We start from the raw sequence: 72,089 nt of genomic DNA on the forward strand, positions 1-72,089 counted from the left end.
AGTCAGGGCTCAAAAATTGGCAGATATGACAATAATGGTTAGGACAATAGTGAGGATGATGGAGATGATGATGGAGATGATGGTGGAGAAGATGATGGAGAAGGTGATGGGGAGGGTGATGGGGAGGATGATGGAGATGGTGACAGACAGGATGATGGTGAGGATGATGGAGAGGGTGATGGAAATGATAATGGAGAGAGTGATGATGAGGATGAAGGAGAGGATGATGAATAGGGTGATGGAGAGGGTGTAGGTGAGGGTGATGGAGATGATGATAGAGAGGGTGTTGGTGAGGATGATGGAGAGGATGATGGTGAAGATGATGGATAAGGCGATGGAGAAGGTGATGCTGAGGATGATGGAGAAGGTGATAGAGATGATGATGGAGAGGGTGTTGATGGTATGATGCAGAGGGTGATGGAGAGAGTGATGATGATAACAATGGTGAGATAAACATCTCAAAAATTATTATGATGATGGTGAGGATAATAAAATCTGCTTGTGGATCTGTTCCTGGAAGTTGCTTTGACATAAGCTAACCTGATGAAATGTATGTGCAGAAATGTGACATAAGTTACTTCGTGGAAAATATCTCTTGCCTCCTGGCAGCAGAGTTAATGGCTTGAAAGCTGTTCAACCTAATGAATTTGATAACAGTTGAGAAGTATGTGATAGTAACTAAGATTTGGAGGTCAATACAGAGCTAAGAGTTGAAACAAGATAACCTGTCCGCTGGATGGAGAGGAAGAAAAGAAAGGAAAGATGTCTCAAAATGTGGCACTTTACTAATCAAAAATAAATTTGGTCATTTACTTCCTGACGGCGAACATCTCACCATGATTACTCTTTACAGTGAAATATGCACGTTGCTGAACTACGGATTCAAAGAAGATAACACGTCTTTGCCCATGTGCTATCTTGTACACGAGCCCTGAGCAGCAGAATGTGCATATTTAAAGATGTTTCTGGGATTTCAAGCACAGTGTCATTGCTTGTAATCTCAGAAACAGTTTTTCAAAAAAGTCTTAAATAATAAATATAAATGGTTATTCTGCATTAATATCACCTATGTAGAATGTTACATTTCAGAAAGAGAAAATAAAAACAGGAATGCAATGAATAAGCAATATAGGGAAAAAAGCTGGTGAGAGAGAGAGAAGGGGATGGTGCATGAAATTCACTTGTAACACCATAATGTTCTACATTTTACATAACTGAAATATTAATTTCAGCCCCTTAGCTATGATACTGAAAACATTTGCTCAACCAAGGCTAATTTCTAAATATTATAATAAAAATTTATTACAACAGGGTTTGAGACAAATTGGAAGCTTCATCAAATCTTGAAAAGTTGGGCCGGGTGTAGTGGCTCATGCCTATAATCCTAGTGCTTTGAGAGGCCAAGGCAGGAGGATCACTTGAGCCCAGGAGTTTGAGATCACCCTAGGCAATATAGCACAATCTTGACTCTAAAACAAATTTTAAAAATAAAAATAAAAATAACTCGAAAAGCTTTTTGATCACAGAATAATACACCAACCTCATGACCAAATATCATGGTAAACTGACCACCAACTTCCCTGAGGACAAGAAAGGCATAAAATAGGAGGTAGTTAGCCTTTCAGAATTGTCATATCCATATAGAAGAAAAAAGAGCCATAGTCAATCAGTGTAGGCCAGTGGTCCCCAACCTTTTACACCAAAGACCAGTTTTGTGGAAGACAATTTTTCCATGGACTGGGCTGGGTTGGGGTGGTGATTTGGGGATGAAACTGTTGTACTTCAGATCTTCAGGCAGTAGATCCTCATAAGGAGTGCACAACCTAGATCCCTCACATGCGCAGTTCACAATACAGTCTGTGTGCCTGTGAGAATCAAATGCCACTGTTGATCTGACAGGAGGCGGAGCTCAGGCGGTAATGTTTGCTGGCTTATCACCTACCTGCTGCTGTGCAGCCTGGTTGCTAACAGGCCATGGACCAGAACTGGTCCATAACCCTGGTCTAGGCCACATGAAATGTGAAACTACACTTGCAAATTATCTTTTTGCAAATTTCACTTGTGTAATGTTATAAAAGTATTGATGACTTCAATCATCAATAACTTGAAAACAGAGACTGTCCTTCCCTTCCCAATAGTTTAGTGAGGACAGTGGTAAGCAGAGCTCTGCTTACACAGATACAAATGGTATCTGCAGAGCTGACACCAATCAGGAAAATCACTTTGCCGTGGCTGTTACAGCCTGGTTCTGCTCATAACTCAGAGTAAAACCAAACATAGAAAACTTTATTATTTTGTGTTTGTTTGTTTTGTTTCCTTTTTTCCCATGTTCTAAACATGGGAAACTTCAGTTCAAGGTATCCACTAAGGAGAATGACTCACAACACCAGAGGAGGACTATATTAGTCTGTTTTCATGCTGCTGATAAAGACATACCAGAGACTGGGCAATTTACACAGGAAAGAGGTTTAATGGAGAACTCACAGTTCCGTGTGGCTGGGGAAGCCTCACAATCATGGCAGAGGGCAAGGAGGAGCAAGTCACCTCTTACACAGATGGTGGCAGGCAAAGGGAGAGCTTGTGCAGGGAAACTACCCATTATAGAACCATCAAATCTCATGAGACTTATTCACTATCACAAGAACAGCATGGGAAAGACCTGCTCACATGATTCAATTACCTTCCACAGGGCCCCTCTCACAACATCTGGGAATTCAAGATGAGATTTGAGTGGAGACACAGCCAAACCATATCAAGGACTATTAAGAACCCTGGAAGCCATGCAAGTTCACACAGAGAGTTTGAGAGCATGGAAGGAACTCTGATCCTGAAGAGGATCCACCCAACATCCTGTACAATCCGGGGCATGTCCCTTTCAGTTCTTGGCCTCAACCACAATAAGCAACAGGTAAGGCAGGAGAGTACAGTAGTTGGGTGTCTATGTTTTGCTGTCAGAGACCCTTGGGTTGATCATCCTGCTCTGTCACTTAGTAAATATTTATGGCTAAACAGGCATTTGGTTCTCCAATGTTCTGTCTTTCCATTTCCAAAGAAAATATCACCCGCCCCACTGAAAGTTATAAAGATTAAATGAGGTTTTACATGTGCAAAACATTTAGCCTGTACCTGTTGCATACAAGGATGGGTAAAATATTGCTTAATTTGCAGGGCTATAGCAAGAATTATATTAGAGTTAGAATATATGAAAATCACTTAGTAAAGTACCTGCCATGTAGTACCTATTCAATAAATACTGGCTCATTGTTACTATAGATTAAGACTTGAGGTCCCTGCCAGCTCTAGGCCTTCTATTATTCTATGAACTCTATCTCTTGTAATTTAAATTTAATGCAAGTTTCCAAGACCAGCATGTTTTCCACCACCCTCCTCAGAAATTGAAACAGAATATACAATGCCAAGGCAGAAGCTCCACTGATGAGCCAAGTGGCAGCTATAGCCTCTTCCAGCATAGAGTTGGCCTGTGGTCCAAGACTGATAGACTGGTATCACCCACTGCTTACCATGAATACCTGATACAGACACACACCCAACCTTGGCATTTATCCCAGGAGCCTGAGACAAAATCAAAGTCTAAGACGCTCCGAGGAGGGGTAGTTTGATGCCAAACTCATGTCACTGCTATAGTTGACATCACCCACACACCAGTATGTACTATTCATGCCAATTTCAATGTAAGCTTTCAGACTCACTATTTGTGGTGCAGGTCATTGTCATTCCTTGGACAGCTTCTCAGGGAAGTGTTTAATATTCATGAGCCATACCTGCAAAACACCTTGCATTTCTCAGAAACCAGTAATGTTTTTATATCAATTCTAGCCACATGCAGTTGCAACTGTGGCTGGGCAACAATGATAAAAACAACAGCTAATGTTTATTAAATGGTTCACTATGTGCTAGGGACTGTGCTGAACACTTTGTAAACAGAATCTCAGTGAATCCCTGTAACAACTCTAGGGATGGTGCTTGAAAGTAACCGGGCTTTGTGTGATATTCACAGAAGGTCTCTTTTCATGGCCAAGATATCAACAATTTGGGGGATGTGATGGGAAGAGGAAGAAAGATCAACTGATGGAATTTTGAAAGGCTGCTATCTAGCAACAAGGCAGAAAGATTTTATAAGGAAATAAGTCTCAGAAAAGAAACAGCTTAAACTTTCTCGATCTCTAGATTTCCAACTAACTTTCACATGTGAAAGTTGCACCCTATGGATAATCAGTACCCTATGGATAATCAGTACCCTATGGATAATCTGCTACATTTCTCTGAATAGTTCCTTAACCCACTGACACTTCTGCATGTTGATCAAAGATTGACCAGTGGTGCTGTACAGAAGTGAGATCAGCTTTCTCTATTATGCTACACCCTTTTACAGATCAGAAAACTGAGGCAGTTAAGTTCACAAGGTCATGCAGCTGGTAAGCACAGAGAGGGAACACCTGACCCCATGTCTGGGTAACTCCAGAGGCTCATCATTCTTATCCATTATATATACACTTTGTAATTTAACAAATGACAAGATACCAATACCAGCAAGGTGATAAAAGTTATTCCTAACTTTAAATCACCAAAGTTCTATCGATTTCTTTCCTTATGACTCTGAAGAGGAAAATGACAGAAGACAAAAACCATTCATGTATTTAACCACAATCAATTGCATGCCCACTACCTATCTAATACTCTACTCATAACAGGGCCATAAACATTAACAAATTGAGAGTCGGCTCCTGAGTAATTCACTTTGGAGAAGGAGAGATCCCTATAAAAGAGAAGTTACACAGAACAGAATAAATGTGTTCTCAGAAATATTGTCAAGGTTACAAGAACACAGAAGGATCCAGCCTACGCCAGGGGCATGCCCAGGAATCTATGAGGAAAATAAAAGTACAGTGCAATTCTTTCCATAAAAGAAAGAATCCCAAGAACCAGTCCTTTTCAACTTACCCATCACTATGTACTAGAGAGAAAACCCTCAGCTATGACAACATGCTGGGTAATATTCTGATTTACAGCAAAGAGTCAAGTATATGTTTTCTTCCACAAAGTAAATGACTCCAAGACAAATTGTTTTATGATGTTGGATCTGAGAAGTCTGATAGTGCTATTAGTCTCTTAGCGTAGGTCTCAGAGCAGTACAAACAAACAGAAATAAAACAAAACATCGAGTCCTAGGTTATGAAAATGTTATTTTCATGGTTTATGTGAATCAGTCAGGTAGGGCACAATAAATTACTAATCTTTTTGTTTTAATAAATGTGTTTACTAGTTAGGAGAAAGCAGCTTGATTCAATGTTTCATAGAGCACTCAATTTCAGTAAATTAAAGTTAATAATATTTCTCCACAAGCTATGATAGCATCTCATGGTGAATCACAAAGAAAATGCACCATATTCTATGAAAATGTAGCATCAGGGGCCTCTTGCACTCTGGAAGTCTTTTGACTTGAAGAGACAGAGGTTAATGTACATTATTATCACAGTTCAGAGGTGGCAGCCTGGGGAGGGCAGGTGGCTGATATGTGCATCACCCATCTTTTTGGTTCCTCTCTGGCTTTCATGGCTGAAAAACTGGGCTGACTCTAAGCCAGCATTTGTATTTGGAAAGTCATCAAATGTGGAAAGTTAAGGGAGAATTTTAAACAGAGGTTAGAAATAATTACAAATGCATAAATCATCACCAGACAACTGCAACTACTACTATGCATAAAATTAAGCCCTATGAAATAAAATGCCTTATCAATAAACAAAATGCCTTATCAATAAACTTCCAGTTATAAATTAAGGCTAGAAAAACACTTCCTCCCTTTTGTATGTTGAAAAATAAATACAATTCACTATTGAATGACGTTTTCTTAACACTATTAAGTGGTTTAAAACTAGAGTGTTTAATGTTCCACTTTATAATTGATGCCATAACATATTGCTGCAAACCAATGCAATACAATGTAATGTGATTATCTGGGTAATTGTTGTATATCCCTGTTACTCTGCTGCAACTAATGTTATCTCGTTTCTCCTACTCCTCCATGCTGGAGATTGGAAGCAGGAGACCTTCTCCCTTTGTGCCTGTGTGTCATGACTCTGTAACTCTTGCACTCTTAATTAGTCCTTTCCTCCTGTGGCAAGTGTCAGAAATCACAGGGCAGGCTATTCATGGCCTGCTTGCTCACTGTCTGAAGTCAAACTCATTCTTAATTATAGTCCCTTATATTTGGATGCCATTTCTCTGTTTACAAAATTTTCTCATGCCCATTATCTCATTTAGTTTACACAATAAGCCCATGATGGAGACAAAGCAGAGATTACTATTCCTAACAGATCCATCAGGCAACAGAAGATTAAAAAAGCATCCATGGTCACAGGTCCCTGCCAGGTCAAGAGCAAATTCAGGACTCCAAATGATAGTTCAGTTCTCTTTCCACAACATTTGGCTGGCTTCCCATTTCAAGAAGTATTTTCTCCTGGTACTCTGCATACACTGTCTGCAAACTCAAAGGCCATAGGGACCCGACAGGTAATATCAATAAGTGAATCATGTCAGTGCAAGACAATATGGAATGACAGGGAACTATGGCAAAGTGATGGATGTTTTGGGAACTCTGCCTAAAAACACGTCAACTGAAAAAACTTAAAATGTGACATGGGTCAAAAAACATGCAAACTTGGGAAGAGGACCTGGGGGCTGGTGGTTCCAGCATTGTACATGCATATCAATGTATATCCAGGGAATAATAGAGCCTCTACACGTAGAGGCATACCTGGGAACCCTATCCCTGCACAGTTGAGAACTGAGTTCACAAGGGAAACTTGATTCCTGGTTTTCAGAGCCTCACAGGCTTCTAGGAAATGGCAGACATTCCTCTCTAAACATCACCTGCTCTGTGAGGCCTCTCATCAGCTCCCCACTCCTGGTCAGAATAAGGCAGGCTTTCTTGCAGGTCCTCATGGCCCTTTGTGCACATTGCAATGACCAAAAAAAAAAAAAAATGTGTTTGCAAGGCAAGATAAATTATTTGTGCATTTTACTCCAAAACATGGGCTTCCCTGCAATAGCACAGTGTCTGACCCTTTTTAGCACCAATAAATGATTGACAATGAAGTACAGAGGATTCCATAAAGTCCAGGTACTTTAATAATACACAAAACAGACAGAGCTAGATGAGATGAGACCCATTTGTTTTTCTTTTCTTTCTTTTTTTTTGAGACAAAGTTTTGCTCTGTCACTAGGTTGGAGTACAGTGTACAATCTTGGCTCACGGCAACCTCTGCCTCCAGGGTTCAAGCAATTCTCCTGCCTCAGCCTCCTGAGTAGCTGGGACTACAGGCATGTGCCACCATGCTGAGCTAATTATTGTATTTTTAGTAGAGAAGGGGTTTCACCATGTTGGCGAGGATGGTCTTGATCTCTCGACCTCATGATCTGCCTGCCTCAGCTTCCCAAAGTGCTAGGATTACAGGCATGAGCCACTGTGCCCGGCCGAGATCATTCTTATTGTAACCAGAGCAACCACATTCTGAGCACTCACTACTCTTTAGGAGTTAGCAAAGGCCAGTGGCTAAGGGTACAAGATTCAACTGCAGAGCAACCTGCATGCAAATCATAGTACCACACTCTATGTGCTGTGTAATCTTGAGCAAAATCCTTCTAAAATGCCATGAACCTCATTTTTCTCTTCTATAATCTTCTATAAGAGAGGGATCATAACATCTGCCTCACAGTGTCATTATAAGGGGCCAATGTGAAAAGCTTAAGGGGTCCCTGACATTCAAAAGTTAATTCATCCAGCAAATATTGATGGAGGGTCATCTACCAGGTGTTAGAAATACAGACCTAGCCCTTAATATCATGATGCTTTTATTCTAGAAAATAAGATAAACACTGATTAAATGATCACAAATAAATTATAACTTTGCTAAGTGTTTTGTAGAAGACTATGGCCCTATGGGAGGGAGGAATCAGACCTGGCTAGGCAATGGGAGGTCAGGAAAAATGGGGAAGTAGCTGGAAGGGCAATAAAGGAGTAGAAATCTAAAAGAAGAGTAGGTATCAACCAACTAGGTACAGAATAAACATCCCTGAGCAGAAAGACTGGTCTGAGTAAGGAGGGGTCCCAAGGGAAAGAGGATGGTGTAGCAGAGCAGGGCACATGCAAGAAATCATGGGAAAGGTGGATGGCTTGAATGATGAGATCTATGGGGAACATGACTCTGAAGTGGCTGAGTGGTAGCAGGAGCCACACCATGCAGAAACTTCTTAGACCATATTCTCAGAGCAATGGAAAGCCTTGGAAGAGTTTAGCATGCACTGATCAGATCATGTTTGCTTCTTAAATACATCATTCTAGCAGCATGCCATATAGAGAAAAAGGCAATGGGAAGTAGGGAGAGACAGTTAAGTGAATATGACACTTGTCCAAATGAGACACAAATGGTTACTTTGGCTAAGATATTGGCAATGAGATGGAGAAAGTGGGAGGATAGTGCTTAGTCAATGTTATATAGATCATAACTTGCTTCTTTATTATAGACATTGCATACATTATCTCATTTAATCATAAAATCCCAGGAAAGAAGGTTACTGGTCATGTTTAGCATACAGAAAACAGTCTCAGAGAAGTCACGTGATTTGTCCAAGTTCACACAGTTCACACAGTGGGCCAAAAGTTTGACTTCAAAGCACTTTGTACTATCCCAGCCTGCCTTTGGATAATCAGACTACTCCACAAAATTAGTAATTCCTTTAAAAATGGCACCACATGAGTTAAAAATGTAACTACAAAAAAGAGCAGAACCTTGGTTTTTGTTTGAGCAAAATAAATGTGTGTTTTTTCTTTTTTTAAACCTTGATATAAAATCTATGCCACAGGCTGGCTATGGTGGCTCACGCCTATAATCCCAGCATTTTAGGAGGGATCGTTTGAACCCAGGAGTTTAAGACTAGGCTAGGCAACATGGCAAAGCCCCATTTCTACCAAAAATATAGAAAAATTAGCCTGGTGTGAGGCCAGGCATGGTGGCTCACACCTGTAATCCCAGCACTTTGGGAGGCTGAGGCGGGCGGATCACGAGGTCAGGAGATTGAGACCATCCTGGCTAACACAGTGAAACCCCATCTCTAAAAAACAAATACAAAAATTGCTTGGCGTGGTGGCGAGAGCCTGTAGTTCCAGCTACTCAGGAGGCTGAGGCAGGAGAATGGCGTGAACCTGGGAGGCAGAGCTTGCATTGAGCAGAGATCATGCCACTGCACTCCAGCCTGGGCGACAGAGCAAGACTCTGTCTCAAAAAAAAAAAAAAAAAAATTAGCCTGGTGTGGTGTTAGGTGCCTGTAGTCCCAGCCACTGGGGAGGCTGAGCTGAGAGGATCACCTGAGCCTGGGGATGTCGAGGCTGCAGTGAGCTGTGACTGCACTCCAACCTAGGCAACGGAGTGAAAGCCTGTCTCAAAAAAGAAAAGAAAATCTATGCCACAAACACACACAATCATTTCAGAGTTAGAGTTCCACGATAACTTTCAGACACAGGTCATCTGAACGCTTAAATACATAGATCAAGAGGTATAAAAACATGCATACCTATATCCATTGATAACTTGTCAAACTCAAAAATGTAAAACTCCTGATAGCCAATAATTTTACCACTCATGTCGCTAAAACTATGCTCTATAATAGTCTCTTATCATCATACTTGAAAACAAATGCATCCATTACTCAGTTGTGTGCATATTCAACCAAAATATTTGGTAGTTCTATTTACATACATAGGTGTTAAGCAAATATAAAATAGTCAAACAATCACTTTTTGTTTAAAACAACAACAAAAACGGTCAATCCTAAGTACCTACGGAGTTTTGTAGCAATTCCAGAGAGGAAGCATCATCTCATCTAAATTTCTTACCCCATCCCCCGAGACCACCTATCTTTCTTTTGCCCCAGGAGTCACCAATCCAAATGCTTGCAGAGGCCCTTTCGAGAAAGTAAATGAATACAGCAGGTTGTGGGGGTAAGGACTGTTACGAACTAGCAAAAGACAACTGGGATGAATTAACACAAACCTACACACACACACAGACTTGAGGACTCCCAAGTAACTTTGGCCAAGGGCCAAAATTAGCCCACAGAGCCCCTCAGTGTTTGCTACTCTACAGAGAAAGATCCCTAACTGCTCAAACATTATTAAATATAATGTACTTTTTAAAAATCTATTTTTTGATATAAAGTATGGCATGTTTTAGACATTCTCATTCTTCTGGGAAACTGCCATTTTAAGATGCTGTTCTATAAATATAGACTAGAAAGAGGACCCTTAGAGAAATCTGGTTTTTCATATAATAATTAAAAGGGACAAATACAGGTTATTTTTTTCTTCCCAAATTAAATGCATCCTTTCATGCATCTCTCCAGGGTGGTTCCTTTTAACTATCTATGAGATAGGGGAAAATTATGTATGGAATATGTAGGCTCTGGTCTCTGTTTAAACAAACTCTCTTCCCTATGGAAGGACAAGATGCAAAGGAATGAGTAATGCATTAACTTTCTGTACATTCTTAGAACAATCCACCCACACCAAAACTATTATTTATCTAAATTGTGTAAAAATATCTTTTCTAATTGCAGCACATCTGTACATTCATCTTGAAGGCATTTGATTACAAAATTGTTACAAGTGCCCAGATTCTAAAGGTAACAGTGAAGGTTTGCTTCATAACTTGCTTGTTAGGCTCCTAGGACTCTTCACCTCCCCAGATAGACTAAACCTTTAAACCAAAAGTTAGTTTAAAAGTTGAAATCATTTTAGAATCTTTAAATGGAAAAAAAATGGATGTATTACTTTTCTCAGACAAACAACAAGAATGATTCATAAAGAAAGCAGTGACAACTAAAGTCATTACGGCTTCAACAAAAGCAAAGCACATTTGCTTTAAAACTTGATTTAAAATCAGCTGAATCTTAAATAAGCTTATGAGTCTTGCAGATTGATAAAATTCCATAATTGTGGAATGTGTAGGTTTTGGTAAAGAGTCTGCCAAAATATTTCTTGATAAATGAATGAACAAGATGGGACAAATGTGGGATAGATTACAGTGAGATTAGGATAGTAAATGTACACCAAGTCCACCCACGACAAAGAACTTCCATTCATGAATGATATAAACTTGAGTAGATTAAAGAATGAAGGAATCTCTCACAGTCTGCCATAAGGCTCTGTCTGCTTCCTTCCCTTTTTTGGCTGCCCCCCCCCCCTTTAAATATGTTTTAATCAAAAACTACAAAAACGTCTGAAATCAGTCATGCTTGTCAAATGTGTGCACATTACAAGTTTAATACACTGAATGAAATTCTTGGGTTTCAAATGTATGTAAATAGACAAGATTATAGGGCCAATAACAATAAATGCTTGATAAGGATAAACATGTGTTGCTGTTCTAAGTTCAAAACTGAATCCACTGCATAATCATAGCCAGAGAAGTAATCTGACAGTTCTTCAGAAAAAACTAAGAGTTATACCTTGATGTCAAGCTCCTCTTCCATTGCAAAGGAGGAAATAGCATGAAGTAGAAGGAGTAGCATGTGTTTTAGTATTTGATACATCTCCAGGCCTTGATACTTGCAAGCTGTATGGTCCCAGAACTTAATTTAAGTCTTAGTTCACCCCTCTATAAAATCTCAATAATAACTACCTCTTAAGGAATAATAAGGACTAACATTAAATGTAATAATAATATTAACAATAAAGACAGTAATATCTATCACTTATTTGAATCATTAATTGCTCTATACTATGTAAGTACTCTGCATCCATTATGATGCCTACTTGCATCCTATCGCAGGGTTTGCATATAGATTTCTAATAAACCACAGTTGTCATTATTAACTCCCAGCATTACCTGGGAAAATCATTCAGAAATGTTTGCATCCCCATAGCTCCTTACTCTCCTATTACTGCTCCAGAGACTTTTGCCATTGTGAGGACCAATTTGATCACAAGTCGTGCCTATGCCTCACAGATCTTTTAAAATAGGACTTTTCTTTAGAACTATTCATGAGGTCTCAGGAAGTATAGCACATCTTTCTCAAAGGATGGGCGCATGTGCCTCTTGATCTTCATCAGCTTGGGCCACGATGGACAATGACTTTCAGTCTCTTTGTGGTGTCCCCCAAATGAATTTAATACATGTGACTCGGACTGCATGTTGTATCACATCATTCCAAACAGAACCTTAAAATGTGTTGCAAATCCATTTCCCTGTTTTGGAGTGAGGTTGTAATGTAAATCAAAACTCTGACCATACCCCAGATTTACTGAGTGACACCTCTAGGAGTGGGGCTCAGCAATTTGTATTTGAAAAAGCTTTCCAGGTGATTCTGATGGGTGCTAAAATTTGAGAACCATATGCCTCAAGTATGTCTACGGTAGTAGTCAGATTAGGTAGGTTAGAGAACAAGAACACTGAAGGAGAGTATGAGGAATTGATCAGGATGTAGGTAAATTGTCTATATAAATATTTCAATCATCAAGAAATGTGGCCAGAGTAGTTTCAAGGAAAGAGAGAGAGCTGATCAGAAGAAAAAATCTTTAAGAATTTAGGAGGAGGCATGACCTAAGGGTTTGTAGATGACCATAACAAGAAAGGGTAGTTGGTAACACAGTCTAGTGGCTTGAACTTCACATCAAACAGTACAAGAGAAGGTCTTTGTGACTGGAAGAAACAAAAAAAGAAAAAAAGAAACAAGAAAAAAACAAAGGTCAGCAGCCCCGGTCAGAGTTGGAGAGTGGTATAAGATAAGATGGAGAGTTGGGGAAAGGATTTGATTCTTACCCTAAGGCTAATTGAATATAGCAGAATACTTTTAAGATGGTCAAAAGTGACAGGTTCAGATTTGCCTTTTCTGAAATTTTATTCAGGCAACAATGTGCAGATAGAGATAAATGGTCAGGCTATTAAATTGTTTAGGACCCTAGTTGATTAGAAGAGATAGGGTGAAATCTTGAGAAATGTCAAGGATAATCTCAGATTTCTGTTTGCACAACTGGTGCCATTTAGCCAAGATCAATAAGTGGGGAGGAGCATCAGGAGCTAGGAAAACAACTCAAAGACTTCCCATAAAAATTATCTCATCATAATCTGACAGCAGGGAATATGACAAGCACTACTTCAGCTATAGCTACCTTATGTTGACAGAAGACTGTGGAGCCAAGATTTTGAGGTTCAAATCCTAGCTCTACCACTTTGTAGCTGGCAACTCTTGAGCAAGTTAGTTCACCATCTCATCTTTAAAATGGAAATAATAAGACTCACTTCATAAGTGAGAATAAAAGGTCCCTGTCCTCCAAGGAAAAGACTGCAGCTATCATCACAAGAAACTGGTTTTAAACCTATACAAATTGATCAATGACAGCTTTGTATGAGTACACAAGGTTCTGAAAGCCAGCTAAGAAGTGACACTCCCTTCTTGTGAAAGTCAATCAATTCCAGAAACCTCACTTTCATAGTTAAAGGGCAACCAGATTCTGAAACCCTCTGCTTCTGAAAGTCAAGCCATCCCTGAACTCCACTTACTGTATTCTATTCTTATTCTGTCCTCCAGGCCTCCCACTCCATTAATCACTATCACACACTACCTTACATTTTGTTTAAATTTCTTTCCTTTTAAATTTATCTTAGAATATGTTGTGCTACCTTATATATATAAACCAGAAAAGTAGTTTTGTTTTTATCAAAATTCAAAATGTTATCATAACATAAATAACATCATACTGTTAGAGTAGGCAAATAGCCAGACATGAGCAGGACAGGGAGCCCCTGGAGGAGGAAGCTCTGGAAAATCTCACACCCCAGAGACGACCCAAAACATTCATGCTGGATATGAGCAGAGAGGAGGGAAAACACCTGTGCAGAAAGGAATGCCCCAAAGCACCCTTAAGACACCCAGTAATTGCTGACTCTGCAGTTAATCTTTCAGAATGTGGCCAGCTACATCCTGATAAAATGGGAAAGAAGGGCAAAGAGGAGATTCCTAAGAGATATGCAGGCCCAGTAAGTACAGATTTAACTGCTATATGACCTTCCTGGGGTGGCGATAATGAGCATTGCCTCCATTAGGGAGGATTCCTATTGATCACTGGGCCCACATATACACATCATCAAGGGCAGGAAGGAAGATTCCTACAAACAGGGGTAGGAACTAGGTGGGCACATGGCAGAGACTTAAGACAGAAGCTGGAAACTAGACAAAAGCAGAGCCTTAAGACAAGAGACAGGAATTAAAGAAAGAGTGTGACATAAAAATCCACAACACAGAACTCTCGAGGCTATTGGCTAATTCTCTTTTGAGCAGTATGTTCTGCCTTGCCTTTCAGAGTGTACCGTCTCTTTAAATAAACTCTGCTACTACTTAATCCTGGCTGCTACTGTCAGCCCACTCCTCTCTGGGAGTGTCTTTTTTTTTTTTTTTTTTTTTTTTTTTTTTTTTTTTTTTTTTTGAGACAGGGTCTTGCTCTGTCACCCAGGCTGGAGTACAATAATAAATAACCTTTAGAATAACCTGGAATATAATAATGAATAAACCTTTTGCTTAGTTTACAATTTGTCTCTTGGCTGAATTCTTTCCTCCAAGAAGACTAGACCCAAGGACACTCACACTTCTCAGTAACAATACCATAATTTACTTATTATTATCCAATATTTTGATCCTGATGTTCATCTCTAGATTAGTGCATGCAGTTGTATCCCATTCATTCTCTTTGTTATGTAATCCATTGAATATTCTACAACTTGCTGATTCACTCTCCTAATGGACATTTTATTTTGGTTATTTCCATTTTCTTGCTATTATAAACAATGTTTTTATAAATATTTATGTCAACTGCAGCACATGTGCAGGAATATCTGCAGTGTGTACACACAGGAGAGGATTTTCTGAGTCATAGAGTAGGCCAATGTTTTACTTCACAAGAAAATGCCAAAGTATACTCCTAAATGATGGAGAATTTACATTCCCTAAAGCAATGTACTGCAGTTCATTCCAACACTTTGTACTTTGACTTCTTAATTTGTTCTAATCTAGTGAGTATAAAAGATACCAAATTGATGTCTCATTTTGCATTTCCCCAAGTACAAATAAGGTTATACAACTGTTCATGTTTTTCCTTTTCTTAGTAAACTTTGCCCATTTTCCACGAGGTTACTTATCTTTTCTTGATGTTTTGTAGTAGCTTTTTTATATATTCTACTCACAACTTCTTAATCCTATGTTAGCAAAAAAACAAAAACAAAAACTTTTCAGTTTGTAACTTCTCTCTCACTTTACATGTCTTTTGAAGAACAAAATATTAAATAAAAGATTGGTAAAGGCAATGGTTTTCTTTGATGTAATAAAATTAACAATCCTTTATTAAGATTGATGAGGAAAAAAGAGAGAAATAGAAAGGGAGGGAGAGGAAGAGAGAAGACAAATGGCCAGATTATAGAGTAGCTTAGGAGGTAAGGATTCTGCATTTGATTAGCTACCTGCTCTTATTGTCTAGTATTTTCTTTTTCTCCAAAATATTACACAAGTTAGAACATTATCATAATATCATATTACATGGACAATGTTTAAACTCACTCACATTTTTACCAGTTTATTTAACCAACCATTCCATCTATATCAGCCTTCTGGGATTACTTTTCTTTTGTAAGTGCAACCTCTTCAAGTTTCCTTAGTAAAGACTTCTTTCTGTGGAAATGTGTTTATTTTTTCCTATTATTAAAAGGAAAACAATTTCAGCGTGACAGTTGTTTTGTCTCAGGGCTTTGAAGATATTATTCCAGATCTACTTTCCTCCATTGCTGCCATTGAACAGCCTGCTGTCAGTATTACTTGTGGTTCCTTTGCAGGCGGATCTGTCTTTGCTCTCTGAATGCTTCTAAGACCTTCTCTTTGTGGTTTGTATCAATAATTTCACTACAATATATCTATGTGTGGATTCACATTTTATTCATCTTATTTGAATTTACTGTACTTGCAAATTAACATCATTCATCAGTTTTAGAAAATAGCTGTTATCTCATCAAATGTTGTACCTCTTTTATTTGCTCTTTTTCTCGGACTCTGATTAAACATCAAACAAACTTTTCAGCTTATCCTTTCTATCTCTTCACTTCTCTCCCATATTGTCCATTTCCTTCTCTCTCTGTGCTGAATTCTGGGGTAATGTCTTCCTCTCTATCCTCCTCCAACTTCAGCTGTGTCTACAATGCTATTTTACCTAACCAGTTCAGGGTTTATTCTACCAATTCTGTCTTTCAAAAAGTTCTAACAAGTTCTTTGTAAATTATTCCTAATCAGTTATTACGGTCTTTTATTGTATGGTCGTATTTTAAATAATTGCTTTTTACTACTTCAAATGTTCATTTATTTTATTTTAATTTTATTTTATTTTATTTTATTTTTGAGATGGAGTCTTGCTCTGTCACCCAGGCTGGAGTGCAGTGGCATGATCTCAGCTCACTATAAGCTCCACCTCTTGGGTTCAAGCGATCCTCCTGCCTCAGCCTACTGAGTAGCTGGGATTACAGGCATGTGCTACCACACCTGACTAATTTTTGTATTTTTAGTAGAGACGAGGTTTCACTGTGTTAGCCAGGATGGTCTCAATCTCCTGACCTTGTGATCCACCCACCTCGGCCTCCCCAAGTGCTGGGATTACAGGCGTGAGCCACCACACCTGGCCTACTCTTTCAAACATTGATACATAGTAATTGTATATTCTCTGATAATTCCAATACCTGAAAATCTTAGAAGTTGAAATCTGTTTTCTTTCTGATATCTCTGATTTATATTGGCTGGTTTTCATGTGTATTTTTGTCATCTTTAATTGTGGGATCCTTTTCTTATCTTCACCTGTGGGATTCCTGTAGGCCTAAACAGGACATGCTTTCCTACAAAGAAGATTTACTATTGCTTTTGTTGGAAGCCAAAGAAAGCTACCAACCAAGGGACATTTGATCCTCTTCCAAGTCCTGAGTTCATGCAGGAATCTTGGGTTCAGATTTCTTACTTTCTGGCTTACAGCTAGCTTGCTCAAGGCTGATTCTTAGATGCAGCAATATATGGGTATTTGCAGTTAGAACAATTTTGATTTTCCTCATCTGCTCCTTGCTCAGCACTTCCCACATTGGTTTAAGTTCAAGGTTTGTTGTATTTTAAGATGGTGTTTGCAGACATGGAGCGATGGAGATTTTCCTTACTTGCTCCAAGCCTAGCAGTGCATTGAAACCTAGGTTTAACTATGGTCTAGGTGTTTTGTAGCATATGGGCCCATTGAGGTAGTCTGTCAAGTGGAAATATAGAATATTTGTTTTTAATTTATTGTTGTGAGATTTCAGGTGATGCAATCAGGATCATATAAATCTTTTCACTGTTCTCTGATGACATGTTATAAATTTCACCCAAATACATTGCTTTTAGTTTATGTTATTGTGACATAATGGGAAATACATATATTTGGTCTCTGACCTATTTCCTGAGACAGAGATCCTAAAATTCTTGTAGACTGAGGTGCTAGAAGAATCTTTTGTTGTAATATTGGTCTTTGAACTTAGTTCCTGACACAGAGCTCATAAGACTTTCGTAACTTCCCAGTCATAGGAGCATTGTTTGTTCTAATGCGACTTTATTGTGCTCCTGGATAGCCTCCCCATGGAGGCTGGTTGCCAGAGGTGTCAACTATGTGACTGAAGGGTTGAACCTTTGTAATCACATGGAAAGGAGATGAGAGGGGCTGAGTTGATCAACAATGAACAACGATGTAAACAATCACAACTACCTAAAAAATGTTCCCTAAAATTCCAAAAGGACTAGGTTCAGAGAGCTTCAAGACTGAACACATGAAAGTTCCTGGAGGATGGTACACCTAGAGAGGGCATCGAAGCTCCGTGCCCCCCACCAAACCTTGTACTATGCGTCTCTTCCATCTGGCTGCTCATCTGTATCCTTTGTAATACCCTTTATAACAAATCAGCAAACAAATTTTTCCCTAAGTTCTGTGAGCCTCTTTAGCAAATTAATGAAATCAGAGGAGAGGGTAATAGAACCACAATTTATAGCTGGTTGGTCAGAAGCACAAGTCACAACCTGAAGCTTGTGATTGGATCTGAAGTAGCAGTCCTGTGGGACTGAGCCCTTAACTTGTGGGATCTGACACTACCTCCAGGTAAATAGTGAGAAATGAATTATGGGATACCCATCTGGTATCTGCTGGAGAATGGCTTGCTTGGTGTGAGGTACGTGGGGGGAACCACAAACATTCTGGTGACCAAAGGTAATCTATGCTGAGGCTTGTAACGTCTGAACGCAGAAGGAAAAACGTTCGCTTTTTTCCTATCTCAAACATTGACAGTTACTTCCTTCTCTAAATCCTCATGGATTCATTGTCGCTGTCAGGCCTCTGAGCCCAAGCCAAGCCATCACATCCCCTGTGACTTGCATGTCTGGCCAGATGGCCTGAAGTAACTGAACAATCACAGAAGAAGTGAAAATGCCCTGCCCCGCCTTAACTGATGAGGTTCCACCACAAAAGAAGTGAAAATGGCCGGTCCTTGTCTTAAGTGATGACATTACCTTGTGAAAGTCCTTTTCCTGGCTCATCCTGGCTCAAAAAGCTCCCCCACTGAGCACCTTGTGACCCCCACTCCTGCTCACCAGAGAACAACCCCCCTTTGACTGTAATTTTCCTTTACCTACCCAAATCCTATAAAACAGCCCCATCCTTATCTCCCTTCACTGACTCTCTTTTCGGACTCAGCCCGCCTGCACCCAGGTGATTAAAAAACTTTATTCCTCACACAAAACCTGTTTGGTGGTCTCTTCACACGGACGCGCATGACAGTCTCTATCATCCAGTTTAAGTCTTAATCACATTTAATAGTTTATCAATCTCAGTCTGCCCTGGGTAAGTATTTACTGCTTCTAGATTCCCCAAGGACAGAAAGCATTGTCTTTACATGTCTTCTATTCTCCCAGGAACCCAAGGACAAAAGGTCCTTGATCAAAAATGATTATTGGTAATTTCATTGTGTGGAAAAAAGTGCATACAATTGAATTAAAAATAGAATTTTTGACAAGCAAAAAAAGTGAGGAGTAACTATAGATCTTCTCTTTTTCCAAAATAATGTATCGGTTTATCATAAGTATAATCAACAATAAGAATTATAAACACCTAACACCCTTCTTAAAACCCTAATTTAACCCTTTTCTGTAAAACTTCCCGAGTGAAATGGGAGGGAAAATGTTATCACTGACTTTGTAAACCAAAAATAAACTTCTAAGCCTCCTAACCAACTGAATGGACCCCTCCTCTCAGTCTAGGGCTTTCCAAAGTAAACCTGAAAAACTACTTCTGGTGGCCAGGCGCAGTGGCTCACGCCTATAATTCCAAGCACTTGGGGAGGCCAAGGCAGGTGGATTGCCTGAGCCTAGGAATTCAACACCAGCCTGGGCAACATGGTAAAACCCTGTCTCTACTAAAAATACAAAAATTAGCTGGGTGTTGTGGCATACATCTGTAGTCCCAGCTACTTGGGAGGCTGAGACATGAGAATCACTTCTACCCAGGCGGCAGAGGTTGCAATGAGCTGATATCACACCACTGCACTCCAGCCTGGGTGACAGAGTGAGTCTCAGTCTCAAAAAAAGAAACAAACAAACAAAAAAAGAAGCCTACTTCAGGCCATGATGGGAAAGTAGGGGGTGGGGGTCAGACTTGCTTCATTATAACCTTCTCCCTTTGGAATTCAGGCACAATTGATCAGCATTACCATTAAAACAGAGACCTTAAGAGTGACCAAATGGATTCATTCTAGAAATAAGATACCAAATTCCAACCTGACTTTAGTATAGTATCACATGACAGATAGTAGGCTCTGAAAGAAAAAGTAATTTACCCCAAAACATATTTCTTTGAAATATTTGGAAATGGACCCACAAAAGTGTCTCTTGCAGGGAAAAACTACATTCTGTAGAGAATGCCCTTCCTTTTCCAGGTCTTTTCCTGATCCAGGAGATATTTAACTAAGACTGTGGCACCTAAAAGGGTCTGACGAGAGACATTTACCATTTATTTTCCCTGAAGCTTGCTACCTGGAGACTCCATCTAAATAATAAAACCTTGTCTTCCACAACCCCCCTTAACTGTAAACACTTCTTTCTGCTGACCTCAACTCTTCAGGCAGAGACGAACCTTTTCAACCAATTGCCAATCAGGAAATCTTTAAATCCACCTATGACATAGAAGCCTCCACTTCAGATGTCCCACCTCTCCAGGTCAAACCAACGTACACCTTACATGTATTGCTTTATGCCTCTGCCTGTGACTTCTGTCCCACTAAAATATATACAAACCAAGCTATAACCCAACCACTTTGGGCACATGTTCTCAGGACCTTCTAGGGCTGTGTCATGAGTCATGGTCCTCACATTTGGCTCAGAATAAATCTCTTCAAATATTTCACAGATTTGACTCTTTTTTGTTGACAATTTGAAGGAAAACAAAACTCTTAATTTTGCACATAATAAATTACACTTGTTTCTGGATGGATATTTTTCTCTATCACATTCCAAAACAAGAGAGAGGAACCAGTGATATATTTTTCACTTCAGGTTTCAAAACCAAAACAAACCTAATGATACATGCACAATCCCTCAGTGAATAAAATAACAAAGAGTATAGCTGCTCAAGTTCAATTTGTAATCAGAACATCAAGTCATATTGTACGAAAATGTCAGTTCTGGCACAGCCTTGATGAGCTAAGATTGAGCGCATGGGCCAGTTTATCATATTATCCTGACTGCCCTCTTTTAAAGCTGGCAGGCCCAATTTGAGTATAAAAAGGATTTCAGTTTGAGTGATTTTTGCATCTGAAAAAGAACCACCCAGACTGATAATGCTTTTCATTGCTATTTTTTCTTAACAGAAACAAACGCACGGAAAATGTTCAATATAAATATTTTCTCAACATCAAGTGGTCCTAGATATGTTTCTACAACACTTTTCACTATAATGTATAAAAATAAAAATCTTTCTAAGAGTTAAGAGATGCTTTTGTTGCTAAAAATAGGCAGGGCATGCTGGCGTCTGTCTGTAGTCCCAACTACTCAGGAGGCTGACGCAGGAGGATCACTTGAGCTCAGGAGGTTGAGGTTGCAGTGAGCCATGATTGTGCCATTGCACTCCAGCCTGAGTGACAGAGTGAGGCCCTGTCTCTAAAATAAACAAACAAAAACATATGTCATTCAATAAAAATAAATGAATGCATTTCAAACATTTGGATGCAGTTTCCCTTCATTTCTCTGTTTGAGCTAGTGGAGGTTAACACTGCAGAAATCACAGCAGAAGCTTCTTTAAGGTAGGGCAGGGAAGCAGAATTGTCTAGTAATAATTCTCCATGCTACAATTTCATTATTCTACTTCCATCAAAATAAATGGTATTAAAATGATAAAAACCTAGAAGTTTAAATACAAACTCAAATCTCCTTCCTACTTCGGATGATATGGAAATTCCCAGCAAGTTTTAAAGCTTGCTCCTTTAACAAATTTCACTGAGTTTTCTGCCCACTAGTCAGGATGGAGCTGCCTCAGTCTCTTCCATCATTATTACACTAGCCAAACTAGTGCATTCACTTCCTCATTCACTACTTTATTCAAGTGTATGCTCCTTCACTGAATAAATGTTTACTGGGTATATTTATGCTTTTTTCAAACTCACCAGGATTACAGGCAACAGAGTTTCTCTAAAATATCCTAAATTCTGTAATGAAAAATGTATTTTCTTATAATTTAACAACAGCCATAGAGCCTTCTTTAAGCCTTCTATAGAACGCTAACTGAGGCAGGTTGGATGGAATATTTCATTTTATTACACGGTTATACATTAGCCTTAAAGCAACTCTCTCCTAGGAATCAACAGCCCTCCCTCACCACCCACCCACCGACCCACCGTATTCCTCTGCTTTCAGCCCCACTGACTTCCTCACTGGTTCTCAACTGTGAAACTCACAGTCCCACATCACAGCCTTTGTACTTGCTTTTCCTGCTGCATGGAACGATCTTTTAGCAGATACCTGCTGGACAACATCCAGTTTTGGTCGCAATTACACGCAATTATTTATCATTCTCAACCTGTTCTGGGTAAATAAGTGCTGTCTCCATATTCTTCAAGGGCAGGGACCATTATCTTTACTTGTCTCCTCTCTTTCCAGCATCCAAAGGCAAAATATTCTCAACAAATAATTGTTGGTGATTTTGTGGTGTGAAAAAAAGTTCATACAATATTACAAACTGAATTCTTGAAAATATGCACAAATGGCTTTTAATTTAGTGAAGCCTTCCCTGGTTCCATGTTTCCTATTATTTTTTCTCTCTTTCTCTCTGTGTCTCTCTTTCACACACACACTCTCTCACACACAAACACACTCTCACTCTCTCACACACTCTCACACACACTCACACACACACACGCACACACTGTCATGCACATTCTCTCACGCACACACACACTCTCTTACACACACTCACACACAGTCTCACACACATACTCTCTCGCACGCACTCACACACACACATACATACTCTCTCACACACACACAAACACACTCTCTCACATATACACTCTTACACACACACACACTCTCACACACACTCTCTCTCTCTCAGAGGCAGGCCAGCTCCAAAATCTAGCTTCTTAATCATTACACTTTATCACAGCCAAATAAATCTCAGTACATTTATATGACGGCACATTATACAGCTCAGAAAAATAATGAGGCAGCTCAATAGAAGCATACATCAACAATCCCCAAGATTTGTCATTTACATAAAAACAAGGTACATTATGTTCTGTCACTTGTGTAAAAGAGGAAAAACATGATTTTTGTCCACCTTTATCTTTCAGAGGATGCACAAGACACGAAACATGGTTTTACCAGGAAAAGTGGAATTAAGGACTTGGGATCAGGGATGAGGGCACATTTACTTTCTACCATTTTGTATTGTTTGGCTTAACATGCACATGTAGTGTTAAATAAATTAAAAATTACCATCTCAAAAAATTCTGCCCCCGGTTCAAGTAGTCATTAGAGTTTCCAGAAAGGATTATTCATACATCGGGTGTAGCAAACTGGGCTCCACATTCAGTCCTTGTGTTAATGTCTTTAAACATGAGAGTAATACCCTCTGGGTTGTGGAAGGAGAAGTGGTCCAGAGAGAGACAGATATAGGGATTACGGGCACTCAAGTTGGCATCAATGCTTCTTCCCTCCTCTAGGATCTGTTCCCTAATTATTCAATCAAAAGAGTATGCAAGGCTCACAGAAAAGCCACAGGGCCCTCAACATTGTCCCAGCTCCTCCACTATCTCTTTATACCACAAGTTCCCACCACCAAACCCATATATGGCAAATTAACCTATCACTTAAATCTCACTAAACAATGCTACGTGAGGGAAATGGAGGTCAAAGTCAAAGGGAATATATTACGAGTGATCAATGACAACAATCTACTGACAGACTGAAGCTCAGTCAGGACCCAGAAGCCACGGTCAAGGGCGCTCACTCGCAGGCGTGAGTGGGGGTCATGAGCCTGAGTTCTACACTGGCTCTGCCACTAGCCTGTCACGGGATCTTGAACTAGGAAAAATGGCTCCGCCTCCCAATCCTTACTTTCTCCACCTATAAAAGTCCATAATGTCAGACTAGGTAAGTGTTTTTCACAATGTGCTTTTCAACTCATTAGTGTCATGAAATCAATTCTATGCACTACAGCATGATTTCTTTTTAATGAATGGGAATAGAATGGAAAATATCAGACTATACTGTCTATAGTAAGAGTATGATTTTCCAAAACTTCTATTTCAATGATATGAGTGAATATATTGTGTCTCCACATTTAAATGTGCAAGTAAATAATAGGACAAAGCAGAATAGAGGATATCAGTAAATTACCCACAGTAAGGGTAAGTGTTATATTTTTGAAACTTTTGTGTCAGTTGCATGTGGGGTATGTACTAATGACATAAAATACCTTAGTGTATTTATCTTAACATACCTCATAGTCATTTGCAAGGCATAGAAGAAGATATTCTCCAAGCTCTTTTCAAGCTCATTGTTTTGTAAGTCAATTGGAGACAGTATTACCTAGTAAAGTTTGAAAATAAGAAAGTCTGGATTCAAAGCCCTGCCCTGCCATTTAGGGCAGTGAGGATCAGGTGCAAGTTAACTTGCCCAAGCCTCAGCTTGCTGTGCATTCTCCCAAGATCCCACTTAGAGATGTGAATATTTGGGAATAGGAAAAAGGAAAGAGAGCTCACTTTTCCTCCCGCCCTTCTACATTGCTTTCCAGTATTTTCCTGATCCGACTATCACCTTTTCTCTATTCTGGTTAATCCTGTCATCATTATTTTTGTCATCTCTGTGGTGATTTCTTAATTCCTCTACCCACAACCACAACATCAAGTTACTGAAAATATGAGATGAGAAAAATACATGTACATAACTTAGAACTATGTTGGCACATAGTGGATACTCAATAAATGGCAACAGCAACAGTAGCAAAAGTAGGAGGAGGATGTGGTAGTGGTGGTGGTGGCAGCAGTGAGAGTAGTATTTATCCTCAATGCCCATTAAAAGGTGAGAAGATAGGGTGAGATGTTAGGTCTAGTTATCAACAATATCCTACTGAGGAAATTTTTGCATTTCAATAAAGGACCATAGAAAACATTAAATTATTCAAAGGCCCCAAGAATTAGCATGCAATGGAAGAATTTTAAGAAACCTATGAGGTAGGAAAGGGAGCAATTTTTCTATAGTGGTAGGGGAATAAAGAGAGGTACCTCTGCCTTGCACCTGACCCTTAGATACCAAATCAGAAAATAACGCCAATAATCTCAGCCTGATTGTGGTAGAAGGGCAAAGTGAATCATTATCTGGGCCTTCTTTCCTTGAATATTCAGAGTCTTATTAGTTTGGGTTGGTTTGGCAAGCTTTTTGGGAGGCAGGGAAGATGCAAGGTTGAGATATTTCTTCTGCCTTGTCAGTCCTGATTATAATGTTTTCAAAGGATCATGCACAATACATCACACCAATGATCTGTGTCTTACTGTCTCCATAATATTGACACCATGTGATAAAGATCTGTGTGTTAACAATGTCTAAGTACACGGCACATGCTTCTGTGTCTGAGGATGCAGTTAGGCTGATTCATTTAGTCATACTCCAAAGCATCCCAGAGGTAGAAAGAAGGATCCCATGGTGACTGCTTCCCATCTAAAAAAAGGGTTAAGAAGAATGAGGAGCATCAACTGATCATGACTTTGCCAATGACCCTGTGCCAGGGGATTGGCAATGAACATCCATACATCTCTAATTCTTGAAATATCACATACAAGAACATCAAAGGAGGAACCTACTCGACACATTTTCTTGTTTGAAAACTAGACTGTGAATCCCAGAAGCCCATAAGGCCTTGCGGGCTAGGACCTGCCAAGAGGCTCTCCAACAAACACCCTTGACTACAGGAGTTTGCCGATCAGCAATTAATTTCAGGTCTGCTTCACTCATTTTCAGCAAGAGCTTCATCTGGGAATTGTGCAGTTGCAGGCTGTGTATCTACCTATGCAGAATGCTTGCAAGCATGCCTTCAAAGCAAACAAGTAGCTCACCACGCATGTGTTAATCACTCTCAGCAGGGCATTAAGAGTCCTGGGCCAGCAGCCAGAAACCACTGGCACTCACACTGGCTGTGGCACTACCTTGCTTGGTGACCTCAGGCAAGTCCCTTTCCCCCTTTGAGCCTCAGTTTCTTCATCTCTTCTTCAAACTGATTGGACTAGATTATCTCTAACCTTGGTTCTCACTCCAGAAAGCTTATTAATTTTTAAAACTTTTGGGTTGAGAAACAAATGTGTCTTTCTGAGCAACTAATTAAATGTACAGATAAAATCACATTAACTTATAAATCAGAATGTCCCTTTTAATTATATCTTAAGCAACATCACAATGAAACTTGCCCAAAGCTACCAACATAGTTAATCAACAACTACTGACACCATTATACTCCTATGTGAAGAAGTGGTGCCTCTAGGGATGCATTAGACCTCAGGGCTTTCAATTCCTATGTTTGGATGGTTTTTCTTTTAGCATTTAAGGACAATGGCCACTTTTTCTGAACCACACAGAATTAGCTCAAAGTTTCAATTAGTCATCCAAAAATGTTTCTGTGAGGTTTCTATATGTCAGGCACTGTCCTAGGTGCTGTAGATCCAAATTCCAATAAAACCAGTCCCCTGATCTCAAGAAACTAATATATAGACTGAGTGGCAGATACAGAGAAGTAAACAGAAAAGTATACTCCAGTTTAAATGGAGGAACACATTATAAAGACATCTAACATAGCCTTTGAGGACTCAAGGGAGATTTTTCCCAAAGAAGCAATATCTACACTGAAACCTTATAAACAGGTGGGAGTCAGCCAAGCAATTGCAGCAGGTGATGGATCTATGAAACATCCCAATTGCTAGAAAAGTAAAAGCAAATATTTGGAGGTGATTTCACCACCTAAAAATTATCCCCAAAAGTTCAAAATCTTTTGAACCTTTGAACTTTGAAGAGAACCCACTGTTCTCTTCAACATTTTCTGCAAAAATGGGTTTTTAAAAAATACAAACCAGAATATATTTCATATGCAACAGTGCCTTAAAGTATAAGGAACAGCAACTCACAACAATGCAACAGTAAGGGCAGGGAGAGTTTAAAAAGGAGAGATTTGGATTCTGTCAGTTTGCTACTTAGAATCTGTATGGGCCAAGTAGTGGCTCACACCTGTAATCCCAGAACTTTGAGAGGCCAAGGATGGAGGACTGCTTCAGCTCAGGAGTTTGAGACTAGCCTGGGCAACGTGGCAAAACCTCCATCTCTCCAAAAAAAAAAAAAAAAAAAAATACAAAAATTAGCCAGTCATGGTGGTGCATGTCTGTAATTCCAGATACTCGGAAGGCTGCAGTGGGAGGATGGTTTGACCCAGGAGGTGGATGTTGCAGTGAGCCAAGATGGTACCACTGCACTCCAGCCTGATCTACAGAGCCAGACCCTGTCTCATAAGTAATAGTAATAATAATAAATAAAAACAAAATAAAAAGAGAATCTGTGTGAACTGGCCAAATTGCTTAACCTTCCCAACATCAGCTCCTGGGTTAAATGGAGCCTGGCACACAGCAAATATTTAACAAAAAGCAGTAACAATGCTAGCTGACAGGTGTGCAGGACACCATGCTAAGCACTTCAATCATTCATCAGTGTAAATCCTTGCAACGTAAGACAACCTGTTTCTGTCTTCAGCTTGTACATGAAGAAATGGAGACTTGAAGAAGTCAAATCACCACACCAAAGTTATAAAAGTAAGGCAGGCTTTGACCTCAGGGCCCAACTTAACCATTAAGTGTTTCCTTTCACCTTTTACTTCTCCACTGCCAGTCATGCCAGGAAAGTAGGTTCTGACCACTGAAATGGCAAAAAACAGTGTCCAGCATATTAATGAAGCAGATTATAAATATAAGGTATTCCTTGGTTCATGTTCTATTTATAAATGGCTGTGGTTATTTAAAATACATGTATCAGAGAGTTGCTTATCAAAGCTACCTAAGGCTCAATTACCATCTAGAGGTCAGGGTTAAAAGCAAAATATTCAAAAGATAAATTTGGATCTGAAAAGGGAAGGATGACAAAACAGTTTGCTGGACAAGATGTCTGGTACCTTTGGCCACTTTTCAATGAAAGAGAAGGGAAAAGATGTTGAGGTCACTGAGAAAACAATTTAAGTGGGCCAGAAAGAGACAGAACGTGTGTGACAGCTCCTTTTTACCTGCAGAATGAGGTACTGATCTATTCTGAGGGAGTCAAAAGCATAATAACGAAGGGGAGGAAAGGAGTGTTTCTTATACCACAGCTAGATCCACTAAATTGGGAGACTGAATTTCACACTTTTGACATAGTGGCACATTGGCCTGGCTCATGGCATCATTTTGTGTCAAGTATTAGTACAAATGCCGACACTCATGCACTGAAGGAGCATTTGATGTTTCCATAAATGCTTTCCGACTTGGCACAGGAAAAAAAAAAAAAAAAAAAAAAAAAAAAAAAAAAAAAAAAACACGAGTATAACAAACATCACTGTGATTGCTATACTTCTCAAAGAGCTTTCAAAGTTGCCTCCAGGTGGGCCTGCTTGTTTCCTTGCACATCAGTGGGCTGCAACATGCATGGAGTCTACTACTTTTTGTATTTCTATTTGGCTGGAAGCAGGAGGGACTCAGAGTTCTCCTCTTGAAGCTGCCTGGAAGGGATTCAGTGTTGGAATCCAGGAGTGAGGGAAAAACTGGGGAAAACAGTAAGGTATAAATAGATGTAGGCTTGGGGAATGGGCTAAAAATATAGATCTCTGGCCTTTCTGCCCCAAGGTTTTGATTCAGTAAGCCTTTAGGGGAGTCCAGCAACTTGTGTTTTGACTATGATGTAAGTGGCCTTGATGATTAGCCAGACATGACAACTACTGGTGTGGTGAGAAGAAGGCTGGACTAAGACTCCAGACTGGGTGCTGGCAAGTTCCGGCACCTACAGGTTGTAGGATCTCTGGCAAGACACTTCCCAGTTTCTTCAGCCACTTTCATTTTTCTCAAATGGTAGAGTGGGAAGGGAGAATGCTTGGGAAAGATCTTCAAGGACCTTTGGCTCCATCAGCCTAGAATGGGGTGTTAGGATTAGCAGCTACCATGGTACATAATTAGGATCAGAGATCCTGGAGTCAACCACACCCGGACTCAAATTTTAGCACTGTACTTTCTAGTAGTTAGACTGCTGACAACTAAAGTCATTTCTCTGGGACACATTATAGAATTTCTCAAAGTCTCAGTTTCCTCAGCTAAAATGCAGATGATAATAACAGTGCCTGTGGTGTAGCTTTCTGTGAGTTTTAAATGGGCAGATAGTATATGAAGAATGCCAAAGGCAATGCCCTGAGGAATCCTCAGTACCTGTTAGTTATGAAAGCCCCTGACAAGGTCAACCAGAGGAGCCATCTGCCTTCCCCTGGAACTACTGTGATTAATGAGGCTCATGAAGGTAACCCTGGCTGAGCAACTTCCTTGGGCTTCTCCTTTTATTAAGAGAAATTCACAAGAAATGAGCTTTTCTGGAGAGAACAGGATAAGAGAGAGAGGTGTTAAACAGCATCTCTTAGGAAGAAATCCAGAAACAAATTAGAGAAGGGTGTTATACCATCTACAGCATGTTTATCAAAGCCCAGTTCAGGGACCACCTGCTTTATAGTCAACTGGGGCACTCCAAGTAGCACATTCCTGTCCCTAGTGGAACAGGCTCCCAGGGGAGTGGGTCCAGTAATCTGTATTTCTCGGAAGCTACCAAAGAGATTTTTCTAAAAACAAGGTTAGAGAATCATTGGCAAATATCGTCAGTGAGCTAACACTCTGCCTCAATTCTCCAACATGTATTTACCCAGAAAACTACAAACAAAAACAATGACTACAGATGCACTTATACATGTGTGCATTTACCAAGAATCTGAACTTCCTACACACGTGTCATCTCCAATGGGTTCCAAGTAGGTGTCCAATTTCTGCATAATTCACGACTCCCCAGAGAAACAAACATGAATCAAGGGCTGGCTACTTAAGGATGTGTACTATGTCAGCTTCCTTAGAATGGCAGCATGGTTTATGAAAATTAAATACAAAAAGAATGTGACTTCAGGGCACCTCTCTTTTCCCACCCTTTCCCTCCTCCCCACCTGACTTCTCCACCCCTGTTCCCACTCCCACTCCTTTCCCTTTTTGTTCTCTTTTCTCACACTCTTCTTTCTTCAGACTTATTTTCCCTTCTATCCCTTTCTCTTTGCCACTCTTGCCTCCTCTTATTCTTTGCCCTGTCTACCCTGAAACTTTCTTCTCTCTGCCCTCCCTCTTTCTATCTCTGTGTGTCACTGCCTCTCTCTTCATCTCTTTCTGCCCTTCTCTCCCTCCCTCTTTGTGCCTCCTTTTTCTTCTTACTCTGACTCTGTACTACTGTCTGACTGCCTCTCTGTAATACACAATATCTCCCTGCCCAATATCCTCTTGGCCCCCAGTTCCTGGCTCCCTTTCAAACACCAAGGCTCCTGCATGTTTCTGGTGAGGCATGCGCCCCACGCTAAATCACCCAGTGTGTGCTACACATCCAGGAAATCACTCTACTTAGATGTCCTTAATGATCTGCTGCCAGAGGCCCTGGGTGAGGAGGGCTCTCCTTAGGAGGGAAACTAAATTGGGACAGGAAGAATGCAGCAAAATTCCAACGTAAAGGCAGCAAGGCTAAACAGCTGTGGTCTCCAGAACTTCCTCTGGAGGGAAAGCCACTGGGGCAAGAGTCAACAGCAGAGGGTTCTTTTGTGTTTTGGAGTGTCCATCATTTTGTTTCCAATATACAAACATCTCACTGCACAGTGAGCCGGCAGTGATGTGGCAGCGCCAAGTGTGTGCTGGGAAAGCATGAGCTTCCCCAAATCTCCATCACTCTTCCCCAAGCCAACCAACCTCCTAAAAACACAAAATCTAAGTAAAAACGGAGTGCCTGCTATGCATGTAGGCTCCAGACAACTCTCCCTTTCCACTAGTGCCCCCTCGCCACACACATACACACACACACACACACACACATACACACACACAGCTGCTCTACCTTCCAACTGGACATCCACCTGTAAATACCTCCTTTATAGACATTCCAGAGCTTCTCCCATGAACGTGGATAATTGTCTCCAACCTACAAACCAGTAAGCCGAGGAATGAAGAAGTTACTCGGCAATTTTGGAAGATGCTACTTTGGCGGGTCCACAGCTTTAGGGGATTAGAACACTTTGCACTTGGCACACCTGAAGTCACCAAAGAAAGGTGAGTTCAGGTGAAACTTTTTCAAAGCTCAACCGCGCCCTCTCCTAATTTGCCTCCCTGGCGGGTGGAGAATTTTCTAATGTCTTCCATGCGGCTCTTAAACTCGACCTGTCCCCACACTCACTCGCACACAGCACATGTACGCCCATGCCTGCCCTTGTGTATGAATCTCTGGATAAAAACGCAGGAGGCAGGTAAAGAAGGATAAACTCTAGTAGGAGTCCTGGTGTTCCCGCAACTCCTCCTCCCTTCAGTGGAGTACAGAGGAGCGAAACTCTGAGTTTTGGCTCGCCGCCCAGCCGGAGGAGCTGGGATACTGCCGGCAGGGACCGTGGGGAAGGCCATGGCTCAAGTCCGAGGACCAGCCAACTCCGCGCTGCCCAGCTGAATGGCCTCTCAGTTGCCTGCAAGTTGAAACCTCAGTCGGGCACACAATGAGGCCGCTGTTTTCCGACAGGAGGCATTTGGATGCCTCACACACTCACCCCAAATCGGGCCTGAGAGCAGGGAGCGCATTTCCTTGCCCACGTTCAGATGCTCCCCTAGAAGCAGCAGAGGCAGCCCGGGGCTCGAGGAGGAAGCCGTTCCCCTCCCCTGCGCCTAGACACAGGAAACCCGCGCAGGCCACCTGTTGGACTCTGGACACCCTATATTGTGCTCCCCTAAAACCCGCACCGCACCGCGGATCAAGACAATCGGGCATTCCGGATGCTGGATCCGTCAGCAAAAGATAAATTTCACTAGCGCCTCCCACTCGGGCTACCTTTTCTGGTGCCCCCACCCATGTCTCTCTGTCTCTCGGTCTCTGTCTCTCTCTCTCTGTCTCTCTCTGTCTCTCTCTCTCTCTCTCTCACACACACACACACACACACACACACACACACACACACTCTCTCACTTCCTTAATATACCAACAGTCTTTTTTCTTTAACGAAGCGCGCTTAGCCTCCCCTAAGGGCTAGGGCTGCCCACGATCTCTTAGCGCGCCCAGGCGGCTGCGGATCTCTAAGCGCTTATGCTGGGAGCTAGCTTAACGCGCGGGCGGCTGAAAAGCCCCAAATGGCACGTTGATGAGGAAGTCAGGTTCTGCTCTAGGGAGCCCCTTTTCTCCTCGGGAAGCGGAAGGGGGACTCCCTCCTTGACTTAGAGATGGAGGGAATTGGGGAAGCCCCCGAGGCAATCGAGTTAGAGGAAACAATGTTACGTTCCTCTGCCAATGCCAGGATAGGTGCAAGGAGACCCAACTTTCTCCCGTCTCTTTGCCATTCATGCAAGCCACTAGCTGGGAGTAAAGGGCGCCTCCACTAGCGGCCTACTCACCCCTGGGTATAGACGCTATCCCGCAGGGCCACCAAGCCGACTGGTGCGCGCGGAGTCCGCGAAACGCCTTGGTGTCTCGCTCCTCTCCTGGACCACGCGGCGAAGGCTACGCACTCCAAGCCGGGCAGCTGAGGGCAGTCGATCCTATGGGTGGCGAGTTGGCAGAGGGCGCGCCGCCCGGCTGGGGGCGCATCGCTCCCAGGTCTGGCGCAGGCTGCGGCGGGGAGAGGGGCTCACAGGGAAGTTGGCGGCGTTGGGGGCGGACTTCGGACTTGGCGCTCGCTCCGGCTCGGGCGGCCGGGTGCGCCCTCCGGGATAGACAAGCGACTTGCCAGCGGAATAGGGGCCGGCGCGGGCCAAAGGGCTGCGGAAAGCCTCCACCGGCCGCCGCCTAGAAGAAGCGCAGCAGCATCGCGCTGTCTAGAGCCCCCCAGTAGCTGCTGGAGCAGAGAGCGCTCAAGAGAGCGGGGTTGTTCCTCCAGGCTGCGGGTCTCCCTTGCTCACAGCCCAGCTCGATTCAGCCCGCCGTGCCCCTCCTCCTGTTCTAGTCCTCCTCCCCGCCGGTGCTTCGCCGGCTCGCGAGGCTCGCCTGGGACCAGAGGCTGAGCGGAAGGCGGCCGCAGCGCCCGCAGCATGGAGGGCGATCTCGCCGGCTCCGACTCCGGCTCCAGCTGGGGCTCGGGCTCAGGCAGCGGCAGCACGGCCGCCACCTCCCGCGCGCCCACGTGCCGGAGTCCCGGTGTGCGCGCTCCGGCTGGCGGGGCTGAAGGGAGGGAGCTAGGGCGAGCCGCGGGTGGGGGCGGCGGGGAGAGGCTGCACAGCCGCGCGGCAGAGGGAAGCCGCCGAGAGGCTCCCGAGTGAGCGGGGCTCCTCGTCTGCAGCTCCAGGAAGACTGGTGTGCAAGGTTCCCCCAGCTCCCCGCTCCCTTTGCAGAGCGGAGGGAGCCCCAGCGAAACGCGGGCGGCGTGGGGGAGCTCCACTCCGCAAGATCAGTCGGCCGCGGCGGCCAGAGGCGACTACGTGTCTCCGCCAAGGGGATAGGTTTGTAGTATCCTTGAACCCGCTCTCCACTCCCCAGAGAAGAAAGGGGTTAAGAAACACCGGGTGAAGGAGTGTGCGGATTCCCAGCGAGAGCTTGTTCCGGCTTGCCCCGCCTTCCTCTCCGAGAAAGCACTTTTCCCGTTAACCAACAGACTCCAAGGGTTTCTCCTTCCAGGGAGAAGGGAGGTGTCTTGCAAGATGGGCCTGGCAACCTCCAATCAATTGACAAATAATTCGTGAGCACCCACTCTGAGCGACGCCGGGCAGCGTCCGGAGCACAGGGCCCTCCATAGTTGGGAGTAATGTTGTATTCTCTGCTCTGCGGCCCCTTAGGCAGGCTCTCCCTGGGCCTCATTGCCCTAGTCATAAAATGAGGTTCTATTATGATATGAGTAAGAAAAACAGAAGACTAGAATTAAAAAAAAAAAGACAATTTAAAAGATGGGTAATAATACTAACAAGAACGATAATTAAGAAAATTTCGCGGTAATAGAAATCGAGAACTTTAAAGAGAAAAAGTTAGCAAAACACACGTAACACTGGACACCATGTGCGATTGCTTAGACATCATCGTCTCCAATCTTCTCATCTTAATAGGGAAATTGAGCCTCAGGGAAGACACGTGGCTCGCCCGCTGTCACACACATCCAGTTTGGTCAGCTTCCAGTCTGGTCTCCTTCTGCCAATCCTGGGCTTTTTCTGCCACACGCCAGTACACAGGTTATGCTCAGCATTACTGAGACGAGTCATCAGCAAAAGAGGGGAGAGGGAGAAAAAGAGAGAGAAAGAGAGAGAGAAAAAAGAGAAAGAGAGAGAGAGAGAGAGAAAGAGAGAGATTGAAATTCATTCCCTTTGGAGTTTCCAAAAAAGGCTTCATGAAAGAAGTGGGATTTAAGCTAAAACCTAAAGAGTAGGCAGGATTCGAATAGCTGGAAAAGTGAGAGGAGGATGTGAGAGGTCAAAATGAAGGATGAAGAAAGATGCATTGGAACAGCAGCAAACAAGCTTGGCAGGGGCAGAGAACTTGACTAAGCAATGGGTGGGCAGGGGTCACTGAAGGGTTTTTTAAGCAGTAAAAGAAAATAATGGAAGCTTCATTTTAGCTCAATCAGTATATCCCTGTACAGGATGGTTTAAGAGGGGAAGAGATGGTGGTAGAGGGAGAAAAAAAAGGAACTGTGGGCAGAGAAAAACATTGGGAAGTCAAGGCAGCTATCTGGGTGCAAATGAAGCCCTGATGAAATGTGGTAGCAGGTAGAAAGTAAAATAAATAAAACTTTTCTTGCTTCTGTTTTTAAAAGCCTGCTTTATAGGAAGGACTCTGCTGTTAATTGCAGGGGACATTGTAGGGAAAGGCACTGATGTTTAAGACACAATGGGAAACTGAGGGCCAACCCTCAGATAAAACAGTGGAGCTTTTCACAATAACTAGTCTGAAACAGATCTGGTTCCTTGGTTTTAATATTCAGCACCTGGAAGCTGGACAGCAACCGCCCTTGGTGAAGAATAGGGTAAGTTAGGATTTCTATCAATCAACTAAAAGCAAAAACGAGAAAAGGAAGGGAAAAACGTATTTTCTTTTATTCCTTGGAGGCACTTGAAGTCATAAACGAATGACTTCAGGGACTTCCTCACGTTCCTCCTCTGGAACTAGTCTCTCCATCTAGCACTTTGTCTCCTTGGTTGGATCAGCAGCAACAACAGCGTCTGGGAGTTTGATAGAAACAAAATCTTAGGCCCCAGCACACAGCAATTGAATTAGAAACTTCATCCTAACAAGATTCCTGGCTGATTCATAGATACATTAAGCTTGAGAGGGGTTTCTTTATCTGTGTCTCTCCTAAGCTAGTGTCTTCAGACTTTTTAGTGTAATGCTGTATTAGTCTGTTCTCACACTGCTATAAAGAATACTACCTGAAACCGAGTCATTTTAATGGAAAGAGGTTTACCTGACTCACAGTTCTGCAGGCTTAACAGGAAGCATGGCTAGTAGGCCTCAGGAAACTTAGTAGGTGAAGGAGAAGCAGGCATCTTCTTCACAAGGCAGCAGGAGGGAGTGTGTGGGAGCACAAGGAAGTGCCACACTTTAAAACTATCAGCTCTAGTGAGAACTCACTCCCTATCATGAGAACATGAGCATAGGGGTACCAGCCTCATAATCCAGTCACCTCCCACCTGGTCCCTCCTCTGACACATGGGGATTACAATTCGAAATGAAATTTGGGTGGGGACAGAACCAAACCATATCAGATGCATAGTAAAAACACTTCATATTACACTATAATCCTACACATGCACACACATAACTTAAATAAAACTTTCACAAAACAACATGTGTCCTTAATTTGTGATTCACTTAAATATTTTTATTCAATTTAATTTTTAATGCTGGTCATGACCTACTAATTGATTTCATGTCCTGCAAATAGGCTGCAATTTATGGCTTGAAAAATATCGAGCTGTGATATTAATTATTTTTTCCTTGGGTTTTAGTTGCATGTATATGTATATCTTATCTCTTCTACTAGCCTGTGTATTCCCTGAAGGCAAGGTTCAAATATTTTTTATCTTTGAAATATAAGTCAGAAATTAACAGAGGGTTTTATATGTAGTAGCAACTCAATAAATATTCAAGGAGTGAATCAATCAATGAATGCATAAATTGATTAAAGCTAGGGACTGGGAGCAAGCTGAAGAAGGATGGAGTGAGGCTTGGCATGTAGGAGAGGGCTAAGCCAAGAAAACATTTATTCAAACCTCCACTTTACTGAAACATCATCAATGGACTATTAGAAAAAGTCATTTCTAAAACAATCATGTATTCCAATATTCCACTGTCAGCCAGAATTTCTTTTTCCAATAGAGTTCATCTTTACCGCTTCACAAAATTTCAAGCTATGGGGGCTTAAGATGAAGAAAAGCAGCTGAGTAGCTAGCACATATTATTAGAGAAAGAAAAGAAATTAAGAAGGGACCAAGACATGTTAGTGCACACCTGATCTTATTCTGGGACCAGAGCTACTGACCAAGGAAAAGGAAGAAGTGGGACTAATTACTTGGATTGACGCAGATTTTGTCTTACTCTACAGAGATACTTGACAATTAGATCTTTCCAAAATTCAAAATGACTTATTTTGAAGTCACTAATTTTTTTTGCCACAGGAAATAAACCACAGAAAAGTACTTACTGTTTACCATCCAATAGCACTTTAGAGTGGGAAGTATTATAATTTATTTAATATAAATAAAATCATAACCTAAAGGGCAAATATTAGAGTCACAGTATTTCACATTGTAAAGGGATCTCAAGTGTGCACTAGTCCAACTCCTCATTTTAAAGGAATCTGAGGAAGTTATCACCGATTCTCTTATCACAGGTTCTACAAGAAAGCTGTAGGTCTAGGATTTGATTTCAGGCTTTTAGACTCAGTCATCATGACTGCCTGTTAATCCTACATAGGGATACTGCAAACTACACAGGAGCCACTGTTTCAGCATAAAGAAGAATGACTGATGCATTGCTTAAAAAGCTGGGAATGAATAGCATTTATTAAGTATCTACTATAGAGTAGGCACTGGAGCAAGTGTTTTGAATACTTTGTTCCATAAAATCTCCATTAAAAAATCCATAAAGTAGAACATTTTAATCTCCATTTGCAAGTGAGGAAAGAGTCATAGAGGCTAAGTAATTAGGATTTTAAGACTGGAACATTGCAGAGCAGGTTTTGAACAAAGAGCTGGATTAATCTAAATCCATGCTCACTCTCTTATACTTTGTTTCCCAGCCATGGAAGATTTTAAGCAAAAACTGGCAGGGAAATGGAAGGAAAGAATTCTGATTGGATTGAAATAGCTGACCTGAGAAGTAACCACTTTTGCTGAGATTCTGGGATGCTATAAAGGGTTATTTGCATCAAGGTAGAAACACTATTTAGCAATTTGAGTATATCCTGATTTGTAGAATCCACAAACTGACAAAGTAGTGGCCACGATATGTGAAAGCTAATGCTGTTGTTAACAGCTGCATTGGCCACAGCTCAATAGTAAGTTTTGCATTACAAGAATTTCACTCTCTGTATAAATTAGGATTATTTTCTTTATCAGAGTAACAGATACCAACATATGCTAGTTTAGGGTGGAGGGCAGAAAATTAAAGAATCAGTTAAAGAAATACATGGAAAGTAATGAAACAAAGTCTCTAGAAGGAACTGGCATGTCAGGATGAAACCTTTTTCAATTTTATATGGTCTCTTTTTATATATCTCTATCTCCATCTCTAGATCTGTATCTATGCTCCTTTTCAACTCATTGTCTTGCTATGCTTATACTTCTTTCTGCAAAAGAACTCTCTGCATCTGTGCTCCCATGGCAGAAAATGTCTATCCCATGCATTTCACGGGTATTTTTTTAACTTATTGTCTCTGGGCCCCAGGTCTTATCTACTAGGAGAGAGCATCTCATTAGCCCATCTAGAGTCAAATGTCTACTCCTGGATAATCACACAGAACCAGGGGTATAGACTCACAGTACCAACAAAACTGCTAGAAGCTTAGCTTTGTGAATTACATATAAAGTGAGGAAGGTGATTGGGATAAGTACCAGAAAGAGTGTAAAAATCTGGCTACTACACTCCTTACCAAGAGCAATCTAGTGCTTTAGAAATTGTGTTGGGGATCTTATTATACATATATTAGATTGTAGGAGATCACCCTTGAGATATGAGGGTTGGTGATGTTGTAGCTGATTTAAAGCCCCAAAGTACAAGTGGATCCCCCTTTGAAGATCCCTGCCACTCATAATCCCGACAGCATGAACCACATGGTTCCAGAATTAATGGGAACTGATGAATGTCCCAGACAGCCTGTATCTACCATTTTATCTGAAGATTCACCCTATGCCTGGTTTCCTTGAAAGAACACTGAAATCGGGATTCAGAAAACCTAGATTCAGACTCTAACTCTGCCCTTACCTGTTATGCAATTTGGGGCAAGTTACTTCACCTTATCAAAATGAAAGGCTACTAAGCATGCCCTGCCCTACCTCAGAAAGCTGTTCTGAGAAGCAAATGAGATAATAATCTGTGAAGCCAGTTCTATGTAAAATCTGAAGCACTGAGCAAATGCAAGGGATTATTAGTAATACAAAAAATAACAGGAAGGCAATGAGTTGTAACACTTAGCTTACCTTTGCAAACATCTATTCCACCATGCTCTTTGGAGTAGAAAAAAACATGCTGCGAGAAATGTAATAAATGTGAAGTGTGTTTATTCTATTGTATGAGGCATGGTAGGGTGAAAAAGATCAGTGCAGCTCCAAAGTGAAGGATTGAAAAGTGTATAGTTTTAAAGAAAAAAAAAAAGACCCTTCTCTGGTAATAATATCAGCACTAGTAATACAGCAATAACAATAATTATCATATGGTTGCCATGTTCCAGGCATCATGCTAAACACTTTTCATGTACCTGTAATCCCAGCACTTTGGGAGGCTGAGACGGGTGGATCACGAGGTCAGGAGATCGAGACCATCCTGGCTAACATGGTGAAACCCCTCTCTACTAAAAAAATGCAAAAAACTAGTCAGGTGAGGTGGCGGGCGCCTGTAGTCCCAGCTACTCGGGAGGCAGAGGCAGGAGAATGGCATAAACCCAGGAGGCGGAGCTTGCAGTGAGCTGAGATCCGGCCACTGCACTCCAGCCTGGTCAACAGAGTGAGACTCCGTCTCAAAAAAAAAAAAAAAAAAAAAAAAAAACTTTCCATGTAGTAATTCTTTAAATGTATATTACTTCCTCAGTTGGTTTCTGTTATTGTTTCTGTGTTAAAGATTAGGAAACTAAAGCAGAGCAAGTTAATAATTTACCCACAGTCTCAGAGATAAGTGATACAGTCTAGATTAAACCCCAGTTTACTTTAATTCAAAGTTAAAGTAAACAACCAACACATTATTCTATATTTTATATCCTTAGAGGAAAAATGTGATAAATGCCAAGTTTTAATGGTTAAAAAAATTATGTAGAGGAAAGCATCTAACAATCAAAACTATTCAGTTATAAATCCATATATGTGTTTGATGTGTGATATTTTTCCATTGGATATGGATGATCACTAAGCAAAACTGAACCAATTTAATAACTACACACCTATTTAAAGGTGTTAGAATAACAATACCAATTATTGATGAGGACGCTTAGTAGCAAGAACTCTCATCATTGCTGATGAGAATACAAAATGGAAGACAGTTTGGCAGTTTCTGAGAAAGCTAAACAAAGTCTTACCATGCAATCAAGTAAATGAATGTTAGGTATTTACTCCACTTATTTGAAAATATCTTCACACAGTAACCAGCAGGCAAATCATAAACACCAAGAACTAGAAGCAACCAAGATATTCTTCAATTGAATATCCATTTATCAATTGGATAAACAATCCATTTATCAATTGTACATCCATATAATATGTAGAAGTCAATGGTATTCAGTGATCAAAAACTGAGCTATAAAGCCACACAAGATAAGGATGAATCTTAAATATATATTTAACAGCGAAAGAAGCCGGTTTGTAAGGGCTATATGCCATGTAATTTCTTTTATGCAACATTCTGGAAAAGGCAAGGCTATAGAAATGGTAAATAAAAGAAAATACGTTTTTCCCTTCCTTTTCTCGTTTTTGCTTTTAGTTGATTGATAGAAATCCTAACTTACCCCATTCTTCACCAAGGGCGGTTGCTGTCCAGCTTCCAGGTGCTGAATATTAAAACCAAGGGACCAGATCTGTTTCAGACTAGTTATTGTGAAAAGCTCCACTGTTTTATCTGAGGGTTGGCCCTCAGTTTCCCATTGTGTCTTAAACATCAGTGCCTTTCCCTACAATGTCCCCTGCAATTAACAGCAGAGTCCTTCCTATAAAGCAGGCTTTTAAAAACAGAAGCAAGAAAAGTTTTATTTATTTTACTTTCTACCTGCTACCACATTTCATCAGGGCTTCATTTGCACCCAGATAGCTGCCTTGACTTCCCGATGTTTTTCTCTGCCTGCAGTTCCTTTTTTTTCTCCCTCTACCACCATCTCTTCCCCTCTTAAACCATCCTGTACAGGGATATACTGATTGAGCTAAAATGAAATGGTAAACCAATCAGTGCTTGCCAGGGACTTGTGGGAAGAGGAGAATGTAATAGTAAAGCACAGGGGATTTTTTAGGGTGGTAAAACTATTTGACATTATGCATTTGTCAAAAACCACATAACTTTACAACACAAGAGTGAACCTCAATATATGCAAATTTTAAGAAATCATTTAGAAGGTCAGGGGATCCCAAGAAGGAATGTAGACTTTGACAGGTGAATTTAACTGTACCGTAAATGCATGTATGTGCTATAAATATATGAGAGAAGGCTAGAGAGATCCATGTGGTAATGGATTAAAGTGATAGAGAACAGTATTAACTCAAGTTTAATATAGATACAGATGGATACATACAGAAATAATTATAGATATGTGAGCATGCGCAGGATAGTATACAGATATATATTTCCTTTCTCTGTCACCTAAGAAATTCTAAAAGCAATGATACCCCAGTAACTGCACACATGTAGCATCCAGATTTTAATTTCTGATATCATTCTCCAATAAAAGGAACCAAAGCTCCTTGGAGAAATGTCTAATTCTATAAATGAGACAAGAAATGTTCAAAATAATAATAATTCTGGGGCATCTTATAGTGCCAGCAAGTAAGAAAGTGCTCAAAATACACGCATACACACTCTCTGTCTCTCTCTCACACACACACACACACACACACAGAGTAATCAGGTATGTCAAATGGACAAAGGAGCCAACTGAAAGAGCTCACAATGACCAACACTGGAACAGTTTGAACAAAAAAGGTATTGAATTATAGACCAAAGCATGCAATAAATATTCATGTGTCCAAACTGATAGAAATATATGATTGAATAAATACATAAATGAGGACAAAGAAATAAATCTCTCATAGAAAAGAATTCCAAATAATTTCTGTAGATACTCCCGTCTCAAGGAGATGGAACACAAATAACCCTCTATCACCTATGTGTGGGCTGGGCATAGTGAATTCTCTCCAAAGAGTATAGTATGCAAGAGGAATAAAGAGGAACTTAATAGTGGAGAAACCTGAAAAGCTCTGTCTTACCCAAGTGATCAAGGTTAATGTCAATATTGATGCCGAGTTGATAGTATGTACTCTTAAAATAAGTAATATGATGAAAATGACATTTTACCTCTGTGGTCTTCCTCCCAAGCACTCATAACCACAGTTTAATTGTGAGGAAAACATAAAATGAATCCCAGTTGAGAGATAGCCTACAAAATATCTAGCCAAAATACCAGTTTGCTCAAAATTGTCAAATTCATGAAAAACAAAGACATTCTGGGAAAATATCACAGCCAAGAGATACCTAACATGATAATAACTAAATGTAATGTGATATCTTGATGAGATCTTGGAAAAGAAAATCTGTATTTGATTTAAAACCAAGATATTTGATTATAATCAACTTTAGTTAATAATAATATATATATTGGTTCATTAATTTATCAAATGTACCATAATAATATATTATCTCATAATAGAGAAAGTGGATATGAGGTATATGGGACTCTGTACCAGTTTGGTAATTTTTTTGTAAATCGAAAACCATTCTAAAACAAAAAGTTTAGTTTTTAAAATGTAAAATAATAACAATAATAATTAATTATAAAGCCTCAGGAGATATCTACAGGAACTATATAGTATTCTTTCCTCCAATAATAAGATGTTTAGAGCAAGAAAGTCCAAAACAAAACAAAATGCAAACAAAACTTAACTAAATTAGATTCATCAATGAGAAAAAAAATAACAGTTAATTTTCCAGAGAGGTCAATGTTCCCATTCAAAATCATTGGAAGCCTCATGTTGTAGTCAAGAACAATCCTCCTCCTCATTTTTCTGCTTGCTAGGCCTGTTCTGTTCATATTTAATGGCTATTTAGACATCTCAAAGATAATATTGATCTGTGCCTTAAAGTGGACTTGACTATTCAGCATGCCACTATTAAAATGTCCCTACACTGCACAGACATTTTCAGCACACAGGAATGCCATTTTGTCAACAGCATGTCTTCAGTGACTGTAAGATTCGATCTTTGTCAAGCAGATAAAGTCAAATTTCATGAAGAGAGTTTGACTTAGGTTTTTAAAAAAAGCAAAATGCAAGTGTGGATGTAGAAGGCCATGTGCCAATTTAATTCTGGAAAGAAAAACAGAGGGAGTCCCTTAAAAGGATGACTGTTTTATATCATTTGGAGATTACTTAGTGGAGAAAAATGTGTATATGGTAACTGCAGCCATTTGAACCAAGTAAAACAATTAGGAGGTGATTCAAATTCCAATTTCCATTCATTTTTCTCATCATTGGCTTGGTGGAGGGCAGAAGAGCAAAATGAAGATTGCCAGCCAGTTCAGAATTACTAAAGGAAAAGACTCTACATTCTATTATTCACACATACTATGGAAAACCAGGCAGAATTGCACTATTCTTCTGGACTTCAAAAGTGTATAATTTTTCCACCAATACTTTCTAGGTACAGTATTTTCTTTAGAAAACATGTTTTATGTGAGTCATTTTTATTGTTGTTGTGGTTTTGAGTAACACGAATATTACTTCCATGAAGGTTACCTCTTCTCTCAGAAAGTGTTTCCAGGATAAAAATGTGAGATTCAGCAGAGTAATGTAACCAAACTTTTTTTCTTTAGCAATCCGGAACTTTATGCTATTAAGTTACATATTTGAGATTTTAATGTTGTAAATTTAGCAAACCCAGTTAATGGTTAGAAAATATTGAAGTAAGATGGGCCGGGTGTGGTGGCTCATGCCTTTAATCCCAGCATTTTGGGAGGCTGAGGTGGGTGGATTGCTTGAGTCCAGGAGTTCAAGACCAGCCTGGGCAACATGATGAAACCTTGTCTCTACTAAAAATACAAAAAAATTAGCTGTGCATGGTGGCAGGTATCTGTAATCCCAGCTACTCGGGAGGCTAAGGCAGGAGAATTGCTTGAACCCAGGAGGTGGAGGTTGCAGTGAGCTGAGACCATGCCAGTGCACTCCAGCCTAGACAACAGAGTGAGACTCTGTCTCAAAAAAAAAGATAAAAAAGAAAGAAAATATTGAAGTAAGATATCATGGAGTATGGGCCCAACAACTCCATTCCTAGGTATGTACCCCAAACTAGAGTTCAAACGAAAACTTGTATGTAAATGTTCATAGCAGCACTATTTGCAAGCACAAAAGATGAAAACAACCCAAATATCCATCAATGATAAATGAATATACAAAATGTAGTATATCTATACAATGGAATATTATTCAGACATAAAAAGAAATGATACTTGCTATAACATGGATGAACCTTGAAAACATTATATTTAGTGAAAGAAGGCAGGTCACATATTACATGAAATATTCAGCCTAGGCAATTTCATAGAGATAGAAAGCATAGTTGCCAGGGACTAGGGGAAGTCAGGAATGGGAAGTGGCTGCTTCCTTTTGGGATGATGAAACGTTCTAGAACTAGACAGTGGTGATGGTTGCAGAACATTGTGAATGTACTAAAAGCCACTGAATTGTATACTTTCAAATGGTTAAAATGGTGAATTTCATATCATGTGAATCTTACTCCTTAAAAATATAAGTATTTGGATATATTATAAGGACATGTTTTGGGAAGTACCTGTAGACTGAACCTCTAACCTTGTGTAATTGTAACAACCTTTTTCTTCATGTGGAAAGTAGGAGGGAATTAGCAAACAGGAGGCATAGATACTACCAAGACAAAAGTGCATGGAGAAAAGGGCTTCCAGGGAATCAACTCCCAATGGGTACTCTGCCTGACTATTTTTTTCCACTTAAAACATCAGAAGTAGAAACAAACAAAGAAACAAAAAACCCAAAAAACCTCCCATCAGGCAGAGGAGCAGATGGAGACTGAGATGGTCTGTCAGGCCAGGAACAGGCTGTGATGAGTACAACACTAGTCAGGGACTGTGTGTGGCATCTGAGAAGAGCATTGAGAGCATCCATTGTGCTCTGTGAAGTTAATGGCAGATGTGGCCAGACTGTAGATGAGGTTGTTTAGTGGAGCCGTGGGGATGAAACCTGACTGGAAGGGCCGCGGACAGATAGCGGATCAATGAAGAAGCATAGACGTGAGAGTGGATGCAGGGTATGAGCAGGAAATTACAAAGGAAGCCAAGTTAAAGCAGCATTTGCCAAACACATTTGGTCTCAGGTTTCTTTTGGGGATGTGGTAGACCTCATTCGTTATCTCTCAAGACACTAGCATTTCATGAGTCACACTTTTAAAAAGTGTGCAGAAAAGAAAAGCAATGTCCAGCTGAAATGAAGCCAGTGATAATTCACATGATAAAAGCAGTTTCCTTTTATGTTTTGTTTTTGTTTGAAACAGGGTCTTGCTCTCTCACTCAGGCTGGTCTTGAACTCCTAGTCTCAAGTGATGCTCCCACCTTGGCCTCCCAAATCTCTGGGATTATAGGCATGAGCCACCATGCCCAGCCAGCAGTTTCCATTTGCTTTGTGTTAACTAAGGGCCAGGTCTGTGCTAACAGTATCACATGGACTCTCTCATTGAATACTCACAATTATCCCTTAAGGGAGGTGTCATTAGATGATAAAACTGAAGATTGGAGAGGTCAAGGAATCCTCTCAAGGTCTTGCATCTAACTAGTGGCTGAGCTGGTTAGAAGCTGGGAGTCTGCCTGCAATGCCTGCTCTTGTCATCACAGAGGTATTTCCAAGAACAGCAACACTCACACAGAAGTGTCCAGGGAAACCGAGTGGGCGCTTGGCCTATGATAATCTGACTGTGAGGAAATATGCAAAGGCCCAAAAGCTAAAGAAGACAGCGTGAAAACCAAGGCATAAGTGTGAAACAAGAGAAAAAGAGATACCAGCAATATACTTTATTGCAATGATCTATTTATATAACTGTAACCCCCAATAAACTAAGAGCTGCTAGCAGGCAGGAAACCTGAATTTTTCACCCCACTGCTTAATATAGTGTCTGGTATACAGTAAGCCTGTAATAAATATTTTGAATAAATGGATGAATAAAACTGTGCATCTTGTATAGTGACTGATAAGAATAATAATAGTTGCTACCACATATTGAGCATTTCATTTGTGCTTAGAAATGCACCTTCCATAAAGATCGTATCTTATTTTTGCTTCCCAACGAATATGTACTATCACCTCATATTACAAAGAGACTGAGGTTAAAAAACTTTTCCAAATTTAGTTGTCTAGTAAAAAGTGAACTGTGTTTCAAGCTGTAATCTCTATGATTCTAAGTCCCAGACGATTACACCTATTCTCTCTACTTTCTGTAATAGACTATCTATCCCTTGGTGAGGAGGGACTGGTGATTATGCACTTTTTGGAAAATGGAAAATGAAAATTGCAACGTTAGATTTAAAAAACAGAATGCAAAATTATACATGTGCTTTGATTACAACCATGCAAAACTTCACATAAATACAAAGGAAACCAGCAGGAGCTTGGAAAATAAAACAATCATAAAAGAATGGTGAGGCTATGGGTGATTTTTAAACATTTTTCTAAATTATTTTAATGCTATTTTAAAACTAAATAAGAATTGAAGAAAATACAAGTGTAGTAAAATAAATTGTTATGTGTCCACAAACTGATTGCTTTAAGTAGAATCATTGCTTTCGAGCCCTGGGTCATAAATCCCAGATAGTTATATGATACCTTAGGTACCATATTTTCCTAAAGATATGGCAAATCTCTATGAAACAGGAATTTTGAGTCTTTCTAAATTCTCCAGTTCAGATTAAAATACTGAAAATATGATCCACTGTTTTCCTCAGTGGAACATTCAAAAATATCACTTGCTGTAAATGTAACTTCAAACCAGTTTCTTCTTTCATAGAATCTATAAAATATTCTCTGTTTCCATGTATATTCAGTTTTATTATTCTTGAAAACATCAACTCTGCTATCAAGCTTTAATCTTGGGGCCAGTTATGTTTTTTAAAGCCAAGGTCAATGTATGACATTTCCTCCCCAAAACCTCTGGTACTCCCCATCAAATAAAGAATAGTCAGAACTGGATCTAGAACCAGAAATTACATTTGACCCAGCAATCCCATTACTGAGTATATACCTAAACAATTATAAATCATTCTACCACAAAGACACATACATGTGTATGTTTATTGCAGCACTATTCACAATAGCAAACACTTGGAACCAACCCAAATGCCCATCAATGATAGACTGGATAAAGAAAATGCGGCACATATATACTATGGAATACTATGCAGCCATAAAAAATGATGAGTTCATGTCCTTTGCAGGGACATGGATGAGGCTGGAAACCATAATTCTCAGCAAACTAACACAGGAACAGAAAACCAAACACCGCATGTTCTCACTCATAGGTGGGAGATGAAAAATGATAACACATGGACACAGGGAGGAGAACGTCACACACTGGAGCCTGTCAGGGGGTGGGGGACAAGGGGAGGGATATCATTAGGAGAAATATCTAATGTAGATGATGGGTTGATGGGTGCAGCAAACCACCATCGCATGTGTATACCTATGTAACAAACCTGCACATTCTCACATGTATCCCAGAACTTAAAGTATAATTTTAAAAAAGAAAAAAAAAAAAAGAATTGTCAGAACTCTTTGTCCTAATCTCCATCCATCCTACTATTCCCTCCCACTATCCTCTATGGACCATATGCTCTACTCACATTTTGCCATTTATATCCATGATTTCCTGCCTTTCTCATAATGTTGATTTGGTCTCAAATGCCTTGCCTCACATATCAAATCTCTGTTCATTCCTCAAGACTCAAGAGAACAACTTCTGCTATAACTTTAACAACACCCCAGGCCCCTGTTTAAATGACTCATTATGTTGTGATCCCAACATGTAATATTTGTATGTCTATAGCTTACTACATTCTGTCTTTTATGTTATAATAATATTACATAACATTTATCAAATACATTGGTCATGCATTTTCCATGCATGAGCTCATTTAAAAAAACAACATTAGGAGCTAAGTGCTATGAGCCCCATTTTAGAAAAAAGGAAATGGAGGCCAGGATAATAAAGTGCCTCCCCCAAGAGTACAGTATATAAGCAGCAGAGACTAGCTTTGGACTTAGGTATTCTTGAGTCCGAAAGCTGTGCTCTTAACGATATTTTTTAAAATGCTCTCCAAATTTCCAGTCGTCTCCCTGGGAAATTAATTGGAGGCAAATCGTTCAGATGGCAGAAACACATGCATTTGATGTACATGTCAAGTGCTTAGCTGCAGTGCCATGCTGAGCCTGAGGCAAAAGGAAAAAATCAGCAATACTGATCCTGTGTTTACTTAAAATTTGGTATTTTTTCACTGTGGATTGGCTTGCATTTACTGATTTTTAAAAACATTACATAAAATATTATTTATCTTGAAAACCAAGATTTTTGGCATTCTCTTAACCTTTGCCCCCCAAGATGAGTACCTTACCTGCCTCTCTCTAATCCTGCCCTGTTTAGCACAATGTCTATTACATAGAGGGCACTCAAAAGACATTGGCTCATATATTGTGTTTAATATACATGGCACTTTTTTATACAAGACCTTAAACTTTTTGAAGGCAGTTACTGTAATTGATCTCTTTTTGTAATCCTGATACCTCCATACTGCATTTTTTACAGTCAGAACTTCAAAACAATGTTTTGAGTGAAAAATATTTCCTCCTTCACTTTACACTGTGTTCCACAATGCTCATGAAAAAGAAACTCTTTATGAAAAGCTTGCAATCTGACTATAGTTTTAATTTTCTCTCAGCTTCCAGATCAAATGGTACATGACCAAAAAGCCAAAGTAAGAACTAAAAGTCAACTTAGTTTCTTCTAAATTCTGCCCTAAAATTCTTCATTTGAAGTCTTGAAGAGCCACTTTTAGTTTCTGCTAAGGATGCCTTACATGACTGTAACTAATCCTCCAAAAAGAAAAACAGGACTCCTACCGTTAATGAGTCATGATACTTAGTGCAACTGCAAAATATAGGCCAAAGAGTCATTTCAAACTTTTGAAAGATAATTATCCTTCTTTCTGCAGTCTTTGTGGTGGTACAGCCTCTTGGCCTACTAAAGATATTCTGCAGTATGAAGTCGTTGTTAGCTAGCCTTGGTTTATATTCTAGCTCCATCACTTACTAGCTGTGTGGTGTTTGCAAGATCTAGAATTTCTCTAAGCCACATCTGAAAAATTGAGATATTAACAATTTCTCTGTTAATGAATTGTTATAAATTTTAAGTGAGAAAATGCTATGTCTAGCACACAGTCATTTCTCAATAAATATTAACCTTTATTTTTCACTTAACACATATATATTGAGCACTACTATATGTCAGGCACTGCTAGGCACTGGAAATACAGGCTAGAATGATGCACAAAGAATGGTTGTTAAATCTGGCAATGTGCACTGAGTATATTCTATACAAAGTACTCTACTAGAAGTACCTTGTACTTGGAGAAAAACAATGAAGAATGAAATAAAATTCTAGCCTTCAGTAGTATTACATTATATTAGTCTAGAAATGTTACTCATTTAAAATAAAAAGAAAATATTACTAATTATTACAGCAAAGAAAATGATAAATAAATGTGAGTTTGCTAAGGAAGAACCAAAACATATAGTACTACTGCCAATTTAATACAAGAAGACCTGGAGGGAAAATGTTACCTCTTTGTTAAATTACATAAAACAAATAGTTTATCCTGGAAAAAATGTAGAAAAGATTGCATTAGACTGAGAGAAGGTATATTCTGGCCACAGTCTACTAGTAACAGTAGCTTGGTGAAGTCATTTTACCTCTTACCTATAAAATGGGGTTGTTCAGAGGATTAGGTAAAATAATCTTTGTGAGTTTAGGTCCCCTAAGAAGCAGGTGCATGACAGAATGAGAAGCACATGAGCTTTATTGGGGTGAATGCCTTTGAAGATGTTATGGTCTGAATTGTTCCAGCCCCTCACCCCCTTCCCCATTTGTATGTCGAAGGCCCAATCCTCAGTACTTCATTTAGAATGTGACTGTATTTGAAGAAGCGTCTTAAAGATGTAATTAAGTTAAAAAAAGGTTATATGGGTGGGCCCTAGTCCAATCTGGCTGGTGTCCTTACAGTAAGAAGAGATTTGGACATAGACACAACAGAAGGAAGACCAAGTAAACACATAGGGAGAAGATGACCATCTATAAGCCAAGGAGCGAGGCCTCCAAAGAAACCTACTTGCTAACTCCCTGATCTGGGACTTCCAGCCTCCAAAACAGAAAATACTGTTGTTTAATCCACTCGGTCTGTGGTACTTTGTTATGGCAGCCTGAGCGGACCAAGACAGAAGGGCACAGAAAAGAGATAGCATGGAGAGTCAAGGAGAACCTTTGGAGTACCATGCAGATTGACACCTGTAAAAGGGGAAAGATCAGACAGGAAACTTGGACAGAAAGAGTCTCATCCTGCCAGGCAGCAATGAGAAAGTCTCAGCCAGGCTAACAGACAGCCCGGAATGCAGACTGCCTTTAGAGAAGGCCCCCATGGGGCAGGAAAAGCCTGACCCCAGTGTTGTGTGTGATCTCAAGGGATGGCACCTGGAAGCCATCAGGTTCTTACAGTCCTTGTAGCAGGTTATTTTCTGAGGGGTGACATCAGCTGCGTGCTACTATGGCAGCCCCATTGCATATTGTGAAAATGCTGGAGAAAGTAATTATGATGGCTGTGATTATTCCCCTTGAAACTGCTGCTGTTGCTACTACTACCACTAGGTCCAAATTTGTTCTTTCACTAAATGGAGAAAAAGATGAAGGAGAAAGCAGCAGAGGAGAAAAATAATTCACCTTCATGACTAAATGTTCCACAAATAAGACACTTTTATTGAGTGTGCAACAAAAGCTATTACAACCTATTCATATAGGCACAAATTTTATCCCCATTTCACAAATTAGGGAACTGAGACACATAGGATTAAATAATGTACCCAAGAACACAAAAGCAACAGTAGAGTCAGGGTTCTTAGCCAGCCCTCTGCAGCGTTAGACACTAGTGGACCCCAGAATCTCACTCTCCACAAAGATGCTGGAACACAGCCCACTGCTTTATAAAAATATAAGCTTTATAAAAATATAACTCCAAATCCTTCCATAAGTGGCCTACCACAGATATCCAATACTTCACCATTAGTGGCTGATAATAATACAGATAATGGCAAAACCAAAACCAAAACAAAACAAAACAACAACAACAACAAAAACAAACCAGAGAAGGAAAACGAAGAGCAAGCTATGAAAAGGCTGAACCTCTCAGGTGAGTCAATATCTTTTAAGGCATCTTCTCAGGCTCTCCACTGAATAACTTCCACTTGCTTTGTCTACCTTTAGCTACAAAGGAGGCTGGGCACTTTGCTGCCAGAATCAAAGTGGAAGAAGAAAGGGAGGATGGATATTGTGCAGGCAATGAACAGTCTGCCCTAGGTGCATGTAATTTCCACTCTAACATGCTGCTAAAGTATGAGAAACCTAGGATGGGCTTAAATAATCATTTTCAACTGGTGGGCATACCTCCTCCCCAACTGGGAATTGTGCTACCAGTGAAGGCGTGTTGCTTATGAAAATAAATTATAATCTTTACGTGTCTTGGTGAGGGGGCAAAAGGTATCTGGTCAGATACATTGAGCTGATATTCAAGTAACCCTGATGTATGAAAAAGTAACTTAAAACTTAAATTCGTTGAACCGTCTTCAAATCCTTTGAATAGGTAGCCAAGGAGGTTTTGAGACTATGCCTAGGAAAACAATTGAGATTATAATTGTTTTTCTTTATAAGTGAAAATATTTAAGTAATTTCATTTATAGTAACTTTCTATTCTCAGGAGTAGGAAATTGGATGATTTATTCTTTAGCTTGAAAATCAGATGACCCAACTACTTATATAAATGTGTATATATGATATGTGTGTGTGTGTGTGTGTGTGTGTGTGTGTGTGTGTATACACTTTGGTACTAAACAGAATTAAACAGCCAAATCTACAAAATTATGGCAAAGTATTTTTTAAATGTATTAATGTTATGTTATGTGTCCGTGTGCTTTAAAAACAAAACAATGCTTTTGTTAGGATCATAGAAGCAATGAATGTCAGAGCTGGGAGGGTGCTTAGAGATCATCTTGATTACTTACTCTGAGTATCAGGCCTGTATTGTTCATAGCTCTCCTTCTCTGATATACTTTCACCTTGTAAGTGCTCGTTTGGAAGCATTTAAACAGCCTGCCTATGTTGAGGGCTTTCCCACATTACAAATCTTGCCTTCCAAAGGTAGAAATGAGAATAATTTTCTTTTTTCTAGATTTCTTGGCAACTAGAGCATAGGCATTTGATCCAGGTTTCTTTAATCAGACTCACTCACTTGGGACTTCTATTCAGAAGGGAGCAATGTGTGAGAACAGACATACTGTGGAATTCACTTTCTGGGATGCATGAGGAAGAAACAGACTGCCCCAGAGGCAGCAGAGACAATGGTCCATGGGAAGCACTGCACACATTATCCATGATGCTAGATTTAATGTCTGTGCCAAACAATTGTGACAGCAAAAAGATCTCTGCTGGGAGAGACAGCATAATTTGGGCATTTTTCTCAGGTGGATAGCCCCCAAGCCTGGGACTCTGCTCCGTCCTCTTGTAGAAATTCCATCTTTTAATAAATTCATTACCTGCCAAAAGTAGTTAAAAAGAGTTCTGTTATTTACAAATAAATATCACGGAGGATCTACCTTATTTCACAGATGGGAAAGCTGAGACTTGGACAGAATAAGGGAATTATGAATCATAACATCTGGTGATTTAATATGCAACAGAGTGAAATGGGCATGAACTAAGGGATCATAACCAACACGCCAGCCAACGAGTACCAGCAGGAGCAAGGAAATGTATGTGGAAATGAAGCCTAGCATTGCTAGTAAGGGAGAGTAGGACATAAAATTGGATAAAGGCAAGTTTATTTTCATAGGCATGCTCTTCTGGCAAAGATCCAAGGACATAGGAGTAGGAAAGTTCCAAGGAAATGATGAAAACACAGACTAGGATGGCCCCTAGAAGCCTGGAGAAAGCAATGGATCAAACGAAGTGAAGTAGAAACACCAGAACTGTGATGGCAGATGGTGACAGAACAGAGATCAAGAGGCCCAAAGAGTAGCCACGCAAGGATGTACAGATTATGTAAGGCTGAAAACCCAGCAGCAGCTATGTTCTGTGGCAGGACATAGAAAGCATGGAGGATATGTTTTACAACACAATGGGGGAATACACTGGTGAGCAGAGGACCAGATTCATTGAGAAGCTCAGTGGTGATTGTCCTTTGTAGACCAGGGCTAATAAGAAACACTATTACACACTGGATTTCCTAATAGCAGTGGGGATGATAGAATATTGACAATAAATCCAAGGGGCAGTGCTTAACTATTAGAATTGAAGCATAATTATCTTACTGTTTCTATAGTCATAGTGGAGCTCGGTGTCTGACCTGTAGAAAGCTATAGAAAGAGTTCAAAGAATGCAGCGTGCTTAGGAACAAGATAAATGGGAAGCCAACAAGGGCATTGCTTAAACCAGGGATCAGCAGTCTATATAGCCTCCAAGCCAAATCTAGCCCACCACCTGTTTTTGTAAAACTCACTAGCTAAGAATTGTTCTTATATTTTTTATTTGCTGAAAAATATCCTCAAACATATTTCATGACATGTGAACATTATATGATTCAAATTTAGTAACCATAAATAAAGTTTTATTGGAACACAGCCATGCTTATTCATTAATGTATTGTCTATGATTGATTTTATGCTACAATGAAATAGCTCAGTAGTTGTGACAGAGACCTTATTTCCCACAAAGTCTAAAATATTTTTATATGGTCCTTCACAAAGTAAGTTTATATGGCCCTTTACAGAGTAAGTAAGTAGTGTAAACCAACCCCTGGCTTACACCATGCAATCAAAAGACTGTCAAGGAGACTTAAACCCATTGAGACGTACTCTTCCAATGACAACTAAAGTATCCCTTGCCTAGTCTCCAGACACAAACCAGTTTTCAGAAAGAAATCCAGAGCCAAGTATTCAGGAAAAAGGACAGGGCAACACTACAGCCAGTGTATATAGTCCTTCAAAAGGACCTCTCACCATTAAATCTAGTGAGCTGAGAAAAGAGGAATCCTCAGATATTTAAAACACGGTAGGAGACAGGGTCTGGGTTGGCACTGATACCTGGGGACCTGTTTTTAGAGTGGGGCATATAGGGAGGCCAGCTAATAAATAGAGTGGAGCATATAGAGAGGCCAGGTATAGGAAGGCCAGGTAATAAATGGAATATTGGCCCAGGCCTGGCTCTCAATGGATCCACTGGATCCATAGACCCAACCAGTGGACATTTTCCTAGTCCCTGGCTGCATAAGAGGCATATTTGGTAGTTGGGAGAACCCTCTCACTGGTTCCTTGGCCTGTGAGGTAGAGCTGCTACAGTGGGAAAAGCAAATGAAAGCTTCTGAAACTGGTTAAGACAGCAAATCAAAAATAATGCTGCACTCCATGGTGGAGGGAGGCATAGCAGAAACTAGTGCCAGCTTTAAAACTGAAGAATGCAGAAATGGTGCCCCCATTCTTTTCCCACTTAATTAACAAATGTAAGTTTGGCCTCTACAGAAACCACATGGATCCTAGAGAAAAACAGTAGATTACAAACTCAAACAAGTATTAACCCCCATTGCACATGCTGTGCCGAAAGTAATAACTTTATAGAGCAGATTAAGGCATGTACACATTAATCGGCTTGGGTATATGTTATGAAGTCAATGGCCTAGCAAATGAGTTTTTCCCCATTCCTATCAAGAAAATCAGCAGAGGGTCACATTCAGGTAGGATGGGTAACAGTATAAACTTAGACTTGCCTAGAACTATGTTAACTTTTCTGTCTGCTATTATAATAGGTTCCTGGGCCTGAACAATTTAGAAATTCTGCAGAATATTACAATGGTCCACTATATAGATGGCATCATATTAATTGGACCAAATAAGCAAGAAGAGCTAAGTAAAATGGAGAAATTGGTAAGGTACATACTAGGCAGAGGGTGGAAGATTAAATCCTACAAAGATTCAGGGTCCTACCACATCAGCAAAAGTTTTAGGGGCCCAGTAGACTGGGGTATTCCAGGATATCTTCTCCAAATTAAGGGACAAATTCTTTCATCTTGCATCTTCTACTACTGAGGAGGAAACAGAGGTTCTGGAGGCAGTATATTCTAAAACTGGTATGTCAGGTAGGGTACAGTCAAGAAAGTTTAATATAAAGAAGTATTAACTTGAGCTGATGAATATATTAATTAGCTTGCATGCATCAAAACATCAAGGTGGGGGATAGGCATGGTGGCTCACACGTATAATCCCAGAACTTTGGGTGGCTGAGGTGGGAAGACTGCTCGAGTCCATGAGTTCAAGACCAGCCTAAACAACATAGTGAGACCCTGTCTCTACAAAAAAAAAAAAAAAAAATTTTAAAAATTAGCCAGGCATGATGCCACATGCCTGTAATCCCAGGTACTTGAGAGCCTGAGACTGGAGGATTGCTTGAGCCCAGGAGGTTGAGGCTGCAGTGAGCTGTGATCACATCACCGCACTCCAGCTTGGGTGACAGAGCGAGACTCAAAAATAAACAAGAAAACCCATCAAGCTGTACACCTGAAATACATATAATTTTTATTTGTCAATTATGCCTCAATAAAGCTGAAAACAATTACTAACTAGTAACAGAGGATTGGGTACTAAGGGGTAAATTCATCTCTGAGATTTCTGGCTAAGACTGAAAACAGAAAACAGCCTCCTGGGTGTTAAAGAAACTCCTAGAAAGCTGCCAATAAGGGGTGCTGTTGAACCCACTGGGAAGCCAGCTGGAGTCTGTGGGATTGACCAGAAGCTTCCTGTGAGATTCAGCTAAAACTAAGTGAGCTCTGTGAGTGAGCTCCACAAGGTGTTCCCCACAGCTACTCAGCATCCCTGAAGGTAGAAGCAAAGAAGATTCACCAGAACCAGGAATGGAAGCTTCTTTCTCCTGAAGTGACCCTCCAGCGCCCTCTACTGCCAAAGTTTACTATCATGCTAGCTGGCAAAGGAGACAAGCTCACAACATTCAACTCTAGTATCACCAGTAGGGCAATGATGATTTGGAGATGAGAGGCAATAACTTGGTATCAGACACAGTCCACCCCTTTGAATATTCAGCTGCTCTATGCATTCTCCTATACACATTTGAATGTCCATACAATGAAACACATATACTTTCACCTCACACAATATAGCTATCCTTTATACAATTAAAGAAGTTCTCATGCTTTTCCCCTAAATAAGGAGACACATAGTCTCAAAGCTTTCGTATGCATATCTGACTTTACTACTTAGTCCTCAAATTTAGACAACTGCCAAATATTCTGTTGCCTAAAGACTAAACTGTAAGTTTACCTCAAAACTTGAAGGTATATATAAGAGTAATGGGAAAAAGGAGGGAGAAGAAGTGGTTAGCATATTCAAATAAACCCATAAACAAAACAAGCAAAGATAAAATACCAGAATAGTTCTTGTTTCTGCAAAGTGGTCATAAGGCTGGAGCTGGTATCTGTGACTTTCTTCTTCTACTACCTATTCACTATTTCCCTGGCCCAAAACCAGAACCTCAGATGGTCAGTGTTTTTATTTGTTTTGTTTTGTTTTTTAACCTGGTGGAGTGAACAAACCCTAACTGTGAAGGGTTTGAGTCCTGATAATCCTGCCCTTCTTTGGTTGCTCTTGTTTTTCATTAGCTTTACTACTGGGCAGGGAATCATTAAGAAGCATGCCCCCAGAAAATACATGGGCTTTTTGGACCCTATTGCCTAGCAGCCTAAATTCTCCTTGGTGATCAGGATCAATCACTTCAGCCAGCAGAGTAAGCCCTTTTCTGCCATTGTTACAATTCTATAAGGAGCCCCAGAAGCCAGGTGGCAGTCTCACTTAACTCAATGGGACTATTGCTGTGTTCTCCTAGAGGAAGCATTCTCCTCTTGGGTACTAGGACCTCTAAACAAGTAGAGTACAAAGATGCCAAGATGGGAAGCAAAATACTGCAAGTGAGTTACTGAGTATCATAACAAGAGGAGCCACGTCCACTTCTACCTCTGTATTCAAGAACCCATGTATTCTGGCTATGGGTAAGAGCACCAAACAGTGGAATCCGATCCAAAGCATATACTACATCCTGTAAGACAGAATCCTATCTTTCCAGGGCATTATCTCCTAACTGGTGCTGTAACTATGCTTTCAGTGAGTCATTTCACTTTCCATTTAGGCCAGCCACTTCCAGGTGATGGAGTATGTGGTGACACTAGTTAATTTCCATGGGCATACCCTCAGGTAATCACTTCCTTTGCTATAAAATGAGCTTCTTGATAAGAAGAAATGCTGTGTAGAACGTCATGATGATGGATAATACATTCTGTATGTCTATGGATGGTGGTCATGGTAGAAGCATTATGGACACAGAAGGCAAATCCATACCTGAGATATATGTATATCCTAGTGAGGACAAATAACTGCCTTCTCCATAATAATCAACCTGCCACCTGGTATCTAGCTGATCCCTCCAGAGAATGGTATCCTATCAGGGGCTCGACACTGATATCTACTTTTGCCTAATTGGGCACTTAGCAGTAGTGCTATCCAGGTCAGTCTTGGTAAGAGAACCTCTATGCTGCTGAGCCCATGTGTAGCTTTCATCCTTGCTGCTCTGATCATGAGCCCATTCAGCAATCACTTGAGTGGCTAGAGAAAGAGGCTAACTGACATCCAAAGAGTATGTAATTTTGTTCACTTTGTTATTCTCTGTGATGGATGTACTTTGTACGACATTCAAATGAGGCACAAATATTTTCAAAGCCTCCATCCATCTGAGAAGTTTGTCCACATACTTCTTCCCCACACTATCTTGTTACCAATCTCCTAATTCTGTTCCTTTCGAAACTTGACCATCCAACCACTGTTCATAGTTGCCTATAGATCAGTGCTGATCTCTGTTTTTCATCCATCTCTCACTTCAGACAAAGTATAAAACCAAATATTCCACTTGAAGTTTCACCCAATGGAGGATTCCTTAAACACCATCTTTCAGGGTCACCCTTAGTGGGACTACAGTGTTATAAGTGTCCACTTTCAGGTGGTACCAGCATATCATGAGACCTACTTGCAACTAGACTTGAGTTTTTTCTTCCTTAGTCACATGATCATAACAAAATCTATAGAAGACCATGGATATAGATTATTAGAGAGGAAACAATGCAACAGGAATTATTGTTGAAGGATCAAGAGCCGTTTGTCATGACTTACTTGTACATTCTGCACCTGCCTGAGCTCTTTCTTATATACCATTCTACCTGATGATGGTTGCACACCTAACCTTATGGCTGAGTCAGACACTCAGTTCATAATGAGAAGGTCAAGCCACATGGTCATCTGATGTCCCTTAATTAGGCATTTGGTCCCTACAAACACCCAGCAACAAACCAGAAGCTGTTTCTCAAAAAGACAATAGTTATTGACAAAAAATGGCATAGATTTACTCCAAAATACCCAAGGTCTATGTTATGATCTATTGGTTCTTGTCAGAGCCTCCATACTGCATTCCTAGTGGCCAAAGGGACTTCAAGTTCATTTAATCTGCAGGATCAAAAGGCCCAAATGATAGAACAGCTTGCAATGCACCCTGGACTTGCTACAGAGCCCTTTTTTGGCTCTGGCCCCCAGTTGAAATGGGCAACCTTACAAGGTGACTTTGTAGGTAGGTTAAAGTAGCCCTCTCGTGTACGGTATATATTGACTCCCAAGTCCAGAAAGGACTACCGAGAATTGCGCCCTTTTTCATGGTGGGTGGCATAAGGTGTAGCAACTTGTATTTCATCTTTGAGGGGGATATCCATACACGCTTCAGATGAGTGAACCCCCCGAAACTTCGCTGAGGTGGTTGGTCCCTGAAATTACATGCACTTTATTGCCCACCCTCTAGTTCATATACATTTTACCAAGGCATCAAAATGCATGCTACTTCATGCTCATCAGATCCAAATAGTATAATGTCATCAATGTAGTAGACCAGTGTGATGTTTTGTAGAAGGTCAAGATGAAGATTACTGCAGACTGTATTATGATGGAGAGCAGAAGAATTGATGTAGACCTAAGATGTAAAGATGTACTGTTGGCTCTGCCAGAAACATACTGCTTCTGGTAGTTCTTGAAAATTAGTATGGAAAAAACATCATTACCCAGGTCAATAGCTGCATACAAACTGCCAAGGGTCATGTCGATTTGCTCTAGTAAAAACACTGTATCTTGGATAGCAGCTGCAATTGCAGTCAATACCCAGTTAAATTATAATAGTCCACAGTTTTTCTCCAAGATCTTCTCAACTTCTACACAGGCCAAACAGGTGGGTTAAATGGAAATATAATAGGTTTCATATCCCTGAACCTTCCAAATCTTTGATAGTGTCACTATTTTCTGCAGTTTTTCCAGGGCTGTGGGTATTGCTTCTGGTTAACTATCTTGGTGGTGAGGAAAAGTTCCAGGACTTCTACTTTGCCCTTTCTACCATAATAGCTCCCAACTGATGTATCAAAGAGACATGTGGATATTCCACCTATTCTTCCCAGTATATCTTTTTATATTATATATTCAGGAATTGGAGCAAACAACTATGGAATGAGCCTGGGGATAGACTATACCTATTATGATTAAGATTTGCACTAAGATTCCATTTATTATATGGTTTCCATAAGCCCCTCACTTTGTGTCCTCAGGAATTAGCATCAATTCAAAGCCAGTATCTAGTAATCTCTTACAGGCTTATGCATTTCATTTTCCTCCAATGCACAGTCACTGTAGTATGGCCACAGGTCCCTTGCAGAAGGCAAAGGAGAAGATTTATAGCATATACTTGTGACAGTGTTACAAGGTCCTTCCTCTAGGGGACTCAGACTTCCCTTCAGTCAAGGAACCATGGATCTGTGAATTGGCATATGTCTGTAAATGAGGCTGTAACTCACCACTGTGGTGACACAAATTAGATTTTCTGTTTCCAGAGCTAGCAGGTTTTTTTGGTTATATAGGTCAAGCAATATTCCAGTAGATTGTCCATAAATTTTGTTACTAGGGAAAACACAATCAATTAGCCACTGCCAAAGGTCCCTCCAGGCCAAGGCATTCTGATTACCAGTATGTTTCTGCTGCATTTCATGGTAGCAAGGTGTACTCACCTTGCTTTTAGAAGTTAAATGCTTCCATTTGGCCTCTTCTTCTCCATAACAACATCATCCCTATTGAAATCAAGGAGTACATTGGATGTCCCACATGTCAGCTGAGAACCACAGGAAGCAACGAAACCACCCCAGAACTAGAAAGAAAAACCCCTCCCAGATCCATCGACTGACAAAGCTTCCCTATCGCAAGCTGTCAAAAGAAAAACATTTATAAGATACAGGTCCAGTATCACAAACGGGTGATAAAGAGTAGATTTGGAGCTGTGAGGCAATAAAGTGATCACTGTCACATTCATGAATGTTTCTTTGAACCATTTATCAAATAACATGGAAAGCTGCCTCCTCTAAGTGGGGCAGAGCTGGAAAGGGCTCTATAGCAGGTTCAGAATATGGTGCAAATAACTCTGATGTATGGGCTATATAGCAGTGTTAGGATTTTAAAGATATTTGGATGGAAAAAAATGGTACTGTATAGAGTTCTGGTAAACCTGAAAGAACAATCACATTATTGATACTAGTGTTGTGAAACAAGGCTATTCCATTTGCAGCAGAAAACTCTATACCATTAGAAAAGCTTCTCTTGACATACTACTGGACCCTGGGACATCAAGTGACTAGGTGGACAGAATGACTCATCATGAGCTAAGTTCTTTCAGACTCATCAAGTAATAAGTTAGGGAAGGTCCTGAAACAATCTAGCATAGGATGGAAGTAATATACATGGGATCAAGCATGAACAGGGCCAGAGGGCATAAGCAGGCAGCACAAGCTGGTAACTCAGATTCCCATGACTCTGCATGTGTTGACTGGTGCTTCTCCCTCCACTCTCATGTAAGCCACATTGCAGGGAGGTCCCTGTGATCAGCTAGCAGAGGAGAAAAAAGGCCAAGCTTGGTTCATAGGCTGAACAGCTTAATATGTGGATATATGCTAATAATGGACTGCAGCTGCACTATAGCTCCACTCCAGAAATGTCCCAGAAAGGCGGTGGTGAGAGGAAATAGCCTCAATGGGTGGAGCTTTAGGTGATGCAGATAGTCATTTGCCCTGTGTGAGATGAAAGGGACCTAGAAACAGTGAGACTGGAGGCCGGGAATAAGGAGGTCTGAGCAAGAGGTATGTGGATGAACTATGTGGAACAGGAACAAATAGGATCTTAGATTCACATGACTTTTTTGTTTTGTTTTGTTTCTGTGTTTGTTTGTTTGTTTGTTTGTCTGTTTGTCTGAGACAGGGTCTCACTTTGTTGCCCAGGCTAGAATGCAGTGGACTTATCTTAGTTCACTGCAACCTCTGTCTTTTGGGCTCAAGCAATGCTCCCACTTTACCTTCCCAAATAGCTGGGACCACAGGCATGTGCCATCATGCCCACAAAATTTTTGTATTTTTTTGTAGAGATGGAGTTTCACCATATTGCCCAGGCTGGTCTCTTACTCCTGGGCTCAAGTGATCCATCCACATCGGCCTCCCAAAGTTCAGGAATTACAGTTACGACCTGCTATGCCTGCTTGATTTATAGGTTAATGACCACCAGAGAACATCAACAACAGAAGAGGTATTATTAACCAAATAGACAGGATGAGTTGGTAAACTGACATAATCTAATACACTACCATTGGCCACCCCAATGCTGGCACAATGTAACCACAAATGGAAGAGCCATGGTGACCTAGATGAAGGATAGGCATGAGCCCAGTAGTAAGAGTAGCCACTGAGGAAGGCTTATCCAGCTACTGCCAATGCTAACTATACAAACTCTCAGTGAAAGAGACCATAGTGAGCCCCCCAGTCCAGCCATCATTCAAAAAAAAAATCAGCCAACTGTTAGGTGGAAAGTTGGTTAAATTGGATTTCTTCTACCTGAAAGGAGCAATAATTTATCTTAATGCAAATTGAAACTGTTGGTATGTATTTGCCTTATCTTCCTATAAGGCCTCAACCACCACCACTCTATGAGGACTCACAGAGTATCTGGCCTACCAGCAGGGGATCCCATATAACACTGCTTCAGACCAAGAAAATAAAGCACTGGACAAATGACCATGGTCCTATCACATACCACACTCTTAGAAGCTAATGGCCTTATATAGTGATAGAATGGCTCCTTAAAGGTATGCTTGAGGGATCACCTTGGAGATAATATACTGTGAAGACGGGAAATACACCCTGGCTTAGCCCATTTATGCTGCTACAATAGAACACGAGACTGGAAAATATATAAACAACAGAAATTTATTTCCCACAGTTCTAGAAGCTGGGAAGTCCAAGATCAAGGTACCAGCATTGGTTTCTGGTGAGGGCTGTTCTCTGCTTCTAAGATGGTGCCTTATTGCTGTGTCCTCACACAGCAGAGGACAGAGGTGCAAGAGAGTGTTTTCTTCAACCTCAAGCCCTTTTATAAGGCTGAGGATTCCATTAATGGGGATGGAGTCCTCATGACATAATCACCTCCCAATGGCCATACCTCTTAATAGTGTTGCATTAGGGATTAAGTTTCAATATGAATTTTGGAGGGGACACCATCATCCAAACCATACCATACCTTAAATTAATGATCATCCAATGGGCCCCTCCTTGAATACATGGATCCAGGAACAAAGAAATGGAATAGGGGTGGTTCTGCTTACCATCACTATCAGAGACCAACGTGGAGAATTTGTGCTTGCCATTTTCAAAACTCTACACTCTGCAGATCTAGAAGTCCTGGTTCCAAGGGAGCAATGCTTCTACCAAAATATATAGCAAGAGTTCTACTAACCTTTAAGTTTTGACTGCTGCACTGTCACTTTAGGCCTCTTATGCCAACAAAGCAATATGCAAGGAAAAATATCACTATTTTAGAAGTTTTAAATATAGCAGGACACATATTTGACATCCAGATGATCCCCTCTAGAATCTCTTGGTACTCCCTTGCCAGTTTTGAAGGCAAATGGACAAATAAACCTGCCATGGCTTAAAATGGTGACCACAGGCTCAGACTAACCAGAAAAGAGGGTCTGAGTCATCTCACTGGGTAGCCACCTAAAGCAAAAAGGGTACTATCTGAGAATGAAAGGAGGGAGGGAAGAAATGAGTAACTCTATGGCAATATCAGGGGCTTTGGCCTACTCTCCTAATGTAGATCTGGTAAGTTTATCCAGGAAAGAGACTAATGAATTCTGGAAAAAATTGGTGCAAGATTTGATGAACTTACACGTAGCTAGGAGGTCTCAATAGTGCATGTAATTAACTGTAGCATGTAATTAACTGAGTAGTAATTAACTGTAGTAGATGCTAAGGTGTACCACCAAGATGCATTATTCGGTATCAAGAGCTCCATTCCATCAGCATCCAAGACTGTTGTCTACTGACGATTCTGAGCTGTGTCCCTTCCGAGGGATTTTCCTCAGCCAAAGGGAATTTACTAGCTCAGGTCTATGACCTGCTCCTTGGGACAGCTTGGTAGATGCAGGATCCTGGGATCAGTTACCCTTTCCTCTGTTTGGAACACCTCTGACAGATCATCCCAGCTGTGTCATCCCTCTCTTATGTAAGTTACATTTAATAATATAAAATAAATTAAATATAAAAAGCAAAAGTAAGAAAAGTGTATACATCAGTGAAATAAGAAAGAAACTTAGGTATTCATATTAATAATAGACAAATTAAACTTTAGGCCAAAAGTATTACTGAAGATAAACAGGGCCACTACTTTTTGATAAGTGTTTCTTACTGGAAAGACATAACAATTCTAAACTGATGTAAACTTAATTAACAACTTCAAGTTACATCAGGCAAAAATAGGTAGATCAAGCATTAAAAAAATAGGTCTTGGGAGGTGTAAAGAAAACAATTAAAAAGCAATTCTCAATTAATTAGAGAGAATTGGTATGCTGCTGAAATATTAACTGACCACATGTAACTAAATTAGAATTTCTAATATACCAAAAAACGAAAACATATAAAACTTACAGACATTTGAAAATGCAAAATCACATTAAAATAATTAATGACATATAAGAAATCATAATAGAAAATATTGAAAACTGAATGTCAATACATATCAAAATTTATGGGATGTGGTGAGAACAACATTTACAGAAGAACATATAACTAGGCTTAAATACATATTTTAGAATTTACATATTTTCAAAATAAAAACTAAAAGTAAATGAAACAGGCATGCGGTTTAATTAAGAAACTATGACTAAGTTGGGATGTCCCCAGGAATTCAAGGTTAACTAACATTAGAACTTTAATTAATGTGGTTGATTACATTAACCAATTAAAAGAGAAAGATCATGTGACCCATCTTAATAGATGCAGAAAAAAAAAGATTAGATAAAATTCAACATCCTCTCGTATTAAACACTCTTACATACAGGAATAGAAGGAACCTCCATAGCCTGATAACAAATATCGAAAAACAAACCAGCAAGAAACCTCACAACAAAGATTTTAGATAATAATAAAGGGTGAAAGTATTCCACTGGATAATTAGTAAAAACCAGAAATTTATTTCTCACAGTTCTAGAAGTGGGAAAGTCCAAATCTGCTGGCAGATTTGGTGTCTGCTGAGAGCCTGGCCTTTGCTTCCAAGATAACGCCTTGAACACTGCATCCTCCTAAGGGGATGACAATGGCTGTGTCCCTACAAGGCGAAAGAGACAGAAGGGCAAAAGAGGGCGTAAGCTAGTTTTCTCCAGGCCTTTTACAAGGCACTAATCCATTCATGAGGGAGGAGCTCTCATGTCTTAATCATTTCCATAAAGACTTCACCTCTTAATACCACCACAATGTAGATTAAGTTTCAACATGAATTTTGGAAGGTGAAGCATTCAAACAATAGCAGTGAAAGGAAAAATCCTGGAAGGTTTACAAAGGTACAAAGATTGAAAAGGAAAACAAAACAGTTGTTCCTTGGAGATAATATTACTGTCTACAGAGAACACCCCAAATAATCTACAGATAAATTATTTTAATTAGCTAAGGAATAACGAATTTCATCCAAATCCTGTAATAGCAGGTTAACCCCTTTTCAGTTAACTAGCTAAAAAAAGACAGCCTGAATACTGAGAATTCCACTTTGATAATTCATGCAAAGATGTTTACACGGTTTTGTTGGTTTGAGAAAGCATCTGTGTCCTTACCCTGAAGGCAAGTTGTGCCAGGGTAGAAAGTGGCAGTTTCAGAGCCCTGACACTATAACTCTTATTCAATAAAATCTAATTCCATCTTTCACTGGCCATTTTCTAGGCATAGAGCCATGAGTGGGGCCAAGGTGGGACCAAGGGCACCAAGGCTTTTGTAGGTGGGATAGAACCTGGTATATTTGAACTCAGAAATTTGTTCTTTCCCTCTTTTGTGCCTGTGGAGCTCTTTGCTGCATAGTCTTTGTAGAGCAGAATTCAGGGGGAAATGATTCTTTTGGAATAGCTATGATTTTAGGATTATATAGGAGCCATGGAGGTCATAGGAAAATAAAACTGTTAAAATGATGTCAAGGCTCTGATTTAACCCCACTAAACCCAGAGATTTCCGAGTGCTTAAGAAGCTTTACGTGTAAGGGACTATCCATTTAACTTGGTGTAAATTCTCACGCAGAGACAGGCTACAGATTTTGCAGGTATCTGTGATTTATCATTATCTTTCTCCCAGGGGTAAAAACAGGCTATCGGCAGCATAGGAACACAAACTGAAAGGAGGGAAAATATATAATTGAGGCTTTTTGTTGTTTTACAGGTGAGGAAACTGACCACAAGCAGACAACCTAAGTGACTGAAAGAGATGAATTCTGTGGCAAACTGGAGAGCATACGCCTTATCCAAAGGGAGCATTATTTATCATCTATCGCTGACTGTTGCAATTAGAAATGTGGACCCAGTGAGGCCACATCTGATTAGAAGCCAGAAATCTATACTTTTATGTGAAATCCCTTGATTTTTAAATGTGACCTTAATTTTTTAATTTTTAATTTTTTTATTTTTACAAACACTACACAGGTTATTCCAAAGACATCTGTCATCTCTTTGTCAGACTTGGTGTGTAAGCTGCCATTTTATAGCTTCAGGAGTAAAATGATTGGCCCAGTTAGAGACAGGACTAGAAAAATAATCCAGTCTCCCAGACTCCAAGCCAGGGTTCTTTTCAGTTCGGATTGCCTCTCTAGAACATACCAGATTTTAAATTGATTATTATTTCTTTTAATATACTTTTGTTTTTGTTTTTGATTTTTTTGAGACGGAGTCTCGCTCTGTTGCCCAGGCTGGAGTGCAGTGGCGCGATCTCAGCTCACTGCAAGCTCCGCCCCCCAGGTTCACGCCATTCTCCTGCCTCAGCCTCCAGAGTAGCTGGGACTACAGGTGCCCGCCACCGCGCCCGGGTAATTTTTTTTTGTATTTTAGTAGAGAAGGGGTTTCACCGTGTTAACCAGGATGGTCTTGATCTCCTGACCTCGTGATCTGCCCGTCTCGGCGTCCCAAAGTGCTGGGATTACAGGCGTGAGCCACCGCGCCCGGCCTTAATATACTTTTAAAGTAAGACATGTATTTCTTAAGCACATACATTAAGATGGAAAATCTATAGCTGGGCAGGAAAGGGAAAAGCGTTGAGGAAAAGAAAGGAAATGATACTGCCTTGAATTGCTATATTAACACAGAAGAATCTGATTTAATTTTCCATGTATTTAGAAATACAGAGCTTGTATTTCCAGAGAATGTTTTATATTTACAGCTTGTCTGCCTTGTTATACAGCTGCAATATAATTGTTTTCCTGCTGAGAATTATGGCAGTGAAGTTACTCTGGGTCCTATTACAGCTAATTATAGGCTTGCTCTGGAATTTAAGAGCTCCCCTGCAAAGCTCCCTCCTCTCCAGCTATACACAATGGACCTGGAGAGCATTCTGATTCCACTCATGATTGTTGTTCTCAGGTTCCTGCTAGAAATGTGACGCTTGGGTGTTTAGGGTTATAAATGACCAGAAATGAGCCCAAGCTGATTGGAAAAATTCTGACTTCCAATTATGTGAAAATGGAACCCTATTGTATAAATATACATATATTATACATATATGTATATATAATTTTATATATGTATATGTGTGGTTTTTAAGTGAGTTTGTGTGTGTGTGCGTGTGTGCGTGTGTATTCTTTTTTTAAATTAGTTCCAGAACTGACATACAGATTCTCCCTGGTCTGAGCTCTGGAAAAAAGTGTGAGCTGGGAACACAGCCTCTGTAGGCTCATCACAGTCTGAGCATCTAGATAGATGTATGTAAGTTCAGCACAAAAAATATAAAAATATCTAAGTGATAAGCTTCCTTTGGGCTCAGAATCAAAAGATTAGGGCTTTTTCTAATAATGTCACTTACTACCCCTGGGATATTAAATCATCCCACTTATTTAAGCTTCATTTTTCTCATCTGTAAAATGGAGACACTACTGTCTGCCGCTGTGTTCATTCCAAAGTTGTGGTGAGGATCAAATTAGAGAGATCTAATTAGATCAAGGGAGCTTGCCTCTTTTGGCTACCACTCTCGCAGGAACTAGGAGGGTACATGGCAGTTTGAAGATTAAGGATGAGAAATTAGACATTTACCAGCCTTGGGCAGCCCTTATCTGTAAAATAAGCATGACAACTGTTTCTATTTGCTGGAGTTGTTGTAGGGGTTAAATGAGATGTTACATGGAAAGTGCTTGGCTCAGTGTCTTCCTCACAGAAGGACCTCATGCTTTTGTCTTCTGCATTCATATTTTATTGAATTACTGAGTCTTTTTTTAAAAAAAAAGTATTACCAAGGAATTATTTGCATATACAGGATATTGAGTAAGATAAGCACTTTTATTTTTGTAATTGTGATCATTGATTTTTACCAAAAACTGAAGGATTTTTGTTCAAAGAAGTCAAACAGTGCACAAAAAATTTCATGGGTTTTAGAAACAAAGAGAAGAAGCTAAATTCAGAACTTTTGATCTTGAAAGTGTCTGTTTTACTGTCTTTCCCAGGGCACATCAGAAGGAATGAAGGGGATAAGGAAGTTGGGAAATTTTACTTCGAAAAATTCCTTACGGCAGAGGGGGATATTTCTGTCCTCATTTTTCTAATCTATTAAATTTAAAATTTATTTTTAATTTTTATCAAGGTAGTATTCTGTCATTTAGAAAATAAAGAAAAATTCATGGGTAATACATGGAAAAAAGTCGTCCCCTGCTCCACCCTGGCCCTCCCCCCAGTTCTGACTCCCTGCAGGTAGCCACTTTCAAATCATCGAAGTTTATTCTGTTATTTACCCTCCATATTTCTAAATAACATGCTTATACTGCCATTCCTTGGTTTATTTCCCATTTCTTATATTATTTATTGATTTCCACCAAGGGAAGATGATGATTTAGCTGTTTTATCCCCTCTTTCTTCCCACACCAATTTTCCCCTCCCCTCATCCTTCCAATAATATATAATACTTCTTAGACTAATAAATAATAGTGTTCACATCATTATTACTCTGGTTACTTCTTAACAGATGCACCACACCATGTTTAATGGTTATAATTCCTTTCTAATACAAAATGTGTATGGTTTTTTTTATTGTTGTTGTTTTGTTTTTGTTTTTGTCTTTGTTTTGAGATGGAGTCTTGCTCTGTCGCCTAGGTTGGAGGGCACTGGCATGTTCTTGGCTCACTGCAACCTCAAATATTTGTATTTTTTTGTAGAGACAGGATTTCATCACATTGGCCAGGCTGGTCTTAAACTCCTGATCTTAAGTGATCTGCCCACCTTGGCCTCCCAAAGTGCTGGGATTACAGGCCTGAGCCACTGTGCCCAGCCAAATAACTGCCTTTGATGTGTTTGCTGAGCTTCCCATGTTTGTATTTCCAACACTGCCCCAAATTTTGGATCCTCAATAGGGTCCAACACACCAGGAAATTTATTGAGTTCATTTTTTTTCCTCCTGGAGGAATCCCTCCTGAAAGTCTCCACCCACAGCTAGCCACATAAGTATTACCCTGAAACTTTACTTCTGGGAATTCCTCACTCCTGTGTTGGACCTCCCTGCTTCACTTCCTGTCTTTTTAAAAACTTACTCTCTCATTTGAGGGCACACACTCCAATAGCTTCTTGACAAAGGAGGCTTTGTAGATAAATTTTTGAGAACTTGCTTTACTAAAAGTATTGTTTGTTACACCTTCTCTATTAGGCTCATTGGATATACGATTCTAGGTTGTCAACCATTTTTGCACAGAATTATAAAAGTATTATCCTATTACCTAGCTTCCAGTTGTGTCAGTGAGCAGTCATGTTCTCAAATGATTCTCAACTTCTCTCTGAAAGTTGTGAGAATCTTCTCTTTATCCCAGGTGATCTGAATCCTTTATGAGTGCACTCAGGGACCCTCTAATCTGAAATGTGATGTATGTTTCATTTCAGGGAAATCATCCTATATTTCTTTTCTAATGTACTCCCATCAATTTATTTGCTCTCCCAATCTGAGTTAATTGAGTCAAATGCTAGTCCTCTTACATAAGTTTTCCAATTTATAAATCTTTTCTCATATTTTTAATTTTTTTTTTTTTTTTTTTTTTTTTTTTTTTTTTTTTTTTGAGACGGAGTCTTGCTCTGTCACCAGGCTGGAGTGTAGTGCTGTGATCTCAACTCACTGCAACCTCCACCTCCTGGATTCAAGCAATTCTCCTGCCTCACTCTCCTGAGTAGCTGAGACTACAGGCATGCACCACCATGCCCAGTGAATTTTTATATTTTTAGTAGAGATGGGGTTTCACCATGTTGGCCAGGATGGTCTGGATCTCTTGACCTCGTGATCTGCCCGCCTCAGCCTCCCAAAATGTAAATATTTTTTATTCTGTTTTATAGGAAATCTCATAGCTTTATCTTCAAACTCTTCAACTAAAATAATTTCCCTTATATGTTTAATTTCCAAAAGCTTTCTTCTTCTTTCATGTTTTAAAAATTCTTTCATTTTTGTTTCATGGATGTAATTCCTTCTCTTATCTAAGAATTTAGTTACGATTGCTTTCATTTAAGTTCTGTTTTGACCTCCGACATGTGTCTGTTTTCTCTTATATTCTTTATGGTTTCTCTTACATTCTTATGATTTTATGTCTGGTTAACTTTGGTTGTTCAGTCATCCTTAAGAGATAGGCATTAAAATGCCAATAAGAAACTTAGTGCGACACTAGAGCGTTATAGATTGAACAAGCAAGGACCTCAAATTTCCCTGGGAGAACTCTTGAAATCAGCACCACTCTATGGTAATCATGAACAAGTTCTCCTCTAGTGTCCTGCCTGGATTATAGAAGCCTGGTGAGAGCATTCTGAGAACCTAATGGTCAGAGAGTGGCAGAAAGTCTCAAGACCTCAACAGTGCAGCCATCCTGTTTTGTCTTAGCTGTGCCTGACCTCCTAGGGGTAGAAAGCTCTCTGCTTTAATTTCTCCAGAAGTTAAACCTCTTTCTTTACCAGTTGGGATGAGTGAAGATATTAAAAACTATTATTGTTATTCTTCTTTCAGACTTTCCATCAATCCCTGATTTTAGTTTCATTCTGAATCATCAGCTTGAGAGAGTGAGACATGGTACTTCAAATTCCATAGATTTTCCAGAGTTCTTCAGCTTGAATCACATGCTTCCCACCTGAAACTTCAAGGCAGAGAGGTTATAGCTTTCTTCACTGTAAATTAGGTACTACTCATTTATCTACCTCTGTCTTCCAAACTATGATTGATACTAGTCTAAGTCTCCTCTACCATCTGGTTGTTCACAGGGATTTAAATCTTGTTAATATAGTGTATCAGTTCAGGTCCTCTGAGAAGCAGAAAACAAGATGAAATTAGTCATGCAAGAGATTGGAGGAAACATCTATGAAAGACAAGGGAGAAAAAGACTGGGCAGGGAGAACCTTTAGGTTGTAACGGAGTTCCAACACCTGTGGAAGGAGAGATGGAGGGAAGGAGTACTGGGTAAAGAGCATCTGACTACAGCGTAATTCTGACAAAGCCTTGGAGAGGAAAATGGGGAGTCCCTACACAAAGAAAGCCCATAAGAGAAGTCCTGCATTGGGCATAAGTGGCCTGGCTCTAGTTCCCTGCTACACTCAGTCATTGCCTGGAACATCCCAGTGAGAACATTGTCTCAGTGTGAATGACAAAATGGTTCTGAAGGTACAACATCTGGTGCCTCTCAGCCAATCACACTCCCCACACCAGGTCTACTTGAAGGGAGATCTGAGTGGCACACCTTCATTTTCACAATATTCAGTCATTCATCTTTCTAAAAAGCTACTGAAGTAGCTTTTTAGTAAGCACATATTACTCAGTTGAAATCACAAGATGGCTTCTGGAACAATGTAATTACCACATTCCAACTAACCTTACCTGCCCTCCAACAAGCTCCCCATAATTACATGCAAAGCTTCCAAGAAAGGGTTTACCACTTAAAATGAGAAAACAAGTTTTTAAATCAGAAAAGTAACTGAGATGTCAGCAAGATGTCTGACTAAAGGTACCTAGCACTTGTCCCCCTCAAAACAAAGGACTTAGGCAACAAATAAAAAACTAAATTCAACTGAGTGTTAAGAGAGTGGTAGAATAAAGCAAGAAAGTGTCAAGATTCCTGGATTCCTGTGGTTGTGGTAAGCCTAGACTGGCAGCATACAGAGAGGAATGAGGCCTGGCCTATACTGCCCCATCTCCCCCAATATGATCAGCCCAGAGTCAGGATGGACATACTCTTTTGGGAAAAAAATAAGTAGAAAACCCCCACCAGTCCCCAGTGCCACTGCAGACACCTGCAGTCCTTCCTACGATAATCCCGTAGTGCTCATGAGCCCTGAGCCCTGTTTGGGGAGTTGCCTAAATGTATGCACTGCTTTGAATTGTATAGCTATAGCACAGTGCTATCTTGAAATTAGATACACTGCTGGGGTGTACCCTGCTGTGGGAGCCAGTAGTCACTGTGCCTCTTCAGCTCTTGGACTCTGCCATTATTCCACCAAGCCCAGATGAATGGCTGCAATGCTACAACACCAGCCATGCAGAACCTTGGCCCAGGAACGACTGTAACTCCAGTCCTGCACAGCAGGAAGACCAATGTCAGGCTGGGTGAACCACCATGCACCCATGCTCCTAGCCAGAAAGACAGCATGGGGGACCCACCCCTGATCTGGTCAAGCAGCAATGGCCTATGCCTCAGGCTGAAGTAACAACCTGGTGGCCCCAATCAGCCAGTCCCTAAGCCAGCTGAACTACTGTGTGTATGTATGCTCCCCTAGCTGGAGAAAACACCCAGTAAGCCCACTCCTACTAAAGCTGCACCACTGCT

This window comes from Macaca thibetana, chromosome 6 (genome assembly GCF_024542745.1).
Source record: "Macaca thibetana thibetana isolate TM-01 chromosome 6, ASM2454274v1, whole genome shotgun sequence".
NCBI classification, from domain to species: domain Eukaryota; kingdom Metazoa; phylum Chordata; class Mammalia; order Primates; family Cercopithecidae; genus Macaca; species Macaca thibetana.